At 49.7% G+C, this 53,435-nt stretch overlaps 2 protein-coding genes across 3 annotated transcripts; both read left to right on the forward strand.

Annotated features, from left to right (window-relative positions):
- Positions 1-1,222: 1,222 nt before the first annotated feature.
- CDKN1A (cyclin dependent kinase inhibitor 1A) lies at positions 1,223-9,981 on the forward strand. 2 transcript variants are annotated; one of them, XM_082847157.1, is made up of 3 exons: positions 1,223-1,298; positions 6,087-6,542; positions 8,091-9,981. In XM_082847157.1, exons 2-3 carry the CDS (start codon positions 6,098-6,100, stop codon positions 8,138-8,140), a joined length of 495 nt encoding a protein of 164 aa, XP_082703283.1. In that variant the 5' UTR covers positions 1,223-1,298; positions 6,087-6,097; the 3' UTR covers positions 8,141-9,981. The 2 variants fall into 2 exon arrangements, with proteins under 2 accessions (XP_082703283.1, XP_082703284.1); XM_082847158.1 differs by having other exon boundaries at positions 1,231-1,311.
- A 10,689-nt stretch (positions 9,982-20,670) lies between these two features.
- RAB44 (RAB44, member RAS oncogene family) lies at positions 20,671-53,193 on the forward strand (the record flags this gene model as incomplete). Its single annotated transcript, XM_082848915.1, has 14 exons — positions 20,671-20,695; positions 27,606-27,823; positions 35,368-35,479; positions 37,181-37,355; positions 38,612-38,758; positions 39,424-39,514; positions 39,922-40,017; positions 42,016-42,203; positions 42,788-44,250; positions 47,565-47,646; positions 48,693-48,807; positions 49,881-49,982; positions 51,545-51,621; positions 53,103-53,193. 14 exons carry the CDS (start codon positions 20,671-20,673, stop codon positions 53,191-53,193), a joined length of 2,982 nt encoding a protein of 993 aa, XP_082705041.1.
- Positions 53,194-53,435: the final 242 nt, after the last annotated feature.

A 53,435-nucleotide genomic window follows, 5' to 3' on the forward strand; every position in this document is an offset into this window, starting at 1 on the left:
TTTAAAAGGAGAAACTGCAAATGTTTTAGGTGAAGGAGGAAGCAAAGGTGGGGTGCAAGTGGGGCTAGGGGTGTGGAACAGCAGGGCACCTCACTTGCTTTTGTATCTGTCAGAAGCACCAGTGGACGTTTCCAGAATTGTCTTTCATCAGTATACTGCCTCAGTATACTGCCTCGAAATGAGGGGTGCAGGGCATTTCCCTCATTCTAGAGCCACTGAAACAGAGAGGGCAACAAGCAGAGGGCTCTGGATGAGAGACAAAAGGCCTATGTTCCAGCCATCGCCATTTATTTGCTGTGTTATGAGTCAGGCCACTGAACTCTGAGCCTCGGTTTCCCAGCAGCGTATGTGGGCTGTGTGGGGACTACCCAGGAGCTAACTCACCCACCAAATCTTTCTCCCCTTCCTAGCCATCAAATCTGCTGCAATCACAGAGCTTTCTTCTGCTGAGGTGAGAGGGAGGTGGGTGTAGGGAGTGAGGACGAGGGGGTGGGAAAGTTAGTTCAGTGTCCCATTTCCCCTGGAGACCAGGTTGGCCCTTTCTTAGCAGTGTGCCCAGTCCTCTCTTCCCTGGAGCATTTGACAAATAACTTCTCATCCCTTTAGTTCTGTGGGCCTCGGTTTCCTTATCTGTGAAATAAAGGGAATTGAATCCTTTCTGGCCTCCAAGAATGCTTCATTGGGGTCTCTGGGTGCCTCAGGTAATGGGCAGAGGTGCTGTAGTGAGGAATCCATGGGAATAGAGGTGGTGTAGTGGGGCTTTTCTGGGAATTGCAAAGTGAGGTGTGTTTTTTTTAAATCATTTAAGGATTTTTATTTATTAATGACACTCCTCATGGTCTATTCAACTGCTTTGGGTAAACCCTTGCCCAGAGTCAGTTGGTGGTGGGCCAGAGAGCGGGCTCCTCAGTCCTGTCCTAACAATGTCGTCCCCTCCGGAGGAGCGGCAACTCACTCCCCAACTGAAAAAAACAGATTTGGAGCGCAGTTCGTGGGGAAATGTGTCAAGCGTACAAACCCAGGCGCGGGTAGTGGGGAGAGGGAAGCGCCCTCCTGCAGCACGCGAGGTTGGCCGCAGAGGTTTCCAGAGCGCTGTTGCGAGCGCACGGGAGCCGCAGTTGTCCCCCCAGAGGCCGGTCCCCGGCGCGCTGTGGGCGGAGCGGCCGGTCCCGCCTCCAGCCCTTTTATAAGGGGAACGCAGGCGGCGCCAGCTTAGGTGTGAGCAGCTGCCCGAGTCGGTAGCTGGGCGACGAGGAGCTGGGAGCGGATTCACTGAGACACCGAGACCCTCAGAGGGGGTGAGAGAGCCAGGTCAGGCAAGAGCGAATCCCGGGCTGCGGCTCTGAGCTGAGCCGAGCGTGTCCGCGTGTGTGTCCGCGCACCTCCGTGGGTGTATGTCCGCAGCGGCGTGTGTGTACTGTGTTCACAGGTGAATGGCGTGCGTGGGTCCGTGCTTGGGGCTCGGTTTTGCGCACACCCGAGTCTATATGTGCGCGTGGGACAGGGGCCGGGATGTGTCGGAGATTCCGGGCGGGGAGAGGGAGCACTAATTTCAGAGATCCCCGCCACGCTCCCTCTGCTTGAAGCTCAGCTGGGGCGAGGGACGGCGTGGACCGGGCGGAGGGTGAGCTCGGGGCCCCAGGCTTGGTGCGCTTGCGGCGTGGGGATGAAGCCCTGTCCGCGGAGGGGTCCGGGAGGGGTGGGGAAAGCCGAGCCGAGCAGGTTCATCTGGGATCCGCTCCCGGGCGGCTCTCGGATCCAATCGGTGCCATCCCGGCCCAGAACCGAGGTCTGGGTCCCCAACGCTGCCGTGTCCGCCAATAGGCTGGGCGCTGAGGTCAGCGCGGGCTGTGTCTCCGGCCCTTGGGAACGTGTCGGGACACGTCCCTTAAGGGCTAGCGAGGAGGTGACTCACGGTGACCAGAAGACCCCAGGGAACGGGGCCGGGTGAGGTCAGATCCCCGCCAGGGCTGGGAGACGGCGGCTCCTCCAGAAGTCCCCTTCCCTGCCTCTCCACGGTCTCTGTCCCCCCATCAGCACAGTGACCTATTTGGCTGGCACAGAGTGTTCCCAGGGAAGCCGGGACACCAGGAGGTCCAGGACCGGGTGTCCGGTCCCCGCCCCGCGGCGCGCCCTCGAGGACCCGGAGCCGCGGCCCGGCGCTGAGTGGTCTTGCGCCAGCCAGTCAGTTAGGGAAGCACAGAAACCGGACCTACCTCTCTCCCACCGCTGCCGGGAGAGCCCCGGCCCAGCCTGCCCTTGGGTCGGACGGACGGATTCAGGGGCGGGGGCCGAGCCCTGCTCTGCGGGGCGGCGGGGCACACAGCCCCCGCCAAGGGAGGAAGGGGGTGAGGGGTCGTGTCTTTGAGGGATGGGCCTTCGGGGTGCGACGCCGCTCCGGACCTCCGTCGCCTGCATTCGGGGGCTCCGGGCTCCCCCAACCTAGTCCAGAATTCCCTCTCCGAGGGCGACACGGTTGAGCAGGAGGGCGAGTCGCCCTTCGGGCGCCGCCGCCCAGCGCGGACCACGGTGCGTCCGCCTTGTCTGTCTTGTCAGGGGCCCCCGGGGGACACGCGCCCTCCCCGTGGGGACGAGAATCTTGGAACTGGTTTGGTACTTTAGGGCGCCCAGGCAGCTCCCTCCTTCTTTCCCTTCCTCCACGTTGCGTTTCGGGGAGGACTTAAGAGCGGTTTTGTTTTCGTTGCTCCCGTCTATTTTTATTTTCCAGGGATCTGACTCATCCCCTGCTTTGGGCGTGGAGATAAGGTGGAGGGACCAGATCTCGGCGCGCCTGTGCTTGCGGTGTGTGTGTGTGTGTGTGCGCGCGCGCGCGCGTGTGTGTCACAAGAGACGGCGCGAGAGCGCGCGGTTTCCCAACAGTGGCGGGGGTTTTGGAAGCGTAGCTGGCTCAGCGTGACGTGTTCGCGGCTCCCGCTCCCCCTCCTCACCCTGGGGTGACGTGCAGCCGGAGTGGAAGCGAAGTTTTGGCGGGCTGGGAGCTCTTTGCAGGAAACTGACTCATCACTACTCCCTGCCGCTGTCCCAGGCTCTGCCCACGCACCTCCCATCCCGCGCGTGATTTCCTGTAGACCAGCGCCTCCTTCTGGCCCCAGCGCTAATAGCAAACACGCCTTCCCGCGGAAGGAGGCTTCACCCGCCTTTGCTTCCCGCCGCTATTCCAGTGCTGATCTGAGGTCGCTCCCCCGCCTCTTAAAAAGAGTACCCTATTGGTTCAGCAATGTTTACTGAGAGCTAACCATTTATTTGAGTATGAAAATATGGTTGAAGTCGAAGGCAGGAAGGCCAACAAAGGAAGCTATTCTCAGTTACTTGTTTGTAAAACAAGGGTTTTTGTTTGTTTTCTCAGGTGGGAGTTATAATAATGGGCATGAGAGAAGATTTTGGTGGGGAGCCTATGAGAGCCGTAAGGGAAGGGGTAGCAGAAGTAGAGAGGGTCCCTGCCTGGATTCTGGTCCCATCTTCAGCTCCTAGAAGCTAGGGAATATCCAGCTCCCTGATAAAGCCCTAGGTGGGCTTCTCCTCCATGTACCAATGAAGAACTGAGATCCATAGTGTCTATTCAGGACATTCTGTGTGTCCCCTCTTGGCTGGTACCCCAAACATGCCCATCTGGAGAGCTGTCAAACATTTGAATTTAATTGGTCTGGGGAAGGAGGGGCCTGTCAGTCTACATTTTGAAAAAGCTCAAGTGGCTCTCTGGTTAAGAAACCTCAAAATTAGAGAGGGAGTAGGGTTCAACACCAGAGCACAGAACCCAGGGCATTCAGGCCTGGGTTCAAATCCTGGCTGTGCCACTTGTGAGCTGTGTGACCTTGGGAAAGTTACTTAACTTCTCTGCACCTTGGTTACCTCTTCGGTAAAAGAGCTAATGTACTCACTTTTTCAGAAAATTAATATTTGTAAACTTCTTAGAACAGGCCTTGGCACATAAAATATAAAAATAAATCTCAATCCTTCTCTGAAGAGAGTGAGCAAAGGTTATTTGTGGGCTTTGCCCACTGCACTATGTTACCCCTCTCTATGTGGCAGTGGCCCTTGATCCTTTTAACTGTGTGGTTTTGGGGCAAGTCTCATAACTCCTGCCCTTTTAACTTGATCTGAGGTCACCTAGTGCCTCACCTCCCCTATCAGCTAAGACATTGCGTTGAGGGCTCCACTCACTGTGAGAGGTGGAGTGTGGAGGGGTAGGTGTGGTGTGGGTTCAGGGCTTCCTGTCCCAGGAGGTCACGCAGCAGAGCTTTCACCCTCAGAGCCTGAAAAGCAGGACTTGTCCCCAGAAAACCCAGTCCCTGTCAAGGTCGTGCAGGAGCTCATCCTGGAGTCAGGCCGGAGCAGGGCAGGTAGGTGCCAGCACTCCCTCACGGGCAAACTCATCCTTAGTTTTCCCTCTCCTGAAGTGGGAGGAGAGGAACCAGGTAGACGGGTGCCTTTAATTTTCTTTGCCTGAAAAATGGGTTCTTTGGATGCAGGCAAAATGGGGCAGGGGCTTCCATGTTGTCTAGACTTCAGGTCACCTCATGTGCCTGGCAGGATGTGGCTCAGCCTGGGAGAAGTCATCTCCCTGCCCTGCCCTGCCTAGTTGCTCCTCACCCCCAGGCTGCCTGCATGATGACATCCTTGGGAAAGGCCCTCAGCGCACAACACCTGTCAGCTGCTGTCTGAAGGAGGCAGTGGCCCAGGTGGAGTGATGGGGAGGAGCTCAGGCAGAACTAAAGGCAGAGAGAAATAATAATATTTTCCAAGCACTTCTATATACTAGGTACTGCTCTAAGCACATTATCTACATTAACTCAGTTAATCCTGACATCTGTCCTCTGAGACATTCACTATTGCTGTCTCTATTTTATAGATGAGGAAAATAGAGCCCAGAGAAGTGAAGCCACTTGTCCAGGTTCACCCAGCAGAGCCTGGATTCCAACCCAGGTGGCCTGGTTCCAGAGCCCTCACTTTTAACCACCAAGATACAGCCTCCCAACTCTGTTCCATCTGCCTTGCCTGGAGGGACCCACGGATCAACTGCTTGAGCATGCTTCTACAGCCCTGCTTTAGACTTGCATGCAGTCCCATTTTACAGATGAGGAAATTGAGGCCGAAAGACGTTAAGTGACTTTTTTAAAGTTGAGATAGTAAGTGGCAGAGCTAGGACTAGAACGCAGGTGTTTTTATTTTTATTTATTCATTTTTTTAGAAGATGTTGGGGGTAGGAGTTTATTAATTAATTTATTTATCTTTGCTGTGTTGGGTCTTCGGTTTCTGTGCGAGGGCTTTCTCTAGTTGTGGCAAGCGGGGCCACTCTTCGCGGTGCGCGGGCCTCTCACTATCGCGGCCTCTCCCGTTGCGGAGCACAGGCTCCAGACGTGCAGGCTCAGTAGTTGTGGCTCACAGGCTTAGTTGCTCCGCGGCATGTGGGATCCTCTCAGACCAGGGCTCGAACCTGTGTCCCCTGCATTAGCAGGCAGATTCTCAACCACTGCGCCACCAGGGAAGCCCTAGAACCCAGGTGTTTTTTACCCCAAAGTCCAGGGTGGTTTTAAGTAGCTGAGCAGGATTACTCCACATGAGCATCTAGATGGAGGGTTTCAGGAGGCTCGAGGAGCTGTCCATTTACTTGGGAATTGACCTCCTGGCCAGGTCTGGGGTTAGGAAACTGCTGGACTCTGGCAATTCACACAGACTTGGGGCATTCACACCCATGAGGGACACCTCAGGGGGGAAAACAAATTGATTTTACCTGATAATACCTGGTGGTAAACAGGACCCTGATCCCTGCTATTGCAATAAACCTGCCTTTGTTGACATACATAAACTTGCCCTTCAGCTGCCTGCTTCCCCAGTGACCTTGGGGTGCCAGGCTGGCTGAGCTCTGCCCCAGCCCTGTGTGTGTTGCTGGGGTGTTGGGAGAGCCTGTGGGAGGGAAGTGGGGGGAAATTAGCTGGAAGGAACCAGAGTGATCGTCTCACCTCACGTTCTAGTAAGAAGACCTCGCCTGAGGTTACAGAGTGAAGCACGGCCGGGTAAGGGAGGGTCTTATTTCTCCAGTGACCAGGGTCTTACTTGTGTTCCAGCTGCAGGCACCATGTCAGAGCCATCCAGGGATGCCCATCAGATCCCACGCGGCAGCAAGGCGTGCCGCCGCCTCTTTGGCCCGGTGGACAGTGAGCAGCTGCGCCGGGACTGCGACGCCCTGATGGCCAGCTGCGTGCAGGAGGCCCGAGATCGATGGAACTTCGACTTTGTCACCGAGACCCCTCTGGAGGGTGACTTCGCCTGGGAGCGCGTGAGGGGCCTTGGCCTGCCCAAGCTCTACCTGCCTGCAGGGCCCCGGGGGACCCGGGACGACCTGGGAGGGGGCAAGTGGCCGAGCACCTCATCTGCCCTGCTGCAGGGGACATCTCAGGAGGACCACGTGGACCTGTCACTGTCCTGCACCCTCGTGCCTCGCTCCCCAGAGCGGCCTGAGGGGTCCCCAGGAGGGCCGGGCACCTCCCAGGGACGAAAACGGCGACAGACCAGCATGACAGGTGAGGACAAGTGCAGAGAAGGATACTGCAAGGGATCAAGACTCCCAGAATTCATGGTGCAAGGGCTGAACTATCTGGCCCAGCTTCCTCATACCTCAGAGTGGGAAACAGGCCCAGAGAGGGGAAGTAACTTGCCTGAGGTCACACAGCTAGCCTGCTGCCAAGAACAACCAGCTAACATTTATTTGGAACATTGATTATATGCCAAGCCCTTTGCTAAGTTTCTAGATTTCTTTCAGTCCTTATAGCAATCCTATACCATAAGACATTATTGCCATCCTTCTGTAGACAAAGAAACAAGGCCCAGAGAGGTAGAATGATTTGCCTAAGGTCCCGCAATGAATTTGCAGTGGAGAGAAAGCTAATGAGAATTTCCCGGCTGTCCTATTCAAACTTAACTCCCCTTCCCCAACACACATACACACCTCCAGCCCCCCTTCCCTGCCTATTTTTCTCTTTTTGGCACTTTTTAAACTATCAACAGCTACTTCCTTATCTTGATATTGTCCATCTCCCCAACTAGGATATTATCTCCACAAGAAAGGAATCTGTAGCTCTGTTGTTCATTGCTGAATCCTCAGCACCTAGGGTGGTATCTGACACATAGCAGGTGCTTGAGGAAAACTGAATGAATGATACTGACATTTGAACGCTAAGTATGCCAGGCCTTCGACCAAAGTCTTTTGCCAGGCCTTCGACCAAAGTCTTTCTTTTTTTAATTTTTTACTTTAAAATTTTATTATTATTACTGTTATTATTATTTTTTGGCTTCACCATGCACGGCTTGCAGGATCTTAGTTCACTGACCAAGGATTGGACCTGGGCCCTTGGCAGTGAAAGTGTGGAATCCTAACCACTGGACCGCCAGGGAATTCCCCATCAACCAAAGTCTTTTAGAGAGCATTTCATTTAATCCTCAGAGCACCATACCAGTGTTATCCTCATTTTATAGGTGAGGAAAATGAGGCTTGGAGAGATGCAGCCAAGAATCCCACAGCTAATTTGCAGCTGGGTCAGAACTAACAATACTGATAATGATAATAATAATAATAATAATAGCTAACTTTATACAGCCCAGGCATTGTGCAGAACATTTTTCATGGATTATCTAATGCAATCCCCAGAGCAGTGCTCTCCGATAGAACTCTGTAAAGATGCAAATGTCCAGTGCCTCTGGCCACACATGGCCGCCAAGTACTTGACATCTGGCTAGTGTGACCGAGGAATTGAATTTTGCATTTTGTTTAACGTTAGTTAATTTAAATAACCACATAGGATTAGTGGCTACTGTATAGGGCAGCTTGGCTTACAGCCGGCCCATGGGCGTAGGTCCTATTATTAATCACATCTGTGAAGTACGGTGGGATGCTCTGGAAATGCTCCTCTGGGAGATGGGCCAGAAGTTGCCACAGTTCTTCCCTGGACTTGGCAGTGTGTCCCTCTGGCCCTGGGGAGGGGTCCCTGGCCCCTCTGCAGTTTGCCTTGGATGGGTGGTTCTGCTGGGCCCTCTTCCTCCTGGCCTGGCTGACTTCTGTTCTCTCTCCTCAGATTTCTATCACTCTAAACGCCGGCTGATCAGCTCCAAGAGGAAGCCCTAACCCAGCCTCTGGAAGCTAGGTCATCCTGGAAACAAGGGGGCCACTGTAGGCCTCTTCTACATCTTTTGCCTGATTCCTTCAGTTTGTGTGTCTTAATTATTATTTGTGTTTTAATTTAAACTCCTCCTCATGTATATACCCTGCTTGCCCCCACCCTCCTCAGACCCCCAGCCTCTGGCATTAGAATTATTTAAAAAAAAATTAGGTAGCAGAAAACTAGGCTTATTAGAGTGCTAGGTATTTTTATTATGTGAACTATTATTTAAGCCCTCCTCATCCTTTGCTGTCCATTTCCTCTCTCCCTGAGGTACGGTGAGGCTGGCACGACCCTCACCCGCTGGGTGGTACTCTCTGGAGGTACCTGGCTCCCTCCCCTCACCGTCTGATGGGTATTACAAAATTCTACCCCTTTCCCGCATTCTCAGACCTGAATACCTTATAATTTGAGAAGTGAACAGATAGCACTTTGAAGGGGACCCAACAGAGTGGGGAGCATCATCGAAACTTTGAGGTCCCCTCACTCCCCTCGAAGGTTGGGCAGGGTGACCTTGAAGTGGGCACAGCCTGGAACAGGCCTGGGGATTTGATACCCTCGTGGCCCTTGATAACCCCCTCGGTCCCGTGAAGGTGTGGGGAAGGTCGGGTCCCGTAGCAGACCACCCCACCTCCCCTCCACCCATGGGGGAGCCGGCCTCAGTGTTTGGCTTCGCCTTCCCCTGCACTTTTCTAGGGGCCCCAGAGGCCCCTCTTTCCCAGCTGGGCTCTCAGTCCCTCTCTGCTCCTCTCCCTTCCTTCATGTCCTTTCCCTTTTGTACCTTCTCAGCCCTGGGTGGCAACTCCGGGGTGCCTGTCCCCCCAACTCAGTGGACTGGAAGGGGAAGGGGCACGCTAGAAGTAGGGTTCCCCAGTTCTACCTCAGGCAGCTCAAGCAGTGACCACCCCCTCCTCTTAGCTCTTGGGGTGGTGGTCCTGGATGGTCAGACAGGCCTCCTTGAATGGGGATCTCTCTGTGTGAGGGGTATGTGGGTGAGAAGCAGGAGGGAGATTGTGACACCAGCCCCTGGAACTCATCCAAGGACGTTTTCCATTTGCCCCACCCCTCCCCCATTTCATTGCACTTTGAATAGCAACTGAACAAGGAGTTAGGTGTTTTATGATGGCGGGAGTAGAGGCTATGGATAGGGCACACTAAGTGGGTGGATATGGGCCCGGGAGCTGTGAGTTGTTGTCTTTCCTGGCACTGAACCACTTGGTGGCTCTGACCCCAGACACCTTCCAGCTCCTGTAACATCCTGGCCTGGACTGTTTTCTCCTGGCTCCCATATGTCCTGGTTCTTCTGTCTCCACCTAGACTGTAAACCTCTCAAGGGCAGAGAATAAGTCCTGTACTGCCCTGTGTCCTTCAAAGCCCCTCCCACAGTGCTGGATATACAGTAGGTGCTCAATAAATATTTCTGGTGACTTCACTTGTAATATTACTGTTGTCGTCAATATACCTTGTTATTTATAAGAACAAGTAGGTGGAGGGTTTTTGGATTTTTTTTTTTTTTTTTTTTTTTTTTGCTGTACGCAGGCCTCTCACTGCTGTGGCCTCTCCTGTCACGGAGCACAGGCTCCGGATGCGCAGGCTCAGCGGCCATGGCTCACGGGCCCAGCCACTCTGCGGCATGTGGGATCTTCCCGGACCGGGGCACGAACCCGTGTCCCCTGCATCAGCAGGCGGACTCTCAACCACTGCGCCACCAGGGAAGCCCTGGATTGTTTTTCTAATTTAAAAAATTAAGCACTTAAATTTTAAAAATGCAGAAAGCTTAGCAAATAGAAAGACCAAGACTACAGAACAAAAAGCAGACAACAATAACAAAACAAAATAATAAATCATCACACCTCTGTAGAGTGCCACTGTCAACATTTTGGTTTCTTGTGTGTGTGGTTTTTTTAGTAAAGAATATATTGTTACTCATCAGGGAAATGCAAATTAAAACCACAATAAGATACACACCTACCAGAATGACTAAGATGAAAAAGACTGACAATGCCAAACGTTGGCAAGGATTTGGAGCAACTGGAACTCTTATACCTTCTGATGGAACTATAAACTATTTTAACTACTTTGGAAAACTCTTTGGCAATATCTCCTGAAGATGCCTTCCCTCATGCCTGCCCCGTGACCAGGAATTCTATTCTTAGGTTTGTTCTCAAGAGAAATGAGTACACATTTCTGCCAAAAGACATGTTCATAGCAGCATTATTCATAACAGAGCCAAACCAGAAACAACCTAAATGTCCATAACATAAGAAAAGATACATAAGTTGTGGTATCTGTATATAGTGGAATACTATATGACATTAAAAAGAACAAAGTACTCTTACTGCATCTTCTGATTACCTATTCATAGTTAACAACCCTAAGACTTAGTAGCTTAAAACAATAATGATCTGTTCGCTCTGGATTGTGCAATTTGGTCAAGAACTACTTTTCAAATGCTGACTAATTCTCTGCTGTACAGGGCGTGGCTTTGCTCCAGAATCCTAGGGGTCTGAGACGAGGCTCTGCCTTTGGGGCTTTTGGAGACTTTACACTGTTTACTTATCGCCCATGGATATTTCTAGTATCGTGGGATATGCTGGGCCATACATCCCAAGCGCTTGCCCCATATCAAGGACCTATTGCAGAGCCTCTTTTGCTCTGGACTCCACTTAAACAAGTCATAGAGTATATGGGCTGGATCAGTATTTAGTATACTGCCTCCAAAATCCTTATTGGCCACCAGCGCTATGCCTCTTTTTAGTGGTAGGATGTCCACAGTATAATAACTTGTCCTTTACTATAGAGGGAGTGTCTCAGCATGCCCCAACTCATTTGACCATTTAAAACTTAACTAATGGGGCGTCCCTGGTGGCGCAGTGGTTAAGAAACTGTCTGCCAATGCAAGGGACACAGGTTCAAGCCCCGGCCCGAGAAGATCCCACATGCCGTGGAGCAACTAAGCCTGTGTGCCACAACTACTGAGGCCTGTGTGCCTGGAGTCTGCACTCCACAACAAGAGAAGCCACCGCAATGAGAAGCCTGTGCACCGCAACAGAGTAGCCCCCGCTCACCGCAACTAGAGAAAGCCCGCGCACAGCAACAAAGACCCAACACAGCCAAAACTAAAAACAAACAAATAAATTTATTTTCAAAAAAAACTAACGTGATAGGCTTCTGAATATTTGTGGGGAATGTGGTCATGACCTACTTTTTTTTTTTTTTTTGGTTGTGTTGGGCTTTGTCTTCGTTGCTGCGCGTGGGCTTTCTCTAGCTGTGGTGAGTGGGGTCTACTCTTTGTTGCGGTGCATGGGCTTCTCATCGTGGTGGCTTCTCTTGTTGCGGAGCACGGGCTCTAGGTGTGCAGACTTCAGTAGTTGTGGTGCGCAGGCTTCAGTAGTTGTGGCTTGTGGGCTCTAGAGCGCAGGCTTAGTAGTTGTGGCACATGGGCTTAGTTGTTCTGCGGCATGTGGGATCTTCCCGGACCAGGGCTCGAACCTGTGTCCCCTGCGTTAGCAGGCGGATTCTTAACCACTACGCCACCAGGGAAGTCCTCATGACACACTTTTGATCTGCTTTTCTGATATGGATTGGAAAGAATGCATTGGCTGTATTATTAGCTTCTTACAGTCAGAGGCCGTGGAGACTATTCTAGTAAAGATACCATATCTGATATAATGGCTGCAATTAGGGCTGCCCCATGGATAATCATCAATCGCCATGTTACATTTGGTTTCTGTAAGAGCAAGATGGGGGGTAGATTGGGAAACACTCTGTGTCCTTTACGTTTTTGAAGGTAGGACTAACCTTTGTAATTCCACCAGGGATGTGGTCTTGCTTCTGATTTACTATCTTGACCAGTGGGATAACTTAAGAGACTGCTACTCAGTCCTCTCCCTAATGGCTCTTATTCCACAGATTAGGGAACCAATGTGAGGGTTCTGTTAGCTGCTAAGTACATCCACACCAATTTGCATTCAGGGGCTAGGAAATAGCCACAGACTCATTGGACCCATCAGACTCCGAGAGGAAGCCACGCTGCATGGCTGTGGGATCTTAGTTCCCCGACCAGGAATTGAACCCGGGCCCTCGGCAGTGAGAGCACAGAGCCTTAACCACTGGACTGCCAGGGAATTCCCCAGGATGTTTAATCGTGAATCAAGAGAGAGGCCTCAATAAACATTCTCTTTAGCCACCTGTATGCCTCATCTCCCCCAGCCCCAGTCCCATACCCCTGAGATCTCTTCCATGTGTTTCCCTGTTCCTACCAATACATACCAGCCACATCTGTAGCTTTTTGCTAAGTTGTTTCCTCCAGTAGCAGGAACTGTACTTTCCTGTTTGGGCAACGCTGAGACCTGACCCAATTATTGGTCTAAGAGAAGTGGCTGGCAAACCCCTACTCTGTGGACCAACTGACCATTTTGGTATAAAGTTTGACTTCAATATAGACACACCCATTTGCTTGTTGCCTATGGCTGTTTTTGCACTTTAAGTAGTACAAAAGCAGAAATGAGTAGTTGCGACAGAGACCACTTGGCCCACAAACCTAAAATATTTACTCTCTTGTCCCTAAGGTGTTTTGCTGACTCTTGTCTAGAGGCAGAGAGGGGAGGTGGGGTGAATCTTCATGTGACTGGAGAGTGTTCTCCTCTAGAGAGGGAGGGGGCATTCTGCAGGCCTGGAGGGCTCAGGGGAAGCTGGGAGTATAAGGTTCATCCGTACAAACACCTCCATTCCAGGACCAAGCGCCCCACTCTTTCTTTGCCAGCTGTGGCTGTGCATCCAGCCTCTCTTGTAGCTCCACCACCTTTATGCTAGATCCTGGCGCTGATTATCAGCAGACTGCTCTTGGGTCACAGGAGATGAGGGCCATTTAGAATGCTCTGATGGGGGTCTCCTGTCCCACACAGCCTGCCCTGAGTTGAGTCTGTGATTGTCCTTCTTCAAGACTTCTAGGGCAGTCAACAGAAGCCAGCCAACCTTGCAATTCTCATAATTACCATGGCCCCATATCTTTCTGTACCTCTCCCCGGTCTGCCTCCCACAGCTGGGTCTCTGTCACCGTGAGGCTGCAGCCTACGTGGGGTTGGGGGTTATCACCGCCCCACTCACTGCTGGCATCGGGCCTCCATTGTCATCTCACTGGTGAAGGATCCATTTTCAGAAGCCCTCCTGCCATTTCTGCTACCAACTTAGACTTTTTTCCCTCCAAAGCAACCTGAGACAAGGACGTGTGTGTAGGTGGTTTACTTGGGAGGTGGTCCTGGAAGCACAAGCGGGAGAGCGGAGAGTGCGGGACAGGAAGGGAGAAAGCCACTGGAGGTGCTGGTGAGCAAGTTCTGCTGTGTCCACCTGGGAGCTCTGAGGAGACCGTGTGGAATGCGCCCTAGGATTGTCCCTGGGGGTACTTGCCTGGGTATCTCTCAGGTACTTAACCACTGACGCCAGCCATGGCTGACTGAGGGCAGCCTCCAGGAGCAAGTTCAGGTTGCTCCCTGGGTGGATCTAGTTCCTGTGATGCCAGAGAAAATGAGAAGGATGCAAGCGTTTGGGGTGAGAAGCTATACGCCTGTCAGGAACTATTAACCACAACTTCCAGTGAACACAGACATGGGCCTGGGGATGCAGGTGGGGCATCAGCAGTGGCTGCTATAACTACGCTTCAGCCAGCCTAGGGCCCAGGTTAGCAAGCTGGCAAAAATCACTGCAGCTTTACCCCCTCCCGCCCAGCTTACAGAAACACGAGCACCCTGAGGGTTGGTCTTTGCCTCTTGTAGTCACTGCTGTATCCCAACGCCTAGAAAGTTCCCAGCATATCATAGGTGCTCAATAAATATTTTTTGAGTGATTCACTGCAGCTTGAATTTCCGTCTTGACCTGAGCATTTGTCTCCCAAACTCCACCCCAGCCCCAATCCTCAACCCTATCCGCCCCCCCCACCCGATCCCAGCTCTCACTTCACTGCCCCTCATCACTCAACAACCAATCTGGCGTGTGAACAAGGCCACCTGAAAATTGCTAGGATGGAGAAGTTGGAGGTTCTCTCAGTCTCCTATTAACAAGCACAAACATAACAACAGCTGGGCTTCCCTGGTGGCGCAGTTGGTTGAGAGTCCGCCTGCCGATGCAGGGGACACGGGTTCGTGCCCCGGTCCGGGAAGGTCCCACATGCCGCGGAGCGGCTGGGCCCGTGAGCCATGGCCGCTGAGCCTGCGCGTCTGGAGCCTGTTGCTCCGCAACAGGAGAGGCCACAACAGTGAGAGGCCCGCATACCGCAAAATAAAAAAACAAACAAACCATCAAAAACAAAACAAAAAACCCACAAAGTAACAACAGCTGACATTGATTATCATCTGTCTAACACGGTTCCAAATGCTTTATATGGGTTTATATAGCACTGAATCCTTACAATACACAACCAAGGTGGGCACTATTATGGCCTCTGTTTTACAGATAAGAAATTGAGGCAACAAACCTTTACGTCACTTGCCTGAGGTCACAACCCTGTGAAGTGGTGGGGCACCAGGATATTCACGCTGGTGACCCAGGTCATATTGCCTGCTCAGTAACCCAGAAAGGGGAAGTGCCTCGCCCAGGGCCACTGCTGCCATGACAGCTCTTCAGAGGAGGCTTTAGGGCACCTGTCTCCTTCTGTGTCCCTCCTCAGTCTTTGACGTAACTTAGGTTTTCTCAGGTAAAGCATGCTGTGTAAATGCAGCTTTGAAACTGGTTCCCTGGCCTTGCTTTCCCCTGAGATCACCAGCCCGCCTAAGCTTGCGCTAAAGATAGTTCAGAGCCAGCAGCTGGAGGCAGGGGGACCCAGGTCTCCCAGTTTGAGCCCCAGCTCTCACCACTGCACCCCAGAACAGCGAGTATCTTGCTTCAAGGTTTACCAAATTGTGAAGTGAATTCGAACATCTTCAGGGAATTGAAAATTAGTGAGCGTGAAACTTTCCCATTCACAAAACGGTCTCACTGTCTTTGATCCTTGTTCATTCATTCGGTTTCCGTAAAATTTAGTTTCTGAGCTCAGTCCAGTGACACTATTTTACAATTAGTTCTACCGTTTCCGGAAAGGCCTGGATCTAACTTTTTTCCTAGCACCAGACTATGTCCTCCTGTCAGCTGGCTCATGGGCAGGTTTTTCCTCTGCCTGGTGTGGAGGGTGAGGCCAGCCTGAGCTCTCATCACCTACAGATTCAACTCTGTCACACTCAGGTTCCATCAGAGAGGGCTGTGACCTCCCCCGGCCATCTCTGTGCCCCTTTATTTCCATTGTTGGGAGGTGGGCGTGGGGGGGGTGGGGGAAAGTGAACTGAGATGCTGGGGACTTGGTCTTAAAAATCCAAACTCACTCTATTCTCAGAGAAGTGGAGGGAGTCCCTCGCTGGAGATAAAAAGGTCCGGAATTTGTCGCAATTGCCCAAATGCAGAAGCAAACACTGCTGGCCCTCCTTCCGGAATATATCCAGAGTCCAGTCGCCTCTCACAGTCACCTCACGGCTGCCCTCCTGGTCCAAGCCATCACTTGTCTGGATGATTGTAACAGCCTCCTCACTGGTCTCCTGCTTCTTTCTGCCTTTGCCTAATACAGTCTATTCTCCACAATGAAAGCAGCCACAAGGATCCTTTTCAAACTTCATAACACAGGATCATGTCATCCTCCAAAGGCCTTCCATCTCACTTATAACAAAAACTCATGTCCTTACATGGCCTACAGGTCACACTGTCTGTCATCTCTGGCCTCATCTTACTCTACCCTCCACTACCTGCTCCAGCCATACTGGTCTCCTCACTGCTCCTCATGCACACAAAGCAAGCTCTTGCCTCAGGGCCTTTGCACTCACTGTTTCCTCTCCCTGAACATTCTTCTTCCAAAATGTTTTTTTTTCTTTTTGGCCACGAGGCTTGTGGGATCTTAGTTCCCCTGACCAGGTATCGAACCCAAGCCCCCTGCAGTGGAAGCGTGGAGTCCTAACCACCAGACGGCCAGGGAATTCTCCCAAAACTTCTTCCTCACATACTCCATTCCAATATCACCTCCTCAGACAACGTTCCCCTGACCACCACTCCCCTATCTGAAATATACCATCCACCATTCTAACCCTTCACTCTGCTTTACTTCTCTTCATAACACTTATTGCTACCAGACATTATATTACACATGGTGTTTTTCCTATTTTTTTCACTTTTTTTTTTTTTTTTTTTTTTTTTTTTTGCGGTACGCGGGCCTCTCACTGCTGTGGTCTCTCCCATGGCGGAGCACAGGATCCGGACGCGCAGGCTCAGCGGCCATGGCTCATGGGTCCAGCTGCTCCGCGGCATGGGGGATCTTCCCGGACCGGGGCACAAACCCGTGTCCCCTGCATCGGCAGCGGACTCTCAACCACTGCGCCACCAGGGAAGCCCTTTTTTTCACTTTTGTATCTTCAGTGCTGGCTCATATTAGACACTCAATAAATATTTGTTGAATAAAAAAATCAGTGTTTTATTTAGCTCAATAAAGCCACAGAAACTCTGAGTATCAATTTCTCAGTGGTAAGAAGGGGGTGAAAAGGATGGTTGGTTGTGAGAATATCTATTTATTTAGGAATTAAGTTTATTAATTTTGAAATCTTTTTATTTTGAAATCGTTTCAGACATACAAAAAGGTTGCAAGAATAGTAAAATCATTTCCACAGGCCCTTCACCAACAGTTCCTAAATGTTAACATTTTACCACATGTCCTTCAACATTCTCTCTTGAAGGAGAGAATGTACAAATGTACAAAAATTATTCTTAAAATAATGTACCAATTATTCTTAAATTTATTTTATTTTATTTTTTTATAGTTGTATTAAATTCATTTTTGAATGGGTAATGTCTAACGATGGTACAAAATAAACAGTGAAATATAAGTCTCCCTCCTTGTCCATTCCGATACTTGTCCCTCACTGCTACCAGTTTCTTGTCTATTCTGTCAAAAATATCCTATGCATTTACAAACATATATGATGGCATGTGCATTTATATAGCATAAATTTCACCCACAAACAAACACTTTTTTCTTCATGCAAAACTATACTCAACAATATCTCTTAGAGGGTGTGGAGAAAATGGAACCCTCTTGCACTGTTGGTGGGAATGTAAATTGGTACAGCCACTATGAAAAACAGTATGGAGGTTCCTTAAAAAACTAAAAATAGAACTACCATATGACCCAGCAATCCCACTACTGGGCATATACCCTGAGAAAACCATAATTCAAAAAGAAACATGTACCCCAATGTTCATTGCAGTACTATTTACAATAGCCAGGTCATGGAAGCAACCTAAATGTCCATCGACAGACGAATGGATAAAGAAGATGTGGTACATATACACAATGGAATAAAAAGCCATAAAAAGGAATGAAACTGGGTCATTTATAGAGACGTGGATGGACCTAGAGTCTGTCATACAGAGTGAAGTAAGTCAGAAAGAGAAAAACAAATATCGTATATTAAGGCATATATGTGGAATCTAGAAAAATGATACAGATGAACCTAACTGCAGGGCAAGAATGGAGACACAGACATAGAGAATGGACTTGTGGCCATGGTGGGGAGGGGGAAGGGGGTGAGATGAATTGGGAGATTGGGATTGACATATATACACTACCATGTGTGAAATAGATAGCTAGTGGGAACATGTTGTATAGCACAGGGAGCTCAGCTCGGTGCTCTGTGGTGACCTAGATGGGTGGGATGGGGGTGGGGAGGGAGGTCCAAGAGGGAGGAGATATATGTATACATATAGATGTTTCACTTCTTTGTATAGAAGAAACTAACACAACATTGTAAAGCAACTATACCCCAATTAAAAAAACAACAACAATATCTTTTGAAGGTTATTCCATATCAGTCTACCCGGATCTTTCTCATTTTCCATCATATGCACGTATCAGAACTTATTTAACTAGTTTCCTGTTGGTGGAAATTTAGGTTGTTTCCAATCCTCTGCTACGACAGACAATGCTGTAATGAATATCCTTTTAAATCGTCATTTTGTACATCACCCGTAGGACAAATGACTAGAACTGAAATTGCTGAGTAAAAAGCTTTTTGCATTTTAAATGTTGATAGGTATTATCACATTACTTTTCATGAAAGGTGTACTGGTTTATGTTCTTACAAAAAATCTGTGAAAATGTTTTTCTACATCCTTTACAACATGGTACGTTATTTTTTTGTTTGTTTGTTTTGTTTTGTTTTACCAACTGGATAACTTAAAATGCTATCTCATTGTAGTTTTTTTTTTAATTTATTTTATTATGAGTGAAGGTAAACATTTTTTCATGTGTCTAAAAGCCATATTTTTTCCCATGCGTTGTCTATTCATATATGATAACAATTTCTCTAATGCATTATTGGTTTTACATTGATCTGCAAGAGCTCATGATATAAAAAGGAAATTAGCTTACTTTCTGTGCTATGTGCATATTTTTTCTTAGTTTGTTTGCCTTTTTATTTGTCAATGGTAATTTTTTTGTTCTTGCCATTCATTTGTTTTCTTTTTTTCTTTAAAAATTTCTATCTGGTGGTTTGCCTCAGTCTTTTCTTTTATGGCTTCTAATGCTTTTTGATATGGCTGGAAAGGCCTTAAATGCTCCAAGATTATTTTTTAAATTATCCAATAATTTCTTTTGGCATTTGTTCAAACATACACAAAAGTAGAGAGAAGAATAGAAGGAGCCAGAGTTACGCTCATCAACTTCAATAGAAGTCAGAATAGAGCAGGGCCAGTCTCGTTTCACCTACGTCCCACACATTCCCCCATCCCTTGACTATTTTGAAGTAAATTGCAAACAACATATAATTGTACGATTTTTTTTAATGCTGAAACTTTTGATCTGGAATTATTTTAGAGTTAGAGCTCCAACTTTGTTTTCTGCAGATACCTAACCCATTCTTCCCACAGTTTACTGAATAAACCATTGTTTCTCCATTGATTTGTTTTTTTTTAAGTTTATTTTTTTATTTTTTATTTTTTTTGCGGTACGCAGGCCTCTCACTGTTGTGGCCTCTCCCGTTGTGGAGCACAGGCTCTGGACGCGCAGGCTCAGCGGCCATGGCTCATGGGCCCAGCCGCTACGCGGCACGTGGGCTCTTCCTGGACCGGGGCACGAACCCGTGTCCCCTGCATCGGCAGGCGGACTCTCAACCACTGCGCCACCAGGGAAGCCCTTAAGTTTATTTTTTAAACATATTTATTTATTTGTTTTTTGTTTGTTTGTTTATATTTATTTTGGCTGCACTGGGTCTCAGAGGCAGTGCGCGGGATGTTTGTTGTGGCATGCGGGATCTTTAGTTGTGGCACGCAAACTCTTAGTTGCGGCATGCATGCAGGATCTAGTTCCCCAATCAGGGATTGAACCCGGGCCCCCTGCATTGGGAGCACAGAGTCTCACCCACTGGACCACCAGGGAAGTCCCTCTCCACTGATTTGAAGTCCCTCTCCACTGATTTGAAATGCCACCATTATCATACAATAAATTCCCATATATAGTGAGTCTGTTCCTTTCTATTCTTATTTATTTATTCATTTATTTATTTATTTATGGCTGCGTTGGGTCTTCATTGCTGCTCGCAGGCTTTCCCTAGTTGCAGTGAGTGGGGGCTACTCTTTGTTGTGGTGCGCGGGCTTCGCATTGTGGTGGCTTCTCTTGTTGTGGAGCACAGGCTCTAGGTTCACGGGCTTCAGTAGTTGTGGAATGTGGGCTCAGTAGTTGTGGCTCATGGGCTCTAGAGCACAGACTCAGTAGTTGTGATGCATGGGCTTAGTTGCTCCGTGGCATATGGGATCTTCCCGGACCAGGGCTTGAACCCGTGTCCCCTGAATTGGCAGGTAGATTTTTAACCACTGCGCCACCAGGGAAGTCCCCCTTTCTATTCTTTATTTTGTCCCATCAGTCCATCCATTTATATTTATGCTCCAGTACCATGCAGTTCTGATGGATGTAGCTCTACAATATATTTTGGTGTTAGGTTAGACATTCCCTAAAAGATGCTTTGGGTGTGGGCCTCCCCTGGATTTTGAAGACATGGTCTGAGAATGAGGCTCTGAGGTAAGCCATGGTGTATACACTCAGCTTTAGCCATAACTGTGCCCTTCAACACTTTGGCTGGGATAAGGTGAGGCATCACTCTGGCAACCAGAGACTCGGGTCCAAGTTCTGTCTTTGCCACTGAGAACTGGATGACCTTACCCTGAAGAGCTTCTGTGGCCTCCCCACCAGCTCCAGCTTTCTCCAGTTCTAAGATTGTAGGGCTAGGGCTCCTTGGGAGTACCAGGCAAGATGGTGAAAGTGTAACCAGTGGTCACTTCGACAGGAAGTCCCATAGATTAACACAGGAGATTGGCTCCCCGGGGAACGGAAAGAGTGATTAAGCAAGACTCAAGACTGTTAACAGTTCCAGAGCTCGTGGGCTCCTGGAGGCAGTGGTTGCCTCATTACCGGGTCCAGGAGGCACGGGGCTGCATGCACGATTGGGAGCCTCTGAGAGGTGGGAGCTACCCTGGAGCTGCAATGCTTCTTTTCTTTGGCGGGGTGAGGATTGGGGAGGGAGCTGTGGTCTCCACCCAGCTCCTGGAACGAGGTGCAAAGGGCTAAGCCATTTTCTCATGAATTTGGACCTCTCTACATCTAGCGGAAGGCACTTGGGCAGGAGACTTGAATAGATTACCTACCCTTAAATGGCCATGTGACCCTGGGCAAGTCACCTGTCTTCTCAGAGCCTCGGTTTCTCTATCAGGTTAGTGGGGGGAAGGGAGAGGATAAATATACTAGGAGGTCTCTGGGACCCACTGGCATGGACAATTTGGGTTCTGTGAGTATCACTATTACTTATAGTTATTGTAGTAGTTGGAGTGAAGAGCTTACCCAGTTCCTCAGCCCTTTGGAGAGAGAATGATGGAACTGGGAGAGGCCCTAAGGCAATCACAGATGCTGTGATTCTGTCCCGTCCCCTACAGCATCCTTCTTACAAGACTCTCCCCTTCCTGAGGGAAAGCCTGTGGTGCCTGCTTGCTGAACCGAATCCTACAGTGGGGAGCTGATTTCTGGGATGCCTGGGAGCAGGATTCATTTGCCCTCAAGTCTGGCCTCAAACTTTATATGATTTCTTGGGCAAGGAAGTGGGGAGAGGTAGTAGTGCTGGGGGGGCGTGTATGTATGTGTGCTCCTGGCCAGGATGAGGTTTCCCACTGTTACAAGTATGAGGTAATGATGATCAATAAGGGGAATGTGGGGACTTCCCTGGCGGTCCAGTGATTAGGACTCTGCGCTTCTGCTGCTGGGAGTCTGGGTTCGATCCCTGGCTGGGAAACTAAGATCCCACAAGACACAGCACTTGGCCAAAAAAATAATAATAATAAGGGGAATATGGCAGAGGAGGGGCCTCTGAAGGAGGGCTGCCCCTGCTGGCTGACTCTGAGGGTGTTGTTCTGAGTGACTCTGAGAGGGCAGGGACCTTCGTAGACGCCAGCAGCCGTGAGGGGTGTCCTGTCTGACTGTGAGAGTTGACCGTGAGGGCGGGGTGTGTGTGTGTGTGTGTGCACGCGCGCGCACATATATGTGTGCACACACATGTTCACACATGAGGACTGACTGAAGGACGTCCCCATTGTCTCTGAGTGGCCATACCTGGCCATGATGGGGGCATAGACTGTTTTTAGGTGCACGTTGCAAAGCCGTGAGGGAGCAGTCCACTGTCCCTGACTGATGGTGACAGGTGTGTTGAGACAGAACTGGCAGTAGGTCACCTGCTGCCTTTCTGCCCTAGGCCTCCTGACAGGCAAGGAGGGGGCCACCAAGTACCCTCTAGGGAGAGAAGGATTGACAGACTCAGAGGGCTGATGCTGAGGCCTTTGGCATAGTGGGGACTGGTGAGGTGTCCAGGAAGTGCTGCTTTCTTACAAAGTGCCAGGGGACTGATGGAAATAGGGTGCAGCTCGACTAGGAACTCCCGGACAGTGATGTCAAGAGCATCCCATGTCCTGCGATGTGGTCGCAGGGAATCTATTTCGGGATTCTAACTCCCTTCACTTGTGGGAGCCTGACAGACTCAGTGATGTGACACCCACATCACAGTAGACTCTTCCCCCAGCACTTCAGTTCTAGAAGCTTCCGCACTGGGAATCTTATCTTGCTGCCTCATGTGTGTGTTATCTCATGTGTGTGTTATCTCTGTCAACAGAAGTACACGTGGAACTTGAGTCCCCAAGTCTCATGACCCGAGCAAAGCCTGTCCATTCTGCCCTGTTCCAAAGCCCTGTCCCATCATGGCTGCTCTGTCAGGTGTCTGTGATCCACAGAGGGGCCTCCTGTCCGCCGAGGAGGTACCTCTCCAAGGAGTGGTCTTGGAGCAAGTCTGTCCCATGACAAACCGGGAGAGTGGATGTGGTGCCAGATTTGCTTCTGACATCATGGCTTGGGCAGGTCTCTGCCTTTCGGAGCCTACCTCCCTGAGTTGCCTCGTCTGCTGAGTGGGGATAAATCATATCTGTGCAGCGCCCAACTTTTATGAGATGCAGATGGAATTTCACCCTCATCCATGTTGTCACCACAATTGTCATGGCTAATTTTACCCAGTGGTTGCTCTTTTCGGGGCATCGCTGTGAGCGCTTTACATGGATTATATATTCAACAGATATTTGCTAAGCACCAACTGTATGCGAGGCACTGTTCTAGGCATTTGGGATAGAGCAGTGAATGAAAGAGTAAATTCCTTACTCACATGAGGCTTCTGTTTCAGTAAGAGGAGATGCAAATTTTACCAAATAAATGAATAAAAATACTCTATTCTGGGAAGGGGACAAGCGCTAAGAGAAAATAAGGCCAGGGAACTTCCCTGGTGGTCCAGTGGTTAAGAATTTGTGTTTCCACTGCAGGGGGCATGGGTTCAATCCTTGGTCGGGGAACTAAGATCCCCAATCAAAAATAAATAAGTAAATTAATTTAAAATAAAAAGAAAGTAAGTAAAGCCAGAAGGGAGGTGGGCTCTGCTGGGAATGGGAAGGGGTGTTTCCACTTCAATTGTCTCCTCTCATCTTCACAACAACCCTGTGTGGTAGATATTAGTCTCATGTTCCAGTGAGAAGACTAAGGCACAGGGATGTTATGTGACTTGTCCAAGGTCACACAGCCAGTGAGCGGCAGGGCTCAGGAGGCAGAGTCTGTCTGACTCTAAAGCAATGGGACTAGAAGTCACTGCCTCTCTTGGCCACTTTTTCCACATTTATGGGTCAAGAGGGTGGGTTGGACTCTCTTCTGGTACTGACACTCAGTGAGTGTTTCTTTGATTACAATACACAAGGCCCAAGGCCGAGCCCACTGGAGGGTCGTGGGGTCATGGACGGAGGGAACTCCCCTCTTAGGGGGATGGTGAGTGAGGATGGATATTGACCTCTGGGTGTGGACAGATGCACCCCAAGGAGGGGTGTGTATCTCATCATTGTTTCCAGGGCCAACATTAAGGGCGATGGGGGAGTGGGAGATACTAGCGGAAGGACAGTTAGATTTGTGGAGGAAATTCTCTATTCTAACCCCTGGAATCTCATTCTTGGCTTCCCCCCCACCGGTGTTTTGTTTTTGTTTTTGTTTTTTTGGCCAAACCATGGCTTGCGGGATTTCAGTTCCCCGACCAGGGATTGAACCTGGGCCCCGGCAGTGAGAGCATGAAGTCCTAACTACTGGACCACCAGGGAATTCCTATCTCCCCTGCCTTTTATTAAGAAATCTTTCAAATCTACAAAGGAGTTGAGCAAATAGTTCAAGGAATGCTATTGGACAGATGGCTAACAATTTGCCCCATTTACTCTCCCCCTCCCACCCACACTTACTTCCTGTTCATTTGCTTATGTATTTACTTAGAACCATTTGAAAGTGAAATGCAGACATTATACACTTCAGCATGGATCCCGTAAAGACAAAGAGATTCTTCTACATGATCACAACACTTGTACCACACCTAAGAAATTCCACATTGCTCAGTGAATATCGTCTAATATGAAGTCCATATTCAAATTTCCCCATTTGCCCCCCAAATGTCCCTTATTCCTACTGTGTTTTTGGGTTTTTTTTAAATTTATTTATTTATTTATTTTTGGCTGCATTGGATCTTCGTTGCTGTGCACGGGTTTTCTCTAGTTGCGGTGAGTGGGGGCTACTCTTTCGTTCCGGTGTGCAGGCTTCTCGTTGTGGTGGCTTCTCTTGTTGCAGAGCATGAGCTCTAGGCGTGCGGGCTTTAGTAGTTGTGGCATGTGGGCTCAGTAGTTGTGCCTCACGGGCTCTAGAGCACGGGCTCAGTAGTTGTGGCGCACGGGCTCAGTTGCTCCGCAGCATGTGGGATCTTCCCAGACCACGGCTCAAACCCATGTCCCCTGCATTGGCAGGTGGATTCCCAACCACTGTGCTATCTGGGAAGCCCCCTACTGTTTTGTTTTTTGAAGGGAAATCCAATTAACGATTGCATACTATATTCAGGTGCCATTTATCTTTATTCTCTTGAATATAGAGCAGTCCCCCTGCTTTATTTTTTCTTTTACGACACTAATCTTTTTTTGAGTCTACTCAGTTATCTAGTAGAACAACCCACATTCTGAAGGACAGTGTGTGTCAGTGGAGGAAACAGTGAGTAACTGAGGGTCCAACACTTGCCCAGAGCAAGGCTGGGTATCATGAGGCGATCCAGGGTTAAAACTGATCTCTCCTGCCCTGGAACTCACTGCTAAATTATGTCACCTCCCCCAGGAGGTCCTCCCTGATAGGCACTGGCGAGTTGTTCCTTTTGCAGTGCTCTCACAGCACTTGGCATACAGGTCTACTGCCCCTTCCACACTGTGCTGTAATTAATTTTGTGTCTTCTCCTGCATGAGGTTATGTGAGTGCCTCTAGGGGAGACCAGGAGTTAGTCCACCCCTATAACTACAGGGCCAGGGGCTCCACTTGGGTATGTAGGTTGTGTCCCGTACAAGGGTGCCTGACCAAGGGGGTGAGTGGGGACTGGAATCCAGCCCACAGTCCACTTGCCAACCCGTGGGCCCTGGCACTGGCCTGCATCTGCCCAGAGGAAGGGGCACTTTTCCTAATTTGCCTAATGGAGCCTCACACATCACAGCAGGCTCGTTTTCCACTGTGCTGGCATTCGGTCGGTGCTCAGTGAACAGCTGTTGCTTAAATGCATGCTAGATCTTGGGAAGGGTTTGGGCAGAAGAGGTGTTCTGGTAACTGTTCTTTGGGGGAAAAAACCCCCGATTTGTAGCATTTGCTGATTCCCATGGTGTAAATACTCCCACAGCGGCTGACTGCAGGCCGCTGAGTTGGGAAGAGAGGTACACGATTGGCTCTTGCAAACCTCTAATGTGTGGCTCCAGCACACCACTGTGGTTTTACATCTATAATCTTAAAGCTGCATCTGAAGCAGATTTTGAAGGCCCCGAGAGAGAGACAGAAAGAGCTATGGAGAGAAACAGGTAGAGAGAAAAAGCAGAAAGGAAGAGAAAGAGGCAATAACTGATAAGGAGTCAGAGACTCTACTTCACTTTTAAAGTTTGGGGCCTCCTCAAGGATGAGGAATTGCTTCATTGAAGTTCTATGCAACCTGTGTGAAGGAACTTGCCCAAGGAGAGGCTAGACCAGTGGCTCCAGACCCCTGCAATGAGCCCATTATCCCTGAGGCAGAGTCCACGATCCCTCCACTCAGCCTGTCTGTGACCTTTGACCCCAACAGGAAAAGTCCAGGGTGGGTGTAGTGCTCTTGCTTCATCAGTCCCTTCACACATGCTGTTCGCTGCTTCTAAATCTTACCCGCTTCCTTTAGAGCTTGGCTCAAGTCTCAGCACCTGCAGGAAGCTGCCTATGTGCACATCAAACCCTTCCCACCCTATACAGGTTTACGTGCCCCAGACTTATTCTCACCTCCCCCTCGCCACCCCCCACTAGGACCAGACTCTACTCCTTCCAGACTCCAGCCTCCTTCTCTCTTACCTTGAGGTCTCACCTGGACAAATCCTTATCCATCAAAATCCTTATCAATGGACTGACCTTGAGTGACAGATGAAAGTAGCCCAATTAATGAATTTGACAACCCTTGCTTGAGCACCTACTATGTGCTAGGGAGCTGGGAGCAGTGTGGACCGAGGCACAGAATAATATTCCTATAGGGGGAGCCCAGAACATCATGGGGTCACAGATAAAGGGGCGTGAACCCTGCTTGAAGCATGGAGGAGCTTCAAGGAGGAGGTTAGACTCTAAGGTGAAGGGGGAAGAGGTATCAGCTAGGCGAGGGGATGAGGGAATCAGGGAGGTTTGGGGCAAAGGGAGCAAGCGTGGGAGGGAATCTGGCATTCCAGGAATGGCGAGTGGTTCAGAAAGGATGACATGGACCATGATGGGATGCAGAGGTGAGGGGGTGAAGGATGCGCATGTCTTGAAAGGCCATAAAAGCCATGTGGGGGAGCTACGGATTCCCTGGTGCATATGTGGAAGGAGTAGAGAAACGTTGTTAAGGAGGAAAAAGAGATTGGAGGCCAGGTGAGGCTGAGAGAGGGAGGAAGGGAGGATGGAGAGAGCCCCTGCTGGAAGCTGTGATGTGAGGAGATAAGCTGGTAGAGCAGCAAGTTGCTTCTTTCTGGTCTTTCAGACAGTGAGATCCTGGACCATCCTGTGTAACCACCCCCAAGTAAGGCAATAGAACCTATGATGGCCGGAGAAGACTTTTTTTTTTTTTTTTTTTTGGGCCGCGTTGCGTCTTCGTTGCTGCCGTGGCTTTCTCTAGTTGCCGCAAGCGGGGGCTACTCTTTGTTGCAGTGCGCGGGCTTCTCACTGCGCTGGCTTCTCTTGTTGCAGAGCACGGGCTCTAAGCGCGCAGGCTTTAGTAGTTGCAGCATGTGGGCTCAGTAGTTACGGCATGCAGGCCCTAGAGCGCTCAGGCTTCAGTAGTTGTGGTGTGTGGGCTCGGTAGTTGTGGTTCGTGGGCTCTAGACTGGAGGCTCAGTAGCTGTGGCACACTGGCTTAGTTGCTCCACGGCATCTGGGATCTTCCAGGACCAGGGATCAAACCTATGTCCCTTGCATTGGCAGGTGGATTCTTAACCACTACGCCACCAGGGAAGTCCCAGAGAAGACTTTTGACAGTTGAACAGAGAATTGAAGGAGATGAGGGCATGTGGATACCTCAGGGAAGAGCATTCCAGGCGAGGGAACAGGAAGGGCAAAGGCCCTGAGCGGGATGTGTGGGAGGCCGTCAGCTGGGGGTGGGTGATGAGTCAGAGAGGCCAGCGCAGGTTAGATCAGGCAGGGCTTCATCAGCCACCGTGGATGTTCTCCAGGGGTGATGGGGAGTCATGGGAGAGTTTCGAGCAGGGAGTGACTGTGTTCAGCAGCCCAGTGTCCCCTCACCTCTCTGTCCCCAGGCCAAAGCACCATGGAGAGTGGACAGAGAGTGTCCCGAAAGAGCCGGAAGCTAGGCTCCAGCCGCCGGCGGCAGATGCGAGAGCCAGCTGATGGCCAGGATGCCTCTGTGGCCCCCGAGCCAGAGTCCTGGTCCTCCCAGTCAGCTGCAGAACTGCAGGGCTTCTTCCAGGACTGTGGTGCCAAGGAGAGGGGCTTTGTCACTCGAGAGGATCTGGCGGTGAGTCCAAGGCCCCATCCCACTGAATCCCTTTTCCACAGCCTTCTGAGACTCCCCATCCCAGGAAAGCAGAGCTTGCCTGCTGTTTTCGCTTTCTCTCATCTCAAATTTGCTCTTAGGAAAGGCTAGGAATTTGTTCATACTAATGTGTAAATGATTGATAAGGCCTTTTGTGTTACCCTCTTCCAGAAATATTTGCATATTAACAAAGGAAAGGTTTTAGGCCAGAGAAGTAACTTGCGAATGGTATAATTTATTTTTATTTATTTTTATTTTTTTACATCTTTATTGGAGTATAATTGCTTTACAATGGTGTGTTAGTTTCTGCTTTATAACAAAGTGAATCAGTTATACATATACATATGTTCCCATATCTCTTCCCTCTTGCATCTCCCTCCCTCCCACCCTCCCTATCCCACCCCTCCAGGCGGTCACAAAGCACCGAGCTGATCTCCCTGTGCTATGTGGCTGCTTCCCACTAGCTATCTACCTTACGTTTGGTAGTGTATATATGTCCATGCCTCTCTCTCACTTTGTCACAGCTTACCCTTCCCCCTCCCCACATCCTCAAGTCCATTCTCTAGTAGGTCTGTGTCTTTATTCCTGTCTTACCCCTAGGTTCTTCATGACATTTTTTTTTTTTCTTAAATTGCAAATGGTATAATTTTAGGCCCACTGAGCAGGGAAGTTTATCTTGGGGAGCAGTCAGGGCCCTGGAAATCAAACAATGTCAATGACTGCAAACTTCAATGCAACAGAAGGCCAGCCAAGGTTTTACATGCCAAGAAGTAATCTTAGGCTGTGAGCTAGACCAAGATTGGCTGGATTTCTTTTTTTTTTTTTTTTTTGGTTTCTCTTCATTTTCTACAAAGGGTCCTATGTGGGCTGCTGGAGTCTCACTGGACCTGTTGTCTCCTCCTGATACTGCTCTATGCTCCAGACTTTGTTCTTCCCCCATCAAAACTGACCCTTCCTATATTCCACCCTCAGGCCCACAAAAAAATACAAATGGCTGATGTTAAAATATAATTTTCAAAATGGTTAAAAAAAAGACTTTTGAGTAAATATAAAATCAATACTTATCAAAGATCTATCTAATTCATTATTATTATCAATCAGTGAGGGAACCAGTAAGATGTTAGGACAGGTTCAAGGACCATTTGAGAAGCTGGAATATTTATAGGCAATTTGACAGAAGAGTGTTAGGATAAGTTTGCTGAGTTCAGTTTTAAAAATGGCTAATGTCCCACAGGCCATAAATCTTTGGGGTTATCTGTACTACTAGGCAAAAATTGTTTTCACCTCTCCTGGACAAAATCTACAAGTTAACAAGTAACTTCGATAAGTCTGGGACTTTTAATGAAAGGTAAACAATGAGATGAACTAAGTGCATTCCTCTCGTCTAGACAACACTTGGGTAGTCTTTACCCCCATATGGTATTGAAAGGATGTGCTGTCTACCTTTTTGCCTTATTTCCAAGTTTCAGATAATTTCCTGTGATCATAAATAATCTCCAAAGTTTTTTATTTTTGACATAAAACAGTCTGATCTCAGTTGGTTTGGCTCGATCGTTTCCTTAGATGCAGTGAGGGAGCAAATAAAGCATGTGGACCTCCTTGACTGGGCTCTGCAAATCTAGAGTTTTGAAGTATTGAGCCATTTTAGCTTCTGTCCAGAAGTTTTCATATGGAATCTTAAGTTGGACTTTTAAAACCTCTGTTATTCGCTCTTCTACCTAGAGTGACCATCTGTCCCAGTTTGCCTGGGCTGGAGGGGTACCTGGGATGTGGGACTTTCAGTGTTGAAACTGGGAAAGTCTTGGGCAAACTGGAACAAGTTGGCCTCCCTACTAATATAGAAACCAAGCATAAGACTTTCTCTAGCATATTTCACCTGCAGCACCTATAAATATGAGGGACTTCCTCCCTTCTTGAGGTTCCCAATTTTTCTAAGGTCCCTCTCCTGCCCAGAAGTAACCTTCCTTATCACCTGTTCCCAGGCCAGCTTCCTGAGAGAGCTTTGCAGGCATTGCTTCGACAAGTGCACCTTACAGTGGACTTGTCACAATTGATTAAATGAGAATCATCCTTTAATACAACATCCAGTTACACAACTGATCTATTCAACTATATCCCAGTAAAAAGGAGGACAGATTCTTATTGAAACTGTGTAAATAACTATATTGCCAGAGAAAGGAAAGAGATTCAGGAAAAGTATTGAAGTATTGGCTTCTGAATCAGGAGGGGGTCAGTGAGATTCAGATACCATTTAAAATGTTAAATTTCAGTTTATGAAAGCATAATTTCCTAAACTGAAAGTTAGAGACAGCTCAAGAAGACAGAGAGAAGATTTCCTCATACATCCATAAAAATAAAACGATAAAAAAATAATATCAACTATATTCCCAGCAAATAACCACAACTCGATTTCCTTTAACGATTCATTCAGTTCCATGTAATTAATTCTTCATCTACTGGTTCTTGAGTGAGCTGGCTGCTTCTGGACTGAAAAGAGTCCTAGAAATTGTGATCCACTGGCTCGGTCTGAAGGTCGGCTAATGCCAGCTTGGAATCCTGTACCCAAGTAAAGCATCAATAGTTCGTAGAACCTGGTACAGTCCTTTTCCACAAGACTTTGAGTGTGTGCTTTGTGGAAGACACAAACTACGCTGCAGCTTGTAACCAAGCCTTCAGGCAAGGGTAGGAAAGCAGAAATGTGTTTAGTAATGAGACTGAAAGCCTGTAGTTATTACAGGAACTAATAATATCAGAATGGAAGAGAGTAAAATGCTCTATTGGGATATGGTATATAACTATTTCATAAGAGTTTGATTAGTGTTTCCCCTGAAGATAAGGACATATTTTGCATAGTAAAGACATTGAGAAATCTCTAGGGCCTTCCCCTAAAGCGTGCAGTTTCTGAAATATTTATATTAAGAGTGTTTTACCTATGTAAACTTAGCCTAGGAAAGGCTGAATATCTTTTCTGATCTGACAGTTCTTCCCACGATGCTCTTATAATAGTGTTGAGGTACTTAATAAATAAAGAGAAAGATATCCTGACATTTTAATTTTATTTTTCTCTAAACTTAGGATCTGATGTTGGGAAGGCAAAACCAAAAGAGCCATCACAGAAGATAGGGCACTAGATTAAGATAGAATCATGGGACCCTGGGCTTCCCTGGTGGCGCAGTGGTTGAGAGTCCGCCTGCCGACGCAGGGGACACGGGTTCATGCCCCGGTCCGGGAAGATCCCACATGCCACGGAGCGGCTGGGCCCGTGAGCCATGGCTGCTGAGCCTACGCGTCAGGAGAGGCCACAACAGTGAGAGGCCCGCAGAATCATGGGATCCTGGGAAATAGTACTTGGTTTCCTATTTAATCAAAGTGACACTAAAATAAAACATTTTGAAATAAACATAGAAGGCAACACTATTGCAAGGATATTTAGCTCTTTTATAGGGGAAGTGGCTCTGCTTTTTGTTTTAAAGAAAATTAGAACACGATAAAGCCAAAATAAAGCAGAGAAAATTATTCTGCTGAGACATGGAATCAGTTTTCCGGGCAACTTACACAGAAGATTAATAGTAACCCCTTTTTAACCCTTGCCTAGAGCTCTAAGACCAATTTATCATTTTAATAGAGATGGAACCAAATTCTAGTTTTGCATTAATATAACATGTGGCAGTAAAACTTTCACAAGATTGATTGATTTTTTTTTAAAACAAATTTATTTATTTGGCTGTGTTGGGTCTTCGCTGCTGCGCACAGGCTTTCTCTAGTTGCGGTGCACAGGAGCTACTCTTCGTTGCGGTGCGTGGGCTTCTTATTGCTGTGGCTTCTCTTGCTGCGGAGCATGGGCTTTAGGCACGCAAGCTTCAGTAGTTGCAGCTGGCAGGCTCAGTAGTTGTGACTTGCGGGTTCTAGAGCACAGGCTCAGTAGTTGTAATGCACTGGCTTAGTTGCTCCACAGCATGTGGGATCTTCCTGGACTAGGGATCGAATCCTGCATTGGCAGGCATATTCTTAACCACTGCGCTACCAGATTCACATTTTTATAATTTTAAACATCATGTAAAGATAATGTCGGCTTATTTGATAAGTGAAACAAAATGAGAAGTGTAGGAAATTCAGATTAACTAGTTTCTCCACGAAAAACAAATCCAGATCTTATGAAAAATAGAATATATACTTGTATTATATTTACTATAAGATGGAGAAAACACAGATAGCTATTATATTTGTCTTTTGTAAACCAAAATTATTAAACCAATTTAAGTAATTAATTAATCTTTTAAATAAATTTATTTTATTTATTTATTTTTGGCTGCGTTGGGTCTTCGTTGCTGTGCACAGACTTTCTCTAGTTGTGGCGAGCAGAGTCTACTCTTCGTTGCGGTGCGCGGACTTCTAATTGCGGTGGCTTCTCTTGTGGAGCACGGGCTCTAGGCACCTGGGCTTCTGTAGTTGTGGCACACGGGCTCAGTTGTTGTGGCTCGTGGGCTCTAGAGCACAGGCTCAGTAGTTGTGGCGCATGGGCTTAGTTGCTCCGTGGCATGTGGGATCTTCCGGACCAGGGCTCGAACCCATGTCTCCTGCATTGGCAGGTGGATTCTTAACCACTGCACCACCAGGGAAGTCCTAAACCAATTTAATTTAATTTGTCAAAGATTCACCTTAATTATCTGAACCTGGCTCCTTAAAAGTTTTCTGAGTTAGCAATTTCTTGTAAGAGGGATTTGTTTTTAAGTCCAGCACATTTAAAGCATTAGAAGTTCAGTTTCTTTTTTTTTTTTTTTCTGTGAGTTTGGGGGCCATTAGATTTATATAAACACTTATTTGTCTCTACAAACCAATCCACACAGAACCCCTGTGAGAGATGTAGTACTCTAAGTCATTAATACCCAGATACAGAAAAATATTCACACTCACAATGAGAGTTAAGGGCCGTTCTGAATTACAGACATGTAGACACACAGACAGGGCTTCTTTTCTCCAACCCTAGCCACAGGTCAAAAGTAAACACAGAAACAAAAACTCTCCAGTTCAGATTTCAAAGAGCTGTTCTCCTCCCCAGCGGGCTCAAAATTCTTAACCGATTTGAGGTCACACCTAGAAAAACAAACACACCACCACCAACAACAAAGGATTAGCAAACCAGATTTTCTGTTGTCTCTCAACCAACAGACACTAGGTCTCCTTCATGTATCCCATGGAGATCTCCAAATGGTCAGTCCAGAAAACAGAATTCCCCATCATGGCTACCACCAAAACCAGAAGCAGAAAATCAGTAAAAACAAAAACGTAAAAACTAGAGAAACAGAGTCAGCAAACTTAAACTTCTGTCACACTTGAGATTCCCTTCAAGAGCCAATGAAAAAAGTTCCTGGGTTCCCAGAGTCCATCTGGGGCTCTTTTTCCAGCAATGCAGTTTACTGGGTTCTGACAGCTGAGTCCACGGGGGCATCTCCATGAACCTCCAAAACTGTCAAAGTAGAATTTCCAAAAAGGTAAAATCATGACCGTTGGACAAAAATAAAATGAGTCTATACCAGAGGTTTTATTTAACTCATTTATTAATGAGAAATGTTATGAATGGTTGAAAGAGCATTTTAAAAGCTGGACAATTTAACAAAGAAATGTGAGAATCGGATTGCTGAGATAGATTTTTTTAAAGTTGGTTAATATACAACAGGCCATAAATCTTTGGGGTTATCTGTTCTGTCAGACAAAAGTTATTTACATCTCTCCTGGACAAAATCTACAAGTTAACGTGTGACTTCATTTAGTCTGGGACCCCTAATCAGTACCATGTGTTGAATTAAGTACATTCACAGAATCTAGAAGATGCTTGGGTGGCCTTGGTCCCCCTGTAGAATACTGAAAGGATGTGCTGTCCACTTTTTGTACTTATTTTCAAGTTTTAGATAATTTTCTGTTCGGTATTCATTGCATTTTATTTATAGAATTGAAAACAGAGCCAAAAAATGTCCAAGAATAGGGGAAAAGTTAAGTACTTTTGGAACACCCATTCGAGTGTATGAAGGAGCAATTTCAATGAGAGTTATGGATAGGAAGAAATTATGGATAAGAAAAAGGTTCAGCATTATATACATCATAATATGATTGCAGCTATGTAAAATATATGCATCTGGGAAAGGTGGGATGGAATTATTTTCATATGAGGAAAGGAGGACACCTTTATTTCTTGCTTCTTCCACCCTGTTGTCTGGAATAGAGATTTTTGAGTTCCGGAGGCTTCTTGCACCTTCATGTAGAGGGTGGAACTGAGGGACAGTTAAGCCTCGAGCTTGAAGTCTGAGGCCCTGCAGACATAGTGGAGCTGCCACAGCAGCCCTGGCCCGAATACTTCAGATTACTTATCTCAGCTTTTATTATTTAAGCCTCAGGTATTTGAGTTTTTCTGTTATCGTTTGTTAGTTTGTTTTTGCTGAATGCATCTGAGCCTAATCCTAACCCATATGTAATAAAAAATAATCTAGGATTCATTCTGTATTTAACATGAACAAGCAATTCTGAGTTTTTTTTAAAAAAATAAATTTATTTATTTATTTATTTTATTCTTGGCTGCATTGGGTCTTCTTGCTGTGTGTGGGCTTACTCTAGTTGCAGTGAGCGGGGGCTACTCTTCATTACTCTTCATTGCATGGGCTTCTCATTGCGGTGGCTTCTCTTGTTGTGGAGCACGGGCTCTAGGCGCATGGGCTTCAGTAGTTGTGGTACGCGGGCTCAGTAGTTGTGGCTCATGGGCTCTAGAGTGCAGGCTCAGTAGTTGTGGCTCACGGGCTTAGTTGTTCCGCGGCATGTGGGATCCTCCTGGACCAGGGCTCAAACCCGTGTCCCCTGCATTGGCGGATTCCTAACCACTGTACCACCAGGGAAGTCCTCCAAGTTCTAATTAAAATTTTAAACTAGATATTAATATTTTAATGCAGAACATAGTCTGTTATACTGCATCACTGAATAGTTTTAGATAATTTTTTTTTTGTGTGGTACGTGGGCCTCTCACTGCTGTGGGCTCTCCCGTTGTGGAGCACAGGCTCCGGACGCACAGGCTCAGCGGCCATGGCTCACGGGCCCAGCCGCTCCGCGGCATGTGGGATCTTCCCAGACAAGGGCACGAACCCGTGTCCCCTGCATCGGCAGGCGGACTCTCAACCACTGCGCCACCAGGGAAGCCCAGTTTTAGATAATTTTTGAAGACTGATAAACACATTCTGGGGAAACTTGGCTACTGTCCTTTATTAGAGTCCTAAAGGGATGAGACTCAGAACAGGTAGGTTTTGATGTTGGATGGAGGAAGGGAAAAGGTGTGGATGAAGTTCAAGGCACTGCTGAGAGGGCGGCCTTGGATAGGGTCCAAGAGCCTCAAGGGTCTGCCTTGAGGTCAGGTTGGCGGTGGGACTCCAAAACTGGGGAGAGGGGAGGTGGAGATGGCTACAGACAAACACCCTCTTCTTTTCTGAGGGTGGCCCAGAGCCCTCCCCAGTGGGAACAGTGCCCAACTTGCCTCTTCCTTGCAGGTGGCCAAGTTCAGCTTCCTGGGCAGCAAGGAGGAGCCAGGGATGATCTTTGACTGGGTGGATGTGGAGCGGAAGGGACGCCTCTCCCTTGAAGAATTCAGCTCTGGGCTCAGTATGTCTGTCCTGGGAGGGCCTCTGGGGAGTGTGCCCAGCATGAGGCGAGGCTGGGCAGACAGGAAAGACCCCAGGACTCCCTACCAATCACAGGACCTTCATAACGTGCCCAAGGGCAGTTCTGGGCATGGATGATGATACAGATTTCTGTGGAGATGAGAACACTTAGCCTGAGTGGGAAGGCAGTTGGTTCAACGCAGAGCTGAGCCTGAAGACTCTAGCCCAGGAGACTTGACTTCCTTTCCACCAGAGAGAGCAGTTTATTAGCTGGCAGCTCCCCTGAGCATCCCCCTCCTCCAGAGAGGCCTCCAGGCTTGCTTTCTGATACCTCCCTTGTCATCTCCCCAGTAAATCTTTCCCTTGAGCAAGAGGTTAAGCACCACCTGTTCTTGAGACCACAGGCCTTGTTTCTGCCTGAAGAAGGTCACATTCTAGCTTTGGTTAAAGGAAATCAAGGCCCCAGGGAGCAGCAGAGGGTGATGTTTAGTGGGTGGGGGCTTCCCTGGCCCTTCCTTAGCCCTCACTGGCCAAGGTTACTCCAACACCGGTTTCTCAAGACATGCCCAGAAAGACCTAACGACACCAAAGCCGGAGATGCACAATATTCCTGCTGAGCTTGAAGGGGGAAGACCTTCTGGCCCAGGGAATGGAAGGAGTGGTGTCCTTGCAGAGACCCTGAAAAGCACTGTTCAGCTTTTAAAGTCTGCAAAGCCATCTGGAGTTCTCAGGTCTGCTGAGTGTCCAAGAGTTTGGGGGACAACAGGAAGGGAGGCCAGGAATCTGCATTTATACGTTGGGGCTGCCCCAGGAGGTGGTTGCTCCGGTTCTGGCGATTGAGAAACCGGGAGTAGGGAAGGGAACTGAGGGTCTGGAATCGGGAGTGGGGCAGAGGGAACGTTTTGTCCATGTAGCCCCAAGAGGCCATCTTCACATCTGTATCCATTGTGCCCACTATACTGGGGACTTCCCAAGGTCTATGGAACAAAATTCAACCCCCTTCCCAGGGCCTACAGGCCAGCACCATCCAGACCCTTCCAATCTCTTGGGCTCACTCAATACCACTCGCCTCCTCCAGCATGCCAATCTGGCTCTTACCTCAGGGCCTTTGCATGTGCTGCTCTCTCAGCCTGGAATATGCTTCCCTAGAAATCCACATTGCTTGTTCCTTCTTGTTAGTCACATCTCAGTTCCAGTGTCACTTCCTCAGGACACTCCTGACCACCCCTTCTAAAGTAGACTCTATCTAGTCTCTCAGTGGAAATTACCCTGTTCATTCCTTTAGCTCACTTGGCACATCTACTTAAAAAAAAAAAAAAAAGTGTCCTTTTCAGCATTCATAGACTGTCAGCTCCACCAGGGCAGGAATTTTGGCCAATTTTGTCCCTAGCACATAGTAGATGCTCAATAAATATCCCTTGACTGAGTGAAAAGACTGTGTTGGCCACCGTGGAGCTGCTGTGTGACTTCCAGCAAGTCTTTTGGCCTCTCTGGACCTCAGATGTTCATCTGTAAAAGGGACACAGTGTCTACCTTGAGTAGACTCCAAAGGTTGATGTGAGGAATGTATGACCCTGGCCCTGTAAAATGTGACTGACACAGATATAATGATTTCCCCAATGACTGGAGCAAGGCAAGGTGGGAGGTCAAGGGACTGAGCCGAGCCCCACTCTGCTCCCTTCTGCACCCCTCTGTCTCACAGAGAGCATCTTCGGCTCTAGCCCGAGCACCCACAAGCTCCACAGAAGAAGGTCACAGTCCTTCAAGCGAGGATCTGTAGCCACCAGCTTCCCAGTGCAGGAGGAGGCCGACGCTGAGGAGAAGGAGGCGTTCTTTGCCTTCATGGAGCAACTGGAAGCCAGCCACTCACTTCCCGAGTAAGGCCAGCATGGTTGTGGGTGCAGGGAGAGCTACTGCTGGTCAGTGGGGGTGAGGACTCTCCTGGACACAAGGTCGAGCGGGAGCCACCAGGTAGAGCTGGGCAGAAATCCTGGTTGAGCCACGTGTTAGCTGTGCGACTGCGGGCAAGTAGCCTAACCTCCGGCCTCTGTTTCCCCGGCCAGAGTGAGCATAAGAGCTGCTGTGGGATTAAAGCCACGTGTGGAGAAAGCCTACCCACTGGGAGTCCATCCCACTCAACCTCTCCCTCCCTGTCCTGACCTACATGGTCACTCCGCAGAAGGATTAGCGAGTTGAAGGGTCAGCTCCCTAAGGGGACTCAATTCTTAAAAATACAAAGCTCCCCGAGGCTGCCAAAAAGAGGGTCCTCCAGGGGTATGATGGGGGATGCTTTTCAGGCATGGTGATGCTTTGAGTTGGGCAGGACTGGAGACAGGAGAGCTTGGAGACTGCCTCAGGCTCCGGGCTTTTGGCGTTCACTCATGCTTAGAGAAGGGACTCCTGCCTAGAAATGCCCCTCTCACACACCCCCAGGTCCCACTGGGTCTGTTAGAACCAGCAAGGGAATCACCCTCGCCTGTCTGCCCAGGTTCTCCCAGGTTCTCCCGCCCCGCAGGGCTCTGTGAGGACAAGCTCTCGGAGGGTGGGGCAGCTGTTGTGGGGCAGGCAGGGTGGGATTGGGGTGCAGCCTGGCGGGACAGGTGTGGTGGGGAGTGATTTACCCACTTGGCAGCTTTGGCCTGGGCTCAGCCCTCAGGCATCTGTCTTCATGACTTAGTTATATCCATGTGAAAGCAGCATTTACTGAGTGCCAACTGGGTGCCAGACCCCAAGCCGGTGCTTTCACTGGGTGTGTCTCATTCTCCAGTGGCCGTTTTACAAATAAGTTCAGAGAGGGCATGGGACTTGCTAAAGGTCACACAGCTAGAGTGGGAGAAGAGAGAAGACAGATGGAAGCCCTGGGCCATCGGACTCCCAAGTTCCCCCACCCCACAATTAATCACCAAACCATAGAGAGACAAAGTGTTGTGGGGATTCACGAAGGGAAGGGGCACAACTGGGAAAGGTTCCTGGGGGAGGTGGCATTTGAGCTTCACCTTGTAGGGTGTAAATAGATTTTCGTGGCCCAGGTGCCCAAGTCTCTTGGAGTGTTGCCATTAAAACCGAGGAGTGGGGCTCCCCCTGCCTCCTGGTCCCGCCCCGTGTCTAATCTCTGGCTATCCTCTCCTCCCAGGCAGGCGGAAATCTGGCAGCTATGGAAGAAGCTGCAGCAGGAGGAGCCCCAGCTGGCAGGCAACCTGGAGGGCTTTCTGGCCAAGATGAACAGTCGCCTGCAGGAAGCACGGACTGACAAGGAGGTTCTGGAACTGAACCTGAGGAAGTGAGTTGGGGCCGGGGTGCCTTGCCCGGTGTTGGCACACAGTGGGTGCTCTTTACATCTTAGTTGAATCTTAATTGAATTCTCTCAGTTCCAAAGAATGGAGGCCAGGCGTCCACTGCAGGGCTTGGGAGCCAGACGGGCAGAGCTGAACTGGAAGAAGGGGTGACAGAGGGGACCTATTGGGGAGGACAGAGTTAGGCCTTCAGCCAAAGAGGGAATGGTCAGTGTGTCTTGGGGCAGGGCCACTGTGGCACCTAAGCCCAGGTCACCACTCACACAGATTACAATGCATGTGGTGATCCTGGGGTTGGTATGGGCACAGCCTTGCCAGGGGGTCTGAGTTATGGGGGTAGGAGGACAGCAACAGCGGGAAGTGGGGACAGAGTGATGGGGCTTTGGGGACTATGAGACAGGGCCACAGAGACCAACATCTTGATGATGGTTATGGGAGTCGGCATGACGGGATCAGATGATCAATATCAAGGGCACATATGTCAGGAGCTGTTACTGGGATGACTGTTCTCAGGGCGACGGGGGTCAGTGACCGCTGGCAGAGTGAGGTGGACAGTAGCATAGACTGCAAACCCAGGCCCAGACCACCTCTGCCAGCAGCAGGGTCCCAGGGTGCTGATGGGCTGCCTGGTCCCACCCCCCACCCCTTCCAGGCGGGACTCTGACCACCATCGCGAGGTCCAGCAGCTCTATGAGGAGATGGAGCAGCAAATCCGGCAGGAGAAGCAGCAGCTGCAGGCTGAGGTAGGCTCTCCGCGACAGCCAACCTCTCCCCCGGCCCTGAACTCCCCTGCTGGCCAAGCAGCGGGCCGGCCACTGGCCAGTGTGGGGCAGCAGGAGGCTGCTGGGAGGAGATCTTCTCACATCCCTGAGCTCGTATTCCTCAGAGAGGTGGGGTGGGGAGTGTTGAGCCTGGGCCCCCTGCTCACCTCTGCCAGGTCTCGCGTGTCTCCCGGAGCCACTCCTTCTGCTCTCTGGGTTTCTGTCTCCTATTGCCTGAGCCAGGGCAGCTGTCCTAGACCCCTCCTTGTTGAGACATCCTGGACCCTGCACCCTAAGCCTGGGTGGAGGTGAAGTGTGGGGAGAGCCAGCCCAGCCCAGCTGGGTCTTAGATTCGGCAATACAGGGGCTGAGACCTTTCTGCTCCCCAGAGCGACGCCCGGGGCCTGGCCCTCAGCTCCCAGATGCAGGAGGTCCTGGAGGCCAAGGAACGCATGGTGCAGCGCCTGACTGAGGGCCAGAAGGAGGTGAGTGACGGGTTTCCCCGGGAGCCCAATTTCTGATGATTCACAGACCCTGACACCCATCTCCTGAGGGTTCCCTGGGCTCATTGGGCTCCTGCATCAGAGCTGGCCCCTAGGAAAGCGATGTCTCTGGCCTTTTTCTGAGATGAGGCTGGGTACTGCAGTGGACATGAGTGGGACATGAGTCAGAAGGTCCAAGTTCAAATTCCTGCTGTTCCAATTAAAAACCATGCAAATCCGAGGAAATAATTTTGCTTGTCCTGGCCTTAGTTTCTCCATCTGTAAAATGGGAATAGCCACATCTACTGCATCTCCCCGGCTAGTTGTGTCAAATGAGGTAATAAATGGGAAAGCATTTTGAAACAGGAAAGCACTGGGCAAATACAAAGTCTCAGCATTGGAGAAGCTTGGTGATAGAGTGGTGTTCAACTTTCATCTCCATTGTCAGCTGAGTGACCTTGGGCAGGTTTTTAACCTCTCTGACCCCTGGTTTCCTTATCAGAGAAATGGAGATCAGAACTTTTGCCTTAGAAGGCTGCTGTGATGATTAGAGATACTATATTTGAGGGTCTAAGATGGTGCCTGGCTGGTAGTAGGTGCTTTACATATCACAGTTGTTACTGTCGCTGAACCTGACCTAGCTTCCTGGTCAGAATACCTGCTACCCCAACACCTCAGGTCTCATAACCTATAGTCACTTCCAGTTGGCATTGTGCTAAGCCTTTGGGTCTGAGACCCTGTCCCACTGTCTCCTCCCTCCTCAACTTTCAGACCGCTGACCTTAGTAAAATCACCACCTGTTGTAACCAGGACAACCTGCATTCTTTCAGCACTGGACCAGGTTCCCAGTCTTCCCCACTGTTGCCTTGGCTGGTCCTGCTACCTGGTCTCACCCTCCTGACATGGGTTGATTTCCCAGGTGCCTCTGCAATAGCTGCTCCTTGGAAACTGAGGCGGGCCCCTTCTGCCAAGGGAAGAGGTTAGACTTTCCACATGGGACCATTTTGTCCTGTCCCCTGTGGATGTGAAGCTTCTCCCCCCAAGGCTATTCATTCCTTCACCCAACAACTATTTATGGTGCAACCACTATGTGCCAGGCACTGTTCTAGGTTCTGAGGAACATAATAGACACAAATAACTCCTGTCCGTAGAGTTATTGTCTAGTCAGAGAGAGAGATGATAAACTAAATAAGCAAGTAAAATCTATAACATATTAGATAGTGAAAGTGCTAAGGAGAATAAAGTAAAGCAGGGCAGGGGGACAGAAGGGTTTTGATAGGGGAGTCAAGGAAGGCCTCACTAAGACGATGACTTGGAGGAAAGATCTGAAGGAGGTGAGGAGTGGACCATGTGGTATCTGGGGGAAGAGCAGTCCAGGCAGAGGGAATAGCAAGTGCAAAGGCCCTGAGGTGGGTATGATGTGCTGTGAATGTTCAAGGACCAGCAAAGAGACCTGTGGGCTGGAACAGACTGAGGGAGCAGGTGGGGGAGGAGGTGGTAGTGGGAGAGAAGGTCAGAGATGTAACAGAGGTGGGGTTGGCGGGGGAGACTGTGCAAGGCCTTGGAGGCTATCGTGAGGCCTTTACCTTCCATACGGCATGGTCAGGAAGCTCTCCATCTCCCAGTCTTGTGACCTGCTGTTGGATCAGGAGCTCCCTGCAGACCAGGTGCACTCAGAGATGAGCGGCCACTGCAGAACACTGTGCAGAGGAGGGTGTGATCCCATGTATGCTTCAGGCCCTTGCGGTGCTGGCAGTGTGTGTTTCCTACACAGTTCCCTCTCTCTTCCCCATCCCCCAAATTCCAATGTCTCTCCCGGGTGGGAGGTAATGGAGCTAATTAGGCCAGTGAGGGGGTAACAGCCGCCCCACGCCCCAATCCTATGTTTTAAGCTGGGTGTCCAGGAGCCTGGAGTCTGTGCCCCACAGTGGCCTTGGGAGGCTGTTTGTTCCCCTGAAGGGCACCTGGGCTTCCCTCCTCCTCACCCTCCACCTCCTGCAGCTGGAGGCCCAGCTCTACCGCCTCAGCAGCACACACCAGGAGGCCAGCTCAGAGAACCAGCAGCTTCGGGAGGCCCAGCATGACCTGGCTGGGAGGCTGGAAGAGGTGCGGGGGCAGCTGCAGGTGACCAGGGAACACCTGAACGCCACCAAGGGCCGTGTGTCCTGGCAGATGGAGGAGGAACCGAGGCAAGTAGCTGCCACCCCTGGGCTGGGCTGGAGACCAGGGGCTTCCTGGAAGAGGGGAGGGCGGCTCTGAGTTCTCCGAGGCTCTGCTCAGTGCCCAGAGCACACAGACTCCCTCCTTAAACCTCACAACAGCCCTGCCAGGCTGGGATTATCATGCCCATTTCTCAGACGAGGAGACAGACGGGGGAAAGTCATGTGCCCAGACACACATGACATATGAATCACACAGCTGGGATTCACACACACACACACACACACACACACACACACAGGCTAGTGCAGTGCTGGATCCTTGGCGGGTACAGCACCCACTCTACTCGTTACAGGTCAGAGGAGTGGGATGGGCCAGAAGAGTAGGGAAGGCTTCCTGGAGGAGGTGAGGCTCCATATAGGCCTGGAAGGATGAGCAGGATTGGAGGTGGGGAAGGGTAGGGAGTGTGTGCCAGGACAGAAGCACTGCCAAAGGGAAGACTGGGAGGAAGGACTAGCGGTGAGGTGCGCACCCAGTGGTGATGGATGCCGACAGTGTAGGTGTGACCTCTACCCGCCCCTCCCCTGACCTTAGCTTCCCGCACCCTTTCTAGTGTCCCCAGAGCAGGTGAGGAGAAGGCCTCAGTCTCCTCTGAGGAGGCTCCCCTGCCTGGACTGACTGGGGACAGCGATGACTGGGACCAGCTCCTCAGCAGCTTCAGCAGCACCCGCCTCAGTGCCCTGCAGCTCTCCGGGAGCCCACCCCCAGCTCTGAGAGCCTCCTCAGGCCCCTGGACACCCCAAGCGGTCAGGCAGATCTCCATCCCGGAGCCGCGTGCTTCTCTCTTTGGTCAGGAGCCACCTTCAGATCCAGATGGGTCTCCAGGAAGCCCCCCTAGGGTGCCTTCCGGGACTGAGGAAGAGAAAGGAGTGAACCCAGAGGGGCAGGACATCAGCCCAGAGCAGACTGGAGAGCCCCCCAGCTTGGAACCTAAGGAGGAGTCAGGGCCTAGCCCTGGGGTCCACTTCCACTGGGGGCTTCCAGGGGCTCCAGCTGGGGAGTCAGGGGGCCTGGTGGCAGCTGTGCTGAAAGTGCTCATTCCTTTGGAGGATGGGGCCCCTCCTCATGTGACCTCTCCCCCTCCCCAGGCCCCAGCTGGGCCCAGTGAACAGTTCCAGGCCTCATACCCAGATGACGAGGGCTCCGGGCCTGGGCCTGTCCCAGCCAAGCCACCCAGGCAGAGAGAGGCCCTCCATCAGGACCCACATGCCGCTGGATCTGAGCCAGGGCTGGGGTCCTCAGGAGCTGGAGCCCTCACAGCAGGGCTGGATGAGCCCTCCCAGGGCCTGGAGCCTGTGGGTCAGGTTCTCACAGAGAGATTGGAGCAGGGCAAGCTGAGCCCAGATGCACAGGGGGGCCGTCCTGGGGGACTACAGGAAGCTCACAGCCAGGTCCTTGGGCCTGAAGGGCTGCCTGCCCTACCCCACCAGAGTCCGGAAGAGGAGCCCAGGGCTGACGAAAGGAAAGCAGGGGACCAGGGAGGGCAGGATTTCAGGTCAGAGCTGTCCGTTGAGGCTCATGGCCTGAAAACTGGGCACCCGGAACTTCCCCAGCACGATTCCCCACCTGCTCCTCTCCCACCTGACAGAGCACAGGCTCAGGCTGAGGCACAAGCCCCAGCTCCTGAAAAACCATCACCTTCAAGGGGCTCTCCCCGCACAGGGGCTCAGCCTGGGGATGCAGCAGGGCCCCAGGAGCCCACACAAACCCTCCCCACCAGGGCTGAGCTGGAAGCCCAGCCCAGGCCCCAACCTACAACCGCTCACGCAGTAGAAGAACCAGGGCCCCTTCAATCCAGGGAGCCAAGGGCAGAGAACAGTCCTGAAGATCCAGGAATGGACTCCGGAGGCATTGGGCTGACCCCACCCCCAGGGGACTGCACGGCCAGTGAGCCTTTGGCCAATCCTGATTACGCCTTCCATGTCATCTTCCTGGGAGACTCGAATGTGGGCAAAACATCCTTCCTGCACCTGCTGCACCAGAACACCTTCGCCACTGGGCTGACAGCTACTGTGGGTAAGGGCCACCTGGGGAGGGCGGCAGAGGAGGGAGGGGAGACCTGGGGGACCAGGCTGAAGAGCTAGAGCAGGCCCAGAGCAAGCCATCCCTGAGGAAGCTGTAGGTTCTGCCCTCACCACAGGCCCTGCATTAGACATTATTTTATAGCATAATAGCATAATCTGGCTATTTTACTAATCATCTCTAATTACAGGTAATTGGCTTTTTCTGCATTGATCTGATTAGCTAATAATGTGCCACATCAACAAAGCACCCTGCAATTTAGCTGCCAGCACTGGCTGATGGTGAAAACAAGCAGGTCTCCAGCCACGTGGCCCCTGGGCAGGCCACCGCAGGGTCCCTGCTGCTTGAATTTGCTCAGGACCAACCCTAGGCCAGTCAGCCAGACTGTGGCAGGAAGTGGCCTTTGGCAAGTTGAATATTTTACGCAGAATGTATTTGCAGAGTGGGGTAAGTTAGGAACACAGGTCCCTGAGCTCAAAACCCGGCTCTGCCACTTACTAGTGGTATGAACTTGAGCAAATTATTTAACCCCTCTGAGCATAATGGGGGCAACGGTAGTGCTGACCTCATAGAGGGGCTGTGAGAATTAGTTCAGTTAATACATACCAAGTTCTCGGAATAATATCTGGCATGTATTAAGTGCTCGATATTAGTTATTTTTATGGTTATTATTATAAGTAAATGTTTGATAATGTCTAATTCAGTGGCTTTTGCAAATGAAATGTCCCATAGCACAAAGGCTCCTCTCTCTAAAAATACTGGGATATGTGGCCACTTGAACATTGCATAGAGCCACAGAAAAGAGCTGTGGGAACAGCCAGCTTAGGAGCAAAGTTGGAATGGTCCACGTCTTTGTGTCCCACCAGGGTGCGTGCTGGTGGGGATCAGTGCTAGACCAGTGGATAAAGTTCTCACACTTTATGTAAGAGAGGCCCCCCAGGACAAGTTCTTGAAATTTTCTCTGCCAATTAAAAATGCAGACTTGTCAGGAAAAGGGGACCCATAGGAGGCCTGGTCTGATGTTGAACAGGGTCACAGGGTCTGCAAGGCCACCATCCTTAATCACCTAAGCTACTGGTTACTGACCACCTACAATGCACCAGGCATACACGCCTTATTCCTTACATCAGCCCTCCCTGTGATTGAGCCTCTCCCATTATTATGTGGTAAGAAGTTTCCACAAAATTCAGTAGAGAAAAATACAGATTGCATAACTGTAAAAAGACAAGGCAACTTTGCATGCACTGCTAGCCAGCTGGGAGGACCTGAGATCCAGGTGTGTGATCCAAATCTGTCCCACTGCTAGCTGTGGGTTGGTGCCCTTGGTGGCTGTCATCCATCTGGTTTAACTATCATTGGGGATGATTCCAGCTTCCTCAGCCATAAACATTTCCCCACTCAGCATCACCCTGCTCCATTCCCACCCCCCTTTCTCACCTGCCTCCATTTGAGAACAGGGCTGGTGGAGGACCAGAGCCAGAGCCAGAGCCAGAGCCCGAGCCCATCGAATTATAGCTGATTGTGCATTTTTTGAGGCTTCTCCATATCTGCCCCCATTTTACAGATGAGGAGGACAAAGAATTGAAGACCCAGTTAAATTTCTTGCCCTACCTGGGCCCCAAAGTTCATACCCAGGGCCACCTGCCTTCAAAGCACACGCCCCCACTCCAGAAGTTTTACCCTCTTATGGGTTCAGCCTTGCCCTCTCCCTGGGGTTGTTCATGTAAAACAGCAGATTCCTTGGGAAGCTGAAAACATTATATTTCTAACAGTTTATGTGGTTAAGTTGTAACATGTTTCGGGGAAGGTGCGGGGATACATGGGTGGATTGAGGAGGGTGATGGGCAGGGAGGTGGAAAGTGGGAGTAGAGTTACTAAATGCAAGGGTTTAGTTAGGGTTAGGGTTGCTCAATAGATCACACAGTGGGTATTTAAGCAGAGGCTGGATATCATCACGGGGGGTGGGATTGGATAACCTCAGAAGTTCCTGCAGACCCTGGGCTTCCTTAGACCTGGAGGAAAGGGGGCAGTAAGGAGAAATAGAGGGACTTCCCTGGCAGTTAAGGGACGCTGCGCTTCCATTGCAGGGGACACGGGTTCGATCCCTAGTCGGGAACTAAGATCCTGCATCCCGTATGCCACGTGGTGCGGCCAAAAAAAAGAGAAGTGGATGCTACAGACAGACTTTTGCTTCAGCATTTTGCTGAGGTCAGGGCTCCCATCTGCCACTTCTCCCAGTTTCCTGTGGAGAGCATGGGTGTGGGGGATGGTCTGTGGCTTCAGTCACCACCAGGGACAGCAGCAGTTGCTTCTGGGGGCTGCATGAGAGACCTAGACCTTGAGGAAGGTCTTACCAGCTCAGGGATAATATGAGGAGATGCCCCTTTCCGGAGCTGGTCTGGGCCCTGCAGTGGGCTCAGCATGGACAAAGCAGCCCCTCTCTATCAGCCCCACCCGGCCTGGTGTCCCTGGGAAGTGGAGGTTGGCTGGAAGGTTCTCCCCAAAGATTCCAAACCTCCCTGGGACTTCACTATTACTACCATATTTCCAGGCACAGGAGGTGTCTAGAACCATGACACAGGGAAGGGTGGGTCTGTGAAATTTGAGGAGCTGGGGCTCAGGGAGATGAGAATTCATAGTGATAATAAAAATTACCACCTCCTAAGCACCCCCTAGAAATTAGGCTGAACCTTGGACATAAGTCATTTAATCCTCCCAACCACCCAGTGATGTGGGTCTTTTTAAATTGCCACCTTGCAGATGAGGAAGGAAGGCTCAGAGAGGTGAAGTGACTTGCCTGAGATCACACAGCCAGTATAGCAGCAGAAGGTGGACAACTCACGGCCCAACTGGTCATCCTTGAAGCCAACATTCCTTCCACCCTCCCAGGCTGCTGTCTGGGTAAAGGGGGAAGATGCATGCAATAATTAGGAATGAAACAAGAAGTATTATAAAAAATAAATTAACAAAACTGATTTTCCTGAGTAGCCTGAGGAATAAACACTGCCGTGCAGTTGAGAAGACAGATTTTTTTTGTAGAGGTAAAAACAATGCAAGGTGCCTCACGCTGGCCAACTCTCAGGGCGGGAGTGCAGTGGGAGCTGCGTGGTCAGGGAAGGCTTCATAGAGGATGTGGGCCCTCAAGTATGGATGGGATTTGGAGAGCAAAAGGGAAGCCCAGCAGCTGGAGGTTCCCATCCCACCCTGGCTGGTACTGGGGACAGGTATGTATTCAGGCAGGCCTCAGCTGCAAGTCTGGGATGGTAACTTGAAGTCAAGTAAGCTTGACTCTCCTCTTTGTGTCCTAGGAGTGGATTTTCGGGTCATAAACCTGCTGGTGGACACCAAGCGCTTTGTGCTGCAGCTCTGGGACACAGCTGGCCAGGAGAGGTAACGAGCACTGTCGACATTAGTGGCTGAGTCTGGGCTGCAGAGGAGTGGAGGGCAACCCCGACCCTGAGGAGTCCAATATGGGCTAAGAGGCAACCAAGTGCAAGTGCAGCTTCTAACCCTGATGATTCAGGAGTTCAGGGATGGAGAGATGAGTCCAGATCCCATGCAGGAGACAGGACAGCAGACCCAGAGTTCCCCTCAGCATGGCAGGGCACCTGTGATGGCCATCCCAACAGGGGACAGCCACCCAATCACTTGTCCTGAAAACGCTGGCTTTCCACTTTCTGGTTAAGCCATAGTGATCAAAACTGAAAAGGCACATCTTCTGTGACCCAGAAGTTCTACTTCTAGAAATTCATTCTATTGATAAACTCATACAAGACTATAATATCAAAGGGACCAAGACTGTTCATAGCAACACTGTTTATATTATGAAACATTGGAAACAAACTAAACACCATCAGTAATGGACCAGTTAAATATATTAGAGTCTCTCCACACAATAGAATATTATGAACACAAAAAAGATGGAGGACCCTCTTTATGTACCAATAGGGAAATATCTTCAAGACATTTTATTATGTGGATAAAACAAAGTACAGAATACTGAATATTAATAGGTACAGTGTTTTACACTGTATTTGTTTAAACAGTATGTATATGGGTATATGTGTGTGTGTGTACATATACATTTATGTATCTATATATATATAATACCTCTGGGAAACTATTTAAGAAATGGGTAAAATAAACTTCTTGCTATCAAAAAAAAAAAATGGGGAACTCTGGCTGCCTCTGGGGGTGGCTGCAGGATGAGGGTGGGGTTGGCTGGGAGAGACTTTTCACGGGGTGCCCTTTGGTACCTTCTGAAATTTGATCCATGAGGACTGTTACCTATTAACAATAAGCACACTGTAAGAAGGAAAATACATGCACGTTCTCTTTGGGAAGCAATTAGAAGCAGATGGAGTGGCTGAGGCCTAGAGAGGTCAGGGCTTGGGGTCAGGCCGCCTGGCATGGCCTGATGCGGACTCTCTGGGTAGGTACCACAGCATGACGCGGCAGCTGCTCCGCAAGGCTGATGGAGTGGTGCTCATGTACGACGTCACCTCCCAGGAGAGCTTTGCCCATGTGCGCTACTGGCTGGACTGTCTCCAGGTGAGCTGATGGCTGCTGGGGTTGGCCCCAGTGTGTGGAGTCAAGAGGGAACCTGTATCCTTCCCACTCCCTCTTTTCTCCCAGGATTACAAATGACACAGCAGACATATGGGTGACATAATCTACTGAGGGTATGTGGCTGGATGGGCTGGGAACATAGTAGTACAAAGAAACTACAACCACATAGTACGGCCTCCAAAACAAACTCTTTCCTTTATCCTATGACCATTTTTTCCTATATACAGAAGCTCTGTGATGTCTTCTTAACACCTGGGGATAATGCAAGTCTAGTGCCACTCTAGGTAATCATTCCTCTGTTCACACATCTCTAGTTCTTTCCCCCATGTACTTACTTGCTGTATGTATACATGCTGACATTCTGCAGTATGTGCTAGCACAGAAGAGGGGTATGAAGAAAGACATGTTGTCTTCTCTCTAGAAGTTTCTAGTCTAGTTGAAGAGATGCAAGAGAAGCAGGATAAGGTGATACATGAGGGGAGCTGGGTTCTGGGTTCTGATAAGACCTGGGTTTGTATCCCAACTATCCCATCCCAACTCTGTGACCTTGGAGAAGTGACTTAAACTCTCTGAACTTCAATTTCCCAACTTTTCTCATAGAGCAGTTGTGAGGATTAACTGATATAACTGCTTTCAGCACAGCACCTGGTATACAGTAAACTCTCAGTAAACAGAAGCTATTATTATTATTATCCATGAAACAATTAGGAGATGAGCCAAGGCAGCCTGCATAGTCAAATGCTGGGCTGCTCAATACAGGCAGGAAAGAGGAGCATGGACAGGAGCAATCTAGGAAGGCTTCCTGGGGGAGGTGACTTTGAGGTTGGCCTTGGAAAGTGGGTGACATGTTTGCAGGCAGAGAGGTTCACTGCAGATGGAAGGGAAAGTGTCAGAGGTGGGAAGAGTGTGGAGTGGGTGTGATATGGAAAGGTGGGCATGTGTGGAGGGAAGTGGCACACAGTCAGCTTCCTGGAGAGTATGGCCAAATCTACCCAGGGCCTGGCACACAGCAGGCACTCAACATGTGTTGCTGAGGGAAGATGTTCTGTGCACAGGATGCAGTGTCTGACAGCGTGGTCATCCTTCTCTTGGGAAACAAGACAGACTGTGAGGAGGATCGGCAAGTGTCCACCGAGGCTGGGCAGCAACTGGCCCAGGTGAGTACCTGGGCATCAGCCCCTCCCCCAGCCTGGGTTGGGCAGACCCCTCCCTGGAGGGTAATGAATAGGTCACCCTGGCTGATACCACAGAGAAGGATCCATTCCTGCCCTTGCTCCATCAAAGACCTACAGCCTCCCACACACCCGGGGCCTAAGACCCAAACACGAGAAGGTAACAGTGGGCATGACGTTGAACCTCACTGTTGAATTAGCAAATCCCCACAGTGTCCCTACCTACCTAAAAATATCTTCAGAGTCAAAATCTTTTTAAGCTTCACTTAAAATTCCCAATCAAATCTTAATTTTATCTGTGGTCTCCAATTAACATAACATTCCTTCTAATTTATTCTATCTTAAGACCCAAATTCTTCCCTAGGAAGATTGCATCAAAAGCCCTGTCACCAGACAGCGGACAGTGGTTACTATTTATTTATGAATAGAACTGAACTACATTCCAGAAAATCTGGAGAATAATAAAGGTGGAACAAAGACTCTCGCTACCCTGCCCTACCTCTGACACCACCCCTCTTGGCATTTCCATATCGTATTTCCTTCCTGTTTCTTCTCTCATTTCTCCTGATCATGAGGTCATCATTGTGACTCCTGGTTGGTGGGAACTTTTTCCTCTTAAAAGTAGTAGCTCAAAAAAAAAAAAAAAAAAAAAAAAAAGTAGTAGCTCATCTCCTTGACACAGTAATTCCTCCTCTAGCAATTTATCCTAAGGAAAGAGTCAGAAATAATAATTCTTAAGAGAATGACGTACTGGATACCTGTGTATTATATATAATTGAACATTTGTATGAGGATATTCTTTACAGTGTTATTTATAAGAGCAAACCTTTGGTGGTTATTTGTGGAGCTTCATGTGAGAGGCTAGCATTTGCCATTAAGAATCCTGTTCTAAAAAATATTTAAGGGTGTGGAGGAAATGCTTACAATATAACGTGAAGTCAGAAAAGCAGCTGCATCTCTGGGTATAGGTTAGGTTGAATCAGTCAAATCTGATATTGGACTGTTTGGTGTCTATCAAAACAGCACTTTCATATGTTTAACCTAAAGTATAATGACGTTTAGCCCACCCCCTCACCCCCCAATAAAAGGGTTATATAAAACACAATGGAAATATATACTCAAACACTAACAGGAGTGTTTTATATTTTGTATTTCTACTTTTTTATGCTATATTTTCAAATATTTCCCCCAATTAAATATTTTTAAAATTAAAAATACATAGAACTAATGACTTAAAAATGTCCCCAAGGACACTTCTCCAAGTTGGGACACAGGCTTCCCACCGTCACTTTGAATGCTGTGGAGTTTTCTAGGTGGCATCGTTGATACCTTGTCCAGCCAGGGTGGAGAGACAGTGGGCAGATGGGCAAGGCTGGGGGCCATGGGCCACAAGGAGACGGAGATGGGCTGCCTCACCGGTTGGGGTTGCCTGGGGGTGTACTGGGTGGGACTCTGTCTGATGATCAGGTCTTTGGTGGTGGGCACTGCCACCTAGACTCTCAGTGGTCTCCCCCATGGCACCTGTACCCCTATCTGTCTGGCTGCAGGAACTGGGGGTCTCCTTTGGAGAGTGCAGCGCTGCCCTGGGTCACAACATCCTGGAGCCTGTGGTGAACCTGGCCCGGTGAGTGCCACCCTGCTGCTTCCCGCCCAGAATCTTCTGGACAGCCTTCAGCTGACTCATGTGGGAGGGGAAGGCCCATTCCGAGGAAGCACCTGTGAAAGCACAGGGCTCAGGAGTCTGGGGAAGGAGAGAGAACACTGCACGGAGTCTCCTCACTCCAATTCTACCAGTCCTGTTAGCTGCATCACCTCTGGGAAATCTCCCGTCCCCTCTCTGAGCCTTGGTGCAGTGGCCGAGGGGCCAGGTTTGATCCCTGGTTGGGGAACTAAAATCCCACAAGCCAAGCGGTGCGGCAAAAAAAAAATAGTAATAATAATGCAGTGCATTTAGAGTAAAATCAAAATGCCTCTCAGTGGCCTGTATTGGCTCCAGTGCCATCTCCCTGCCTGCGCCCCCCCCCCCCAATAAGCTTCAGCCGCTCAGAGGGACCCTCCCTGACCACACCCCCTCCCACCGCTATGATTACCTTCTCTGTGTCCTTCAAAGCCCTTCTTGAAAAAAAAACAAAAAAGCCCCTCTTGACAAACTGTAGTTACACATGCATTTGTCTGTTTTCTTTTTGCTGCCTGCCTTCCCTACCAGGCTGTAGCTCCAGGAGGTCAGGGTCATGTCTGTTTTGTTCAGCCCCTCCTCCTGGGGCCTGGCACATACTAGGTGTTCAATAAATGAATGAAGTGAGTGAGGGGGGAGGGGTATTAGACCAGATGATCTCTGGGCCCCTTCTCTGACAAAGCAGCTAGAGTGAGCTTGCTAAACTTCAATCCTGATCACGCCAGATCCCTCCGACAGGAAACTGCTCAGTGGCTTCCCTTTGCTTTAGGATAAAAGCCCAAGTTCCTGAATGTGGCTTCCTGGCCAGCAGAGCCCTGAATCCCTGCTGCCTCCAAGGCTTCTTTCTGGCCATTTAGTCCTTAGGCTCTGTGATTTAGGACAGCGCCAGGCACACAGTAAATATATTGTGAATAAATGAATGAACGAAGGGGCTTTGCTTCCCCAACCCCCAAGCTCTCTCTCGACCCTGAGCTTTTGCCCTCTGCCTAGAACACACCCCTCCCCCTTTTCTGCTAGTGAACCCTTGTCCACTGCTCAGTCTCAGCTCCATCTCTGCCTCCTTGTTCCCTAAATCCCTCCAGGACCTGGTGTGAAGTCCCTCTGTGTGCCTCCCCATTCCTGGGTCCTGATCGCCCCTTCCCCTCTCTGTCTCTCTCACTACTCAAGGCAAGGACATGATGGCTTCATTGTCATAATCAGAGTCCCTTGCGCCTGGCACACAGTAGGCTACAGAGAATGCCAGAAAAGAGACAGGAGGCCGAAGTCTCCGTGGCCCCATTTTTCTGGTGCCATGTGGAACGCAGGACAGGGGCATAGCAGCTGAGAGAGAGGAAGCTCGGGGGGGCAGCCCCCCAGCTGCACCCCTGGGCCCCTCCCTGCTGTCCCTGGGAGGTGAGAGAGAGGACTGATGCCCAGGCATCTTCACGCAGGTCACTCAAGATGCAAGAAGACCGCCTGAAGGGCTCACTGGTGGAGGTGGCCCCCGAGAGGCCACCCAAGAGAGCTGGCTGCTGCTCCTGAGCACCTGGCCTGGCCAGGGTAGGCGGGCCACCTCCCTGGGTTTCCTGTTCCTCGGGTCCTGTCCCACCTGCCTGGACACAGCAATGACAGAGACAGCCAGCTTGGAAGTTCAGGAAAATCCTCCTCGGGTCAGGACTTGGATCCCAGGGGAGTGGCTGCACTAATGCTGCCCTTTGTACTCCAAAGGACTTTTCTGAGTAATAAGACTGGTAGTGGGGGGAGGGGGGGAGGTTAAAACTCTT

The sequence above is a fragment of the Leucopleurus acutus genome (genome assembly GCF_964270905.1).
Source record: "Leucopleurus acutus genome assembly, chromosome: 10".
In the NCBI taxonomy this organism is placed as follows: domain Eukaryota; kingdom Metazoa; phylum Chordata; class Mammalia; order Artiodactyla; family Delphinidae; genus Leucopleurus; species Leucopleurus acutus.

Bases quoted from the DNA above. Each gene is read 5' to 3' on its own strand.
- CDKN1A (XM_082847157.1), top strand. From the start codon at position 6,098: ATGTCAGAGCCATCCAGGGATGCCCATCAGATCCCACGCGGCAGCAAG. The intron at 6,543-8,090 runs GTGAGGACAAGT...CTCTCTCCTCAG, and splicing joins GCGACAGACCAGCATGACAG to ATTTCTATCACTCTAAACGC.